At 40.7% G+C, this 72089-nt stretch overlaps 1 protein-coding gene across 1 annotated transcript; it reads left to right on the top strand.

Moving 5' to 3' along the window:
* The first annotated feature begins 25572 nt into the window (after window positions 1-25572).
* LOC147455801 (uncharacterized) lies at window positions 25573-58157 on the top strand. Its single transcript, XM_086513759.1, has 3 exons — window positions 25573-26295; window positions 57692-57877; window positions 57966-58157. Exons 1-3 carry the CDS (start codon window positions 25573-25575, stop codon window positions 58155-58157), a joined length of 1101 nt encoding a protein of 366 aa, XP_086369885.1.
* Window positions 58158-72089: the final 13932 nt, after the last annotated feature.

Below are 72089 nucleotides of genomic sequence, written 5' to 3'. Positions count from 1 at the left end.
GAGAGAGAGAGAGAGAGAGAGAGAGAGAGAGAGAGAGAGAGAGAGAGAGAGAGTACACACGATATATGTGGTTCACCCAATATGGGCTACCTCCACGGGAAAGCAGCCACTCAATGGCTTTAGTACTTCAAAACAAGAAGTAGGTTACAAAGGGATTATACCCTTTTGGAGTTCCCGCCTTGCTTCACTCTCACCACATCACACCTACCTTGTTGCATCAACTTCACACTATGAAATGTGTGTAGAAATGGACTCCTTTTATAGGCCAGAAGTGCTACCCTCTCTCATGAGAGGCAGCCATGTGTAGCCGCCCTTGTGTAGATAAGTCAAACTCGGACCCTCTAATCCACCCATGTGTGGCCGGCCTTGAGAAGACAAGTCCGCTTTTAAATTTGGCTCCACTGGCCATCGGCCATTGACTTCTAACCACCGGCCACACTGGCCATTGACTACCGGCCACCAGCCAACCAGCCAACCGACCGGTCGTTTTCCGACCACTTTCCGGGCCGGCCGGCCATATTATTTTGACGAAAAGGAATATTTCGGCGGCTTGAGACTGGGCATTAAAATTTTGGTTTCTGGCGAGTGATTTTATTTCTTGGTGAATTATTTTTCTTCACGCACGATGGCTTCTCCTCATAATGGGGGCCTTGCAAATGTGCGTTAAATAACATAGAAACTTACAAGGGGTAAATCAAGCTCCATACTTAACAATCTCCCACTTGGAGATTGATCTCCAAACCAAAACTGTGACTGCTTTCCATCCTGGCTTCTTACCCTTGAATGTCAATTGAAGATGAGCAAAAGCTCAACTTGTCCTTGTTGACCACCTTTGTAAACATGTCTGTAGGATTTTCACTTGTATGCACCTTTCCTAGCTTTAGTTGTCCCTCTTTCAAAAGAGTGCGTATGAAGTGATATCTCACCTCAGTGTGCTTTGTCCTTGAACAAAAGTCTGAGTTCTTTGCAAAATGGATAGCGCTTTGGCTATCACTGTACAAGACACAATTGTGTTGTTTGAATCCAAGCTCTTCTAAGAATCTGTGAAGCCACATAATTTCTTTGCTTGCCTCCATAATTGCTACATACTCTGCTTCCGTGGTATAAAGTGAGACCATTTTCTGCAGCTTTGAAGCCCAGTAGTGCTCCTTCAAGTATCTTTGTCACCTGCCATATCTGCATCAGCATACCCTTCTAGAAAAATATCAGCTCCTCCAAAATACAAAGCATTTGTTGTCCCTTTTAGATACCTAAGTATCAACTTCACAGCTTTCCATCGCTCTTTACCTGGGTTGTCGAGGAACCTACTTACAACTCCCACTGCATGTGCAATGTCTGGCCTTGTCCCGACCATAGCATACAGAAGAGAACCTACCATTGCAACATATGGAACTTTATACATATAGGCTATCTCCTCTTGTGTCTTTGGACACATATCCTTGGTTAGTTTAAAGTGACCCGCCAAAGGTGTAGAAACTATTTTTGCATTTTTCATTGCAAACCTTTCTAGTACCTTCTTGATGTAATCCTCTTGAGATAGATTTACTGTCTTCTTCGTCCTTTCCCTTGATATTTTTATACCAAGTATCCTCTTTGCAGCACCTAAATCTTCCATTGGAAAATATTTAGACAGCTTCTCTTTTAGGTCTTTGATGTCCTGCATGTTAGCACCTGCAATCAACATCTCATCAATATACAACATTAGGATGATGAACTTGCCATCTCCCAATTCTTCGTGTAGACGCAGTGATTGGAGTTGTATCTTGTGAATGCATGATACAACATCCATCGATCAAACTTCAAGTACCATTGTCTTGATGCTTGCTTTAAACCATACAAGCTCTTCTTTAATCTGCAAACCATTTTCTCCTTACCCCTTACTTCATACCCTTTTGGTTGAAGCATGTAAATTTCCTCCTCTAAGTCACCATGAGGGATTGCCGTATTTACATCCGTTTGCTCGAGATTTAAATCATGAGCAGCCACAAGGCTTAAGACAAGCCTAATTGAGTTCAATTTTACAACAGGAGAAAATATTTCATTGAAGTCAATACCTTTCTTTTGAGAAAACCCTTTTACCACAAGCCTAGACTTGTATCTTTTTTTCCCACCTTCTTCTTCCTTCACCTTATACACACATTTGTTCTGCAGTGCCCGCTTACATTTAGGAAACTCAACCAACTCCCATGTTTGGTTGCAATGTAGTGAGTCCATCTCCACTTGCATGATCTTCATCCATTCTTCTTTGGATTCATGATGCATAGCTTCCTTGTATGATTTTGGCTCTCCAAAATCTGAGATCAAGAGATGGTTGAAGGAAGGAACGAACCTTTCTGGAGGTCTACTGTCTCTTGTAGATCTTTGGGGAATAGGTTGAGTCTCCTCATTTGGTTGACATTGTTGCACATTGTCACCGTTTGCAGCCCTTGAGTCTTCACCGTCCTCACGCTCCATGTACTCATCACCTGTTTCTTTTTTTTGTTTTCTTTCCAAGTAATCTTTGTACATATTTTGTTCATTAAAAATTACATCCCTACTTCTAAAGATTTTACCATCTTCAGGATTCCATAGGCAATACCCAAAGTCACCTTCTCCATAGCCGATGAAGAAACACTTTTTGGACTTTGCATCTAGCTTTGACCTTAGACTTCTATCTATGTGCATGAAATCCTCGCACCCAAATACTTTGAGAAATGAATAGTCACCAGTTTACCTATCCATGCCTCCTTTGGAACTCTCCCATCCAATGAGGTAGGGGTGACCGACTGATTAAGTACACATGCGTACTTACTGCTTCCGCCCAAAGCTCAAGCGGTAGGCCTGCATGTAGCCGCATGCTTCGTGCTCGCTCCATGATTGTCCTATTCATCCTTTCCGAAATCCCATTTTGTTGAGATGTTCTTGGGGTTTTCCTTTGCCTCCGAATACCATTTCTAGCACAAAATCTTTCAAAAGCTTGGCTACAATATTTGCCTCAATTGTCGGATCTGAGGCACTTAACCTTGGTACCTGCTTCATTCTCCGCAAAGGCTTTCCACCTTTGAACTATGGAAAACTGTTAAGGCGGTTACGCCGCTAGCGGAAGCTAAATAGCGAGAACTCAACCAACAACAGAATTTGTCAGACGAGGACGGAGCTTGACCCGCAGGCGCATGGAAATAACTTGGTGGGTGTCAAATCACCTACTCGACCTTCTAATGACAATCACTACTAAGGAAATCAAATCTAAGTTCTAAAATACGCAAGTGACTGAAATCCATCCTACGAACGAATGCTATACGAAACAGGATCTAGAATCATTGAATCGATCTCAAACTCCTGGGGAAGTCTATAAACTAGGTAAGAACAACACCCTAAAGACTTGAACTGCAAAATCAACCTATAACCACTCCGTGCGGTAAACGCGTATGAAGACAGGCCGAAAAATACAGGTGACCGAAACTGACTCCGATGGTACTAATGCGTAGCTCTACTCGTTGTGGTTCTATAGATATGCTGCACGCTCAATTCCGACACACGAGTTGGAAGAAAACTGACACCGAAGCTCGTAGGAACTTACCACACATAGAAGCCGATAACGCGCACTCTTGGTATCTGTGCGTAGCTCTCGCCGTTGCTAACACAATGGCGGTGTCGCTTCTCCAATGGCGGCTCAGTAGCTCGCGTAGCAAGTAGATAAGAATCTCTCTCTCTCTCTCTCTCTCTCTCTCAGACACAGTCACGACGCTCAAAAACTCACTTTGATTAATAATCTGAATCCTTAGGTTACAAAAACTTTGGCTTATATACCTCAGCCTTGGAGGTGAGAACATCTCTAACTAATTACATCAGCAAGTGAAATTACTTCGGGATTACAAGCTGGAAACTCAATTGAGTCCCGTTACTTAATGAATGGCTCAAATCAAAATTAATGTCGGAAAGACATTATTACAATCAATGGTTACAAAATGATGAGTGTGAGCAAAAATGTGGGTGTGATCCTCTGCTGGCTCAACACTCCCCCCCTCCGCGTTCATGTCGTCCCTGACATGACTTTTATGCTTGGTCAATAAAGTCTTGTCGTCTTGAGCATCTGCAAATGTGATTCGTATCGTAGGTTGCCGATGGTCAAGGTTGGGCCGAATATTTTGCTTTCGTGGGTGAAAAAACCGGTGTAGAAATCTTCTTCGAATGTTTGCATGTGGAAGCTAGGCAAAAACATAATCCTTTGGTATAGGAGGTGTAACAATTTTGGAGAAGGCTGCAATGAAAGATCGTACATCATATTAGTCACTGTGTCGGCCGTCGATAGTAGACTCGAGGTCGTGGCTTTATCTGGCGTGAACACTTCAATGCAAGCTAAGAGAGTCCTGCAGATTTTCTTGAGCATCTGACATGAAAGGTCAGGAGAGCCAATAAAGAGCTTGATGGTGCCCGTTAGGGTTTTCACCATGTAGGCTTTACCTATTCTCTCTCCTGCCTTTGGTCCTGGCATCCTGGGATAATTAAGCCAAATTGGCTTCTTTTCTGCAATCCTGCCATGCTCTTTCCAGTTTCTGACTCTTGGCACGGGCAGAAGGTTGCATCCTCCGAATCTCCTTTGGTGCCTCCACCAAGTAGATGAGGTAGGCTGGGTATTTGTTCAGCCAACCTTTCCTCCATCTAGGTTGTGAATCTACTTCTTCTTTGATTGTTTTGTGATCCTTTGTGATGCTCCTCCTCTATCTCTTTTTCGTCTTTAGCCTCAAATTTCATCAAAGGGAGGCAGGCTGGGTTGCATCCACTGTTCATACTGCTTTTGTGTCCTCCTCTATTCTCTTCCCATTCGTTGGCACTCTCCCTTTTAGTTCACTTCAAAGCACTTTCATCAAAAATCAGGCAAGGGAAAGGCAGGCTGGAGATGCATCCACTGTTCATGGAGCACTTTTGTGTCTAGTCCTTGAATTCTATGGAGATTAGGAGTCTCCTCTCCCAATATCCATTTCCGCCTTGGCACTCTCCTCTGCTGACTTTTTTCCTATTTGTTCATGGAGCCTTTGTTCTTCTCTTCAGAGATTCTTGAAGTCGAGCCACCTCTTGAGCTGGGGCTGGATCTTCAATTGTGGTTGCCTCTCCAGTTTCTGGTACATCTATGGCTTGCTCCCCTGATTCTTCTTGTGGTGTCTATCTGTCTCTCTTCTTTGCTTGCTTCTTGTAGGATTCTTGGAGCTGTTTGCGGAGGGCCTCAACTCTCTCTGTCCGTAGTGTTGTTTTCTTGGAGCCTCTCCTTCTCAATGATCCCTCGGCAATGTCAACTCATCTCTATCCGCTCCTTGCTTCGACTTGTCTTCCAAGCTGGTATGATATCCCTCTTGTCGTTTTCTGTGTCTAGGGGTATCTGAGTCTAGTGATTGTTATTCTTGGAGCTCGCTTCCCTTTGTTTGGCTGTCTCAATCTCTACTTCCTTTGCCTTGGACCTTTCTTTTATCTTGCTGAGCAGTTCATGCACCATTCGGTTCGTCCAGTTTTTTCTCTTCACTTTCCTTTTTTTACTCTTTGTTTTTTCCTCCGTTCATCTTGTTTTTGTAGGGTGATCCCATAAACTGCCTCAAGGCCTCTTCTTCAGTGTATCCTATCTCTACCAGATCCTCATAATCATTTCTCTTTTGCTGAACTGGATCTATCTTCTTTTCTTGGTCTCGGCTCTGGCTTTTCCAAATCATCTGTGTCCACCTCTACTGTGGTCTCCTCCACAATTTTTTCTGTCTTCTTAGGGCTTGGTACATCAGTCATATAGGGATATCTGTCCTCAGCTTCCTTGGATTTCCCTTTGTCGGCTTGCCCATCTTTCTCTTGAGGCTTAGTAGACTCATCTACTTTCCTTTCCCCTTGTCGTCTTTTTTCAGCTCAGCTTTTAATTGCTGTACCTCCTCTTCAGTGTATGGCTCGACAGGTTGCTGCTCCAGAATAGCCTCTGACTCCTCATAAGCTTAATATATTGATGTATTGATCAATATGTGGCTGGCTGAGCTAGTTCCGACTTTAGTGGGGTCTGGCACCCACTTTTCTTCAAAGTCACCCTTTAGAGCTCTTTCCGCCGCTTAAACTGCTCCACTAGTCTTTCCATTCTTGCCGCTTTCTGACTTTTGGTTTGCTTGGGAGCAACCTTCTTCTTTACTTTCTTCTTAACGGCTCGTCCACATCCTCTTTAGGTTCTGAAACTACTTCTAGTTTCCGGCGTGCTCTTGTGGATGCCCTCTTGGATACTTCGGGCTGTTCTTCCTCCTCGTCGGCTTCTCTAAGCCACTCATTCTGGGAGGGAACCTTTGGCCACTGATCTCTAGCTCCAATAGCTTCATAAGCTATTCTTGTCAGAATTTCCGCTCCTCCTATGTACTTTGGCTTCTCGTTGTGCATGGCAATTACTTGCTCGTGGATGTGTTGAGCGTAATTCACCTCTTTTGGCATATTGCTCTTTAATGCCCATGTGATGGTGGTCGCAATGGCATGGGTGGTGTCGTATACTTTTGCGGTCTTTTACTGCAAACATGAAGAAATTGGTTGTACAGTCGGCAAAGGGTTGCCGCTCTTGGGTCCGCCATATCTCCATAGGTTGCATTCTGTTTCTTGGGCCCATAGACCTCTATGGCCTCCCTTCTTTCCCTTACCGAGCTCCCTTTGTTGTGCAGCTTCAATGCATCTGCAATGAGCTGTGGAGTGATCTGTACTTCTACTTTCTCTCCATCCATGGCTGTCAATGTGGCTTTTCCATCCTTCTGAATGGATGTTGCCAAATCATACACTCTTCTTGTATCCACACTTGATGGTCTCGAGGTGAAGAAACTGTGCAAGTCTGCCCTTTCCAGGTACCCGCTGATGTCTTCTGACCTGCTATAATCTACCAATTCCTGTGGGATCATCGGTACATCCACCGCTTGCCCTTGAGGATTTCTGAAAGTCCCTTGGTAGATCTTTATTCCCTCTTTCTCCAATACTGCTTCCTCCACCCAAGTTTTGGTTGGCTTGAGGGTTTCTACTGGAATGTCAAAGGGTTCCGCTTCTGCAAGAGCATCTTTGATTGTTGGTCTTTTTCTCTTCGTTGCCGATGACTTGGCGGAATCCATGGATCCTGTAACTCCAATTTCAGAAGTTAGCGTCTTTTTAGTACTGAAAGCCGAAATGAAGCTTTTAACTATTCAAATGACTTGAAAATTGAAACATGAGCTATTCAGGGCCTAAGGATGCAAGTTAGGTGAAAAAATATGCAAAATGAGCTCAAAATCAATATGGAGACATCATATGCGTATGATGTCTTTTGTGTCAAAATGACTTCATATTGGTTGTGCTTGTAGCTGATAGTGTATACATGAGTATCATATGCTTGGATTTGAGTTTGGATCCCATTTGGTCAAGTTTTGGCCAGTTTAGTCCAGTTCCGGCTCTTGGCAAAATTTTGAAAGGGATTTGGATTTTGTGATCCAAATTGGATAAAACTTGGTGGTTCACTTTCAAATGGCATGTAGATCACTTCTGTTTGGTGGTTGAAGCCCTGAGGTGCCAAAATCACATAGTGATACATTATATGCGTATGATGTTTTTGAGTGTATTTTTGGATCAAATTTCTCTATAAGTTTGGATTTGGCTTTAGATAGGCTTATTCAGTGGATTTATGAAGTTTGGATAGATTTTGGGCTAAAAATGTCTCTGGAGACATCATACACGTATGATGTCTTTTTCATCAATTTTGCATGGGATTGGTTCTGTGGACTCCCCATGTACTAGTGAAGGACTGTTTCTACTCAAATCTTGGTTTGGACTTGAGTATGTTGGATTTGGGCCAAAAATAGGCTTTAGGTGAAGGATTTTCCCTCAATTGGGCTAATGGGGTGATCCTCTTGACCAAATGGTTCCAAATTTCATATGTAGCATGTATTAGATATATATAATGGATGTATGATGACAAATGAGCAGTTTTGGCTCTGTAAGTGCAAATAGACATCATACGCGTATGATGTCTTTTGTGTCAAAATGGTGCTTTTTGGTTCCAGATAGCTTGTAGATGTGTCAATCAACAATCCTACAAAGTTTCAATGAGTTTGGAGTTATTTTGACAAAATTAGGACCAAAAATCAATTTTATGGCCTACTTTGCGTCTTTTTGGTTTTCCTTGGGTTTTCTAACTCCAATTCTCATGATACTTGGTTCATAGGATGTGATTAACATGTGGAATGAGGCTATGCACTCAAATGTTGAAATGGATGTGAAATTCATGCTGTGAGACATCATACGCGTATGATGTCTTTTCTTGAAATGTTGGTCTTTTTGTGCAAAGAATGCTTTGTGCTAGTGCCCTAAGCCCTGCTAACTAGTTTTCAACTTAAAAAGTCATCAGTTTAGCTAAAAAGCCCCCTTATAGGCATTTCAGTTTCCAAAGTCGTCTTTTTGCCTTGGAGTTGAATTTCTTCAACTTTTCTTCTCGAGAGTTGCATTTCCAGCTCATTGGATATGTTGTGAAGCCATCTATTTGGTTGAACTTGACTTTGGCTCCCCGTTCTCCATCTTTCTCCTTTTGGTTGCCCGAAAGCGTCTTTTTCACCATCGGTAAGTGAATCAGCTTTCTTTTGGGTTTTGCTTGCAAACATAAGTCATCCATGTATATTTGAAGCTGCTTGTGAAGTTTCATTTCATTCGGTCGTCAATTTCAGCCGTTATGCCAAAATGACGCTTTGTGTGTGCGCAGCCGAATCGGTTGTTCCGACCTACTTTTGGTGGTCCAAACCTAGAGATACTCCATGGTTGCATTGCCCTCGATGTTGTTAAGCTTCCTGAGAAGTTTTGTGTCGTTTCGACAACTTTTTCTTGTTTGCCTCTTGCAGGCTCTGTTGACCTAGGGTTTTTCCAGTCGTTCTTTCTCGAGCTTTGAGTGTTAGAAACCCATCTTCTATACTAGGGTAACCCACCTATAAGTTCTTGCAAGGTTTGGTTAGGCGGTCGTGCCACTACCTAGCATTCTACCGCATTCCCCGTCTCCTCTTGTTTCTTGGTTTTGGTCAGTTTTCGCGACAAAAGTTAATGATAAGCATCAAAAGCTTATGGCAACGAGTCTACCTCTCATGTCTTGTGTCCTCTGAGCTCTCGTAGCAGTCGTAGAAGGCTGTAGAAGGTTGGATGCTCCTATGTGCTCTTTGCTCTCTCCAAGAAGGTAATAGTGGAAATGAGCTTGAAAGTGATGTGAAAAATACTTAATTTCGGACTTCCCGGATCACTTGTTACCAAATTTGACATGTGCTCTTATCTCGTCGTGAAATGCACTTTAGGATTTGAAATTTCTCAATTTGGACTCCGTTTGACTTGTTTCTGAGAAATCTGTCCACTTTGCCAAAATTCTGTCATTTCGGGCTTTCCGCAACTTTTTCAGAATTGTACCCAATTTTTACCATGGGTTGCCCTTGTCATTAGGACCATCACCGTCTATTGTTTTCTTTTTTCCAATCTCATTTCACCTGCTTTTTTTTATTTTTCTTTTACTTTTATCAAGAAAATCATAAAAAATAAAGGAAAATAGCAAATTGAAGCCAAAAAATTCCAAACATACACAATAAATAGCTAGTAACCCTGTGTATATGAATATACACTTATTTGTGATTTTTGGACTTGGATTACCACTTTTTTCCACTTTTTAGCTCCAAAAACACTCTTATTTAGTGATATTTACACGTCTAGAGATCCAAATTCATCATTTGATCTCTTCTTGTTGCAAAACAAGGTATATAAGGGCATAAATATTATCAGTATCTGCAATCAAACATAAAAATTACGAAATCATGTAAGACACTGCCCTTGTAATATAATTTTTGTTTTTCTTTGTTTTTGTCGCTTGTAGCTGCTTTGTAGCTCCTGTATACCTGTATACCTCCCCCCCCTCCTAGTCTGAGTCCTCCTGGACGACTATGAAGTGTCTGTGGGTGAAGCATTGTAGTTGTTTTGGTCATAAGTTCCCAATGCAATTGTACAACGATGATACAACAGTCTTTCCAATAAAGCTGCTCTTTGTTTGATTGAAGGATTGGTGGTCGGGTTTTGGGTTTGTTTTGGCACTGTGGTAGTAGAATCAGTAGATGGATTCTTCTTTACCTTGTTGTTCTTTTTCACAATCCAAATCTGCTTCCGCTTCGCTTGTGCTTGCCACAAACTCTTTGCGACCCAAACCTGCTTTGTTCTTTGTGTTGATTTCCTCGTTTTGAAATACCTAAGAGTTTCCGTGGATTGTACTGAAGGGAGTTCCTGTTTACAAATACTTGGGATCCAAATTTGCTTGCTATAGCTTTGTGCCGTCATGAACTTCTTTGGAATCCAGATCTGTTTCACTGTCCTTGATTGTCTGGAATCACTCTGTTGTCTGGTATTGAAGACTCTGTTTTCCACCTTTGTGTTCTCTGGCACAACCTTTTTTGGTCTCCATACCAAATTTGACTCTGTTTTTTTCCAAGGTTGAGCTGTTATATTATTGCTTGTCTTCCTTATCCAATGTTGAGAGTTCCTCGTCGAAGAGCAATCCAGTTGTATAGAAACTTTTGGTTGCCATTGCTTCTTCTTTTTCTCTGGTTGTTGTTTACCTTTGTTCTTGGATTCTTCCTTTGGAGTTGTCTCTGATCCTTTGGTGAACTTAACTGATTGAATTTCACCTTCGTATTTGATAAGCACTAATTTAGAACTCCAGTCAATCATTGCATTGTATTGCTTCTGCCATGGTTGTCCTAGCAATAATGGATGTTGTGTAGCTTGGTCTTCAACCACGTAAAACATATGAGGATACACATACTGGTTAATCTGTATATGTAAAACTGTGCATCCGACAGTTTTGATTGAATTCTCAGAGTAACTCTTTAACTCTTGCTTGGCAGTTTGTAATTTAGTGTCATTTGTCAATTGTCTGTACAAACTGAGTGAAAGTAGGTTAGTTTGAGCTCCTGAATCCAATAGTGCTCTGGCTTTGATTTGGTTGGTTCCTACTTTGCATTCAATGATGGGTTCTTCTTTGTCATTATCCATTTCTGTTATACTGACTGCGTTTATTCGTATTGCTCCTTCATTGCGGTGTTTCTAACGTAGTAGTCTTCTTTTCTCCATTCTTTCCTTCACCTCGGTTTGCGCTTCCTCCACAATCTTTTTCTTTTTCTGGACACGCAGCTGTTGTTGATGTATTTTGAGAAGCATGTCTTGGGTTAGTGGCAAAAGATACTTTTTCACTCTGCATCCACTAATCCAATTGGGCATTTCTTCTCCGTCTAATGTAGCAAGCTTGACGGCTCCACTTGGTGATAGATCTTTAATCACAAGAGGTCCCATCCCTTGCTTTTTAAGCTTCTTAGCATGCTGTTTCAGAGTGTAAACTAAGACATAGTCCCCAACCTTAAACTCTTTAGTCCGCACATGCTTATCAAAAAATTCCTTTTGTCGTCTTTTTTGAGCGTAGATAGAAGCTACTGCTTTTAGGCGAAGCTCGTCTAGCTTTTCTAGGTCATCTATTCTATCAGAAAGCTGGTGCCCTGTCCACTCTAGATCCTTAGCCACCCTTAAGGTTGAAATCAAGAATTCTATTGGTAAGATAGCATTTAGCCCAAAAACCATGTTATATGGGGTCGTTCCTATTGATGTTTTATATGCTACCCTATATGCCCATAATGTTGAATGCAACTTCTGGTCCCAATCACTTCTCGACTCAGATACAATCTTCGTAAGGACCGTGCATATGGTTTTGTTTGTTGCTTCAGCTTGTCCGTTTGCTTGTGGATGATACAGGGATGATTTCCTATGGATTACCATGAATTCATCTAGAAGGATCTCTATCACTTCATTTATAAAATGTGTGCCGCTATCACTCACAATTTCTATTGGCAATCCATATCGTACAAAGACGTATTCATATAGAAATTGTGTTGTGGTCCTGGCATCTGCTTTTTGAGTTGCCTTTGCTTCGACCCACTTTGTTAGATAGTCTGTAGCCACAACGATGTATTGTGCATGAGTCTTATATGCAGGAGGTGAAATGGGTCCGACATAATCAATCCCCCATTTTGCAAAAGCTCTTGCCCCCATCATTGGTCTAAGCGGCATATCATCTCTTTTAAGTGGTACTTTGGTCCGCTGATAGTCATCACACCGTTTAACGTATTCCTGAGCGTCCATATGTAATGTTGGCCACCATATTCCTGCGGTTAAGACAAGTTTTGCTGTCTTATCACCTGAGAAATGGCCTCCACCTACTCCTCCATGTGCTTGCTCCAGGATTATCACATACTCAGACTCTGATGCGCAAATCCTAAGCTGGTTGTCTTTACCTCTCTTATAGAGTTGATCTCCTATTAAAGCGTAATCTCTAGCTTCTGTCTCTACAGATTTCTGACGAGCTTTTGACGTTCCTTCTGGGAAAGTTCTATTTGTGAGATATTCAACAATATACTGACTCCATTCCGGAGCGATCATTATCTGATATAATGTCGAATACTCTGCTGGCGGTTTTGATGAACATACAATACATACAGTGACATATTCATGTACGCTTTCTTTCATTCCTGGCCAATAGACTCCCAATTGTAACAAATTCCTATATGTGTTCCTTCTTGAACAATGAAATGCACATTCCTGAACATGTGCTTCGCGCAGATATATACTATATTCCTCAGGATTGATGCATAGTCGTAAAACATGATCATTTCCCAATTGATACAACCTTCTTGCAACCAATTGAAGATTATTGGATTGTTGAAAAGAAATATGTTTCTGGTTGTATTCTCTTCTATCAAACTCTCCTCCATAGGTTAATAAGCTAACGACATTTTGAGACCACTTCGGTATCATTTCTATGTTGAACAAGTGCGCGTCTGGCATGTCGTCATCTACTCCTATAGGGTCTTCCCCATTCATCAATCGCGAAAGATGATTAGCTCTAAGATGTGTTTTTCCTTTCTTTATTACTACCGTGAAGTCGAATTCCAGTAAGATAATGAACCATCTCAGTATTCTCCCGGTATTGCATGGTTTATTCACTAGGTAGAGCAAGGCTTGGTGATCCGTAAAAAACACAAACTTGTTGGCTAGAAGATAATGCCGAAATTTCTTCACAGCATATATCATTCCTAATCCTTCTCGCTCTGTTGTGGTGTAATTCTTCTCTGCATTGTTGAGCTGTCGACTAGCGTAACAGATAGGAAAATCCATGTTTCCTTCTTCTGGCTGAGCCAGAATGCATCCTATTGCATATGCCGAAGCATCTATATGCACATGGAATATCTTCTCCCAATCTGGTGATTTCAAGACTGGAGCAGTAATGAGTGCCTCTTTCAATTTCTTGAATGATTCCTCACACTCCTCTGTCCATTCAAAGTTCACTATTAGCCTGTAAAGTGGTTGGCCTATTATAGCGTACATGTAAATGAATCGTCTATAATATCCGCAATGTCCCATAAAGCTCTGTACTTGTTTCGCATTGGTTGGTCTAGGCATATCCACTATAACTTTTATCTTCTCTAAATCCATGGATATTCCGTTTTGTGAGACAATATGTCCCAGAATTCTGCCCTGTCGGACCATAAACACACATTTCTCAGGATTGAGACAAATGCGATATGTCCTACATTTCTCAAATACTTTTCTTAGGTGTTCTAGATGCTCATCTCTCAGAAGAGAATGTACACATAAGTCATCCATGTATATTTCTAAAAACAACCTTAAGTATTCTTTGAAAGCATGCGTCATCAGCCTCTGGAAGGTTGCGGGAGCATTGGTTAGACCAAAAGGCATAACCCGATAAGTATAAATTCCCCACTCCGTTGCAAAAGCTGTTTTATGTTGATCTTCCGGTGCTATGGCTAGCTGGTTATATCCTGAAAAACCATCAAGAAAGGAGTATGCTGTTTTTCATGATACACGCTCTAGAACATGATCAGTTACCTGCAGGGGATAATTGTCCCTGATTGTTGCAGTATTCACTTTCTTTAAGTTGACACACACTCGGAGTTTTCCGTTCTTCTTGGGTACCACCACAATCGGAGATACCCAATCGGTGTGTTCAATCTCGTATATGAATTCAGCTTCCATTAGCTTATCTATCTCTTCTTTGATTCGCTTAGCAAACGTATCATTATATGTGTATGGTCTCTGTCTGCTAGGCTTTGCGTCTTGTTTTAGTGGGATTGTGTGTTGGCATATTGATGGGTCAACTCCCTTTAAGTCCTTATAAGACCATGCAAACACATCCCTGTACTCTCTGAGAAGACTCAAAAGTCTCTCTTCCTCGCCTGGAGACAAATCTGTGGCTATGTACACCGGTCTAGGTGTCTCACCTGGAGCTGCTAAATCAACTTTTTTTGCATCCTCCGGTCAATCATAAGATTCGTTCTCCCTTCTCTCTCGAATAGGTTGGGTTAATACCACCTTCCTATCCTCTATTGTGAATTTCCTGTAGTGAGAGGGAACATCCATATTTTCCTTGATTTTGGCGTTTTCATCCTCTCCACTCTCAATTTCTGTCGTCCAAACTTCTTTCAGAGTTTTCTTGAGCTCTCTGTACTTGTTTCTACGTTCTAACTTGGACTCCGTGTGTTCTCTGTTGCACTTGTTCTTTTCTGATTTTTCTGTTTCAGTTTTTGTTTCATTCCTTTGAACTTGATTTCTTGAGCTTCTTTTGTCTTTTCGTAAGCTCTTTTGCTCATTGCCTCTCATTCTTCTAGAAATCTTGTCCTTAACACAATCTTCCGCCCTTACTAGCATTAGGAATTGATTTTTTCCTCGTATTCTAGGCATCGGATTGGTTCTAACCCCCTTTGTTTTTCTCTTTGCTCTATAGTGTTTCTGGCGTTGTTTAGTTTGGTTCGGAAAATCATAAAATCGGACATCCGTTATAGTTTCTTCGTTTCCGTTTGAATTGTCCGTTGACTCGTTGTCTACTTCATTTCCCCACTCTGGATGATCGGGAATGTCGTGAAACACCTCTTCTTCATCTTCCTTTTCCAGTGTATCGTTCTTTTCAGTTTCTTTTTCGAGTATAGTTCTCAGCATGAAGTACGGAACCACGTCGTACCCGTCCTTGTTGCAAAATTTCGTTGTAGGACCATCCGGGATTGCACAAACATCTAGGGTTGATAGAATGTGTGTCCATTCTAATGGTTCAAGCGTGTCCTCTGGAAAGGGTTCTCCTATATAAGTTTCGTCTTCGATAGCCCTTTCTAAAACTTATTCTTCTCGCCTCAGACTTCCACATTTCGAGGCTCCACACATCCATAACTCCTTGGGCTTACCTAACCAAACTGGAAATTTGGATCCCGCCAAAGTAGCTGAATCAAACTCCTCTACCGGTGTTCGGTTCACATCTTTGTAGCTATGGTTTTTCAGGTTCACACGTGTAGTGGTTTCCATATTTCTCAGGTATATGTGATCGTAGCCCCAATCCTGGACCATTTTCAACTGTCTCATAAATGGTCTTCCCAGTATGATATCATAGTTATTCTCCTTGCCAAAATCGACAATAGCAAAAGTATGTTCGTATTCAATGCCGCAAGAAGTTACTACGACTTTCTCTAATAACCCCATAGGTTTCTCCATGTGTCTATCTGCTAATTGGAGTTTCAACCTAGTCTTCCTTATTGCTGGTTTCCCCCATTTTTTCCAGATTTCTTTTGTAGCAATGGCTACCCCAGCTCCGCTCTCTAGTATTGCCATCGTGTTCACTCCTTGGAATTCAACTGGTAAGGTTGTATTCCCCTCTTCACCTTCGCAATACTCTCCGACCTTGTTTAAGGGTACAGGCTTAGCGTTCTTTTGTGGTTTGCTCAGCTCTTGTATACCCTCTTGCAGTCTCGATGTTGGGTCTTTTATCCCAAATTTCTCCAAGCATTTTTCTATAGTGGTCCACATATGTGGTCTTAGCCTCAAAAGCTCAGCTAGAGTGATACTGCATGTCACTGGTGTTGACAAGATCTCTATCAATCCTTGCGAGTCCATGACTTTTTCTGATGAGATTCTTCGTGAGGGAAGTGCTCTAATCTCGGATTTTGCTTCATACTCTTCTAAGTATGAAGGTAAGGTATTCAGTAAATGAGGTTTGCTCTCCATTGTTCTAACAGAGCCCCCATCTCCCCAGTAAGATTGCAGATCCAAGTCCACTTGAGATCCTGCCTCAAATTCCACTATGGGAGGATTCCTGATGTCCTTTTCCCAATTTGTCTGATTAGCTTGGCAACTTAGCTCGTTTGCAAAGTTTGCCTCTCTCACTTGTTTCCAAAATTCATTGTAATCCTCATCTTTTTCGTAAATCGTCTGTATGACTGGATGAAAACTCTCTATCTCCTGATCGGTTGTGTTCAATACTATGCGGTCATCCTTGTGTGTATTTTCAGGCTTTTGTGCACTGGGAGTCTTTTCAGCTACCCGTGAAATGATAGTCTCTTGCTGAATTGGGTTTTCCGTTCCACAATTCATTGTTTCTCTTGGTGGTTCTAATAAGGCTTGTGCAGTCTCGATCATTCTCTGGCACATTTCAAGTCTCTGCTTTTCCAATTCCGCGTTTGGGTATGTCATCCACCTCTGTTCTTGTGTTTGGTTGTTCTTTAACCTAGCTTCGTAAGCTCTCATTAGTGCGTCCAATGGTTCGTGTACTTTGTCGACTAACACTGATCCCCCTGAGCTTAAGCTCGTTGTTTCTTTGATACTCTTTTGTTTCGTTCTTTCCGGGCTCATCTCTTGTTTCCCGTTTTGACTCTCAAGGTTTTCTAATCTATCTTTAGTTCGCTTTAGTTCCTCAGCTAGAATAGCGTCTTCATGTTCTTTTCTCAACTTCATACGTGCTTTTCTAGCTTTCCATGTGTTTCTCTGACTCCGCGGTCCTTGACTAACCACTTCAGTTGCTAACTTTCCATTCTCAGGTTCTCTAGTGGTTTTCTTAGCTTGAGCTCTAGTAACAACTTGCGTTGGTATCAGAGTTTCATTTTCGGACCCACTGCTGGTAGGAATAGTTTCTAGTAACAACTTGCGTTGGTATCAGAGTTTCATTTTCGGACCCACTGCTGGTAGGAATAGTTTCTAGCATATTCAATGTCGTCTTTTGCACTTTGTTTGGATTCTTTGAACAATCCTCAATGAAGTGAGCAACCCCACACTCAGTGCAATAAGCGTTAATTCTAATGGTTTTCGTATGTGGACAAACATTCATCAGATGGTCACCTCCACACTTGTAACAGGGTCCTAGTGCTGGTCTTGGTCCCACTTGATTCGTCCTTTGTGGATAGGATGGTCTTTGTTCTGTTAACCCTCCATGAGCTATGAACATCAATGTTCTTGCATCCAAATTGTATCTCTCTTCATCAGAAGCACTTGTAACTGTTGGTGTTCCAACATTCCCAATCATGCCCCATGGTTCTAGTTGTTTGGGTTCTTCTGGTGGGTAATACACAGTTGGAGACATGTGTGCACCAGATTCTTCATAATAGGCTTGAACAGGCACTAAGGCTTGTTCTTCCTGATTCTCTAAGGTTGGTGCATATCTAATGCCCACTTGTCTTGCTCCTGGTAAAGGTGGTTGTTGTCCCAATACCGGTTGCGGTCTTTCTATCCCCATAGGTCTTGGTACATTTCCCGTTGGGTATCGAGGTACTGGATGTACCTGAGGTGGTGCTAATTGAGTAGGAGGTGCATACTGACGCTCCCTTACATACCCTTTGTTGTAATAGCACTCCTCTGTTGGATGGTTTGTCCATTTTTGTTCAATCGCACACCATTTCAGTGGTTTTGGCAATGGTTTTTGGTATGGTGCCATCCTTTTTAGAGCCTATTCTATCATTTGCTCTACATTTGGCATGGTTGTTGTTTGAACATTCTTTTTAGTGGTAGTCTCGCTCGCTACGGAGGAAGAGCTACTGGATGCAAAATCTCTATCCGCTGACACCTCTCCATAAACCGTACAGTTATCCACTAAGTACAATGCTTCTCTCGTTACTTGCTCAAAACTTGTGCAAGCTTTCAAGTGCAAGTCCTTCTTGAGAGTGTCGTTTCTCAATCCTTCAATAAAGAGAACATATAGTCTGTCATCTTGTGGTCGTTCACGTACTGGACATCTCTCAAGGTATTGTTTGAAGCGAAGTGAAGCTTCCTTCACTTTTTCGTGTTCTCTCTGTTTAAAAGCATATATTTGTGAGACCGTATTGTGCTTAATCCCTCGTTTTGAGAATTCCTCAGCAAACTCTCTTAGCAAATGGTCAATGTCATGGAATCCCCCTCTGTTCAATGGTTGAAACCATGTCAATGCCATACCTTCTAGAGTAAGACCAAATCCCTCGTATTGTGTATGGAAATCTGTTATCTGCTCAGCTCTTAAGACTTGCTTAAAGAGTGACACATGTGCATACGGATCTCCTGAACCATCACACTTCTTTGGCATACACTTGGCTACTTGAGATGGTCTCATACGTCTATGGTCTGCTACCAATCTCATTGCTCCTGTGTCCCGGCTAAAGCTTTCTCTAGCATCATGGACTTCGTGGGTTACCCTTGTCGGTTCCCCTGCCCTGAATCTACTACTAGGAGGTAAATGTGATGGTTCCGCTTCGAACCTTGGACCTGGAGTGGTATACGTGGGGATTGGAACTGCACTACCTCGATTCGTATCCATTGACTCTTTGGAATGTAATGATCCCATTGGTCCGGGCTTCGAGTACTGAGGTTGACTGAAAGAGTTAGCAGCCTGAGTTCTTTGTCCTCCTGTCGTCATTGGGTTTTGCACTCCATTTGTTGGTGCTGGTCTTTGTGAGATAGAAGTAACATAATACTGATGTAGTGGTCCCCCAAAGTATGTATATCTTTCTAATTCTTTCTTGCCCATTGTTGAGTATTGCCTCCCATACTCGTCGTAAGCGGCAATTTTCACTTCCGATCCCTCTGTGTAGGTAAAGACATAAAGTCTTTTTTGGTCTGTCAACTCTCCGGTGTAGGGTTCTTCACATCTATAATAGAGATCTTGCTCCCCATTATTATATTTGTATAGCCCCACATAGATGTTATCAGTGTTGATCCTTGTAGTTTCATTCTCTCTTCTTAACCTCGCATCAGGGAAGTTCATTATTGGTGCTTTCTCCTCGAGTTCTTCATCTACTTTGGCTTTGGTGTCCATCAATCCCCACTTGTCCACAATGTTAGGGTTTAGGACTACCAAGTACATGGTACCCTCATCATCTAGATATCTATCTCCGCTATAGCTCACAGGCACTAAGTCCTTGAACTCACTAGGTCTATCTTCTATCTTTACACAATAGCGGTCCATTCCATCTTTGTAGATCTTGGCACCTTGCTCATTGTCGTACTCATATTTTATGAACAATAGCTTCATTGGGGCGGAAGGGTTTGATGATCCTGCCGCCATATTTTCTCTGTTGTTCAGGTTCAAGTGTTCCAAGTGTTCTGTGAAAATCTCGTAAGATCTTTCCGAAGAAGTATCAGAAACACTTCCTTCAAGGATCGGCTCTAATGGTTGCACCCAACTTTGGTTTACACTTCCCTCGGTTGATATGAAACTTGCTTGTTTCCCTTGTTTTGGTTGGTTATTCTGGAGATTCCTGCCCGATCTCAAATTCATCAATTCCCCTAAAGGACTTTAACTTTTCCGTCTCGGTAATTTGTTTTCCCAAGTTTTTGTGGTCAGAATTGATCCAAACTGATTGATACTTGGTCAATTGTTTAATCTTGTCAGTTGGACAACTTCTGTTTCATCAAGTGAGAATTTTGTTGCAGTTATGCTGAAAAAGACATTATACGCGTATGATGTCTTTTTTCACAGATTTGGACTATTTTGGTTATGCTCACTCTCAGTAGCCCCCTTATGCTCTGTCCACTCACAAAATTCAGTTTGAACTCTGTTTAAGCAAGTTATGGCTGATTTAGGCTTTTCTTGGCAATTTTCCGCTTTTGACTTGTTTTGGGTCAATTGTGATCCAAATGGGATGAAACTTGAAATATAACCTCTAGACAACTATTACAATGGATCTGTGTTGGCAAAGTATCAAAATATGTCCAAAATTAGGTCAAAGACATCATACGCGTATGATGTCTTTTTCATCAATTTGGGTCAAGACTTGATATTTATGCTTTCTACAGTGTTTGTAACAATCTTGTCAGGTCAGATATCAAAAATAAGCAGTGGATGTGCTAAAAGACATTATACGCGTATGATGTCTTTTGTCCCAGATTTTGAGTATTCTTGGTTTTAAGCCTTCTCCAATGTTTATAATTGAGTTTCAAGTGTTTTTGTCAGGTTTGAATGTAAAAACAAGATCTGAATCCAAAATTTCCTATTCTTTGCGTTTCTTGGGCTCCAACTTCTCTTTTTGGGTTTCTTTGAGTGTTAATGCTCTTGTTTTAAGTTGAAATTAGGGTATAACCCCCCTTTTGAACACTCTGGTAAAGTCAAAATTTCTGTTTTGGTCTCTGTTTGGTTATTTAGACATCATACGCGTATGATGTCTAAAGTTGCAGATTTCCAGTTTTTTGGCACAAAATCCTTCCTAAAGCTTTCTCAAGTGCTCAGCAACTCCCAGATACATAGAAAATTTCTCTGACTTTTGTTTATTGCAAGTTTCACTACTAACTCGACGGTTTAGTGATCTAACATGCAATCAACCATATCAAGCAAATACTCCAATGATTACTAGCTCTAGATCAGGATCAAATGAAGTCCTACCTAAGCTATTCCTAATCATAAAATGGGTTTGGTAATTGTGATTTTAAAGAGATCCACTGTCACTCACGGACTAGCAAATTCTTCTTCTATCAACAACTACTCAACACCAACAAAACAACAAACAAATCTAAGCTAAACTAAAAATACTGTCAACACGGAAGACCTAGGAATACCCCACTTCCTAGTATCTCTCGAGATCTTCGGAGTCCACCACTCCTAGATCTTTTCTAACTAAAGTATACAAAGTAGTTTATACGACTCACCTCGTAGGATTAGTCTAAGGTCACCTACTTAGGGCTCTCGTCCCCGGCAGCGGCGCCAAATGTTAAGGCGGTTACGTCGCTAGCGGAAGCTAAATAGCGAGAACTCAACCAACAACAGAATTTGTCAGACGAGGACGGAGCTTGACCCGCAGGCGCATGGAAACAACTAGGTGGGTGTCAAATCACCTACTCGACCTTCTAATGACAATCACTACTAAGGAAATCAAATCTAAGTTCTAAAATACGCAAGTGACTGAAATCCGTACTACGAACGAATGCTATACGAAACAGGATCTAGAATCATTGAATCGATCTCAAACTCTTGGGGAAGTCTATAAACTAGGTAAGAACAACACCCTAAAGACTTGAACTGCAAAATCAACCTATAACCACTCCGTGCGGTAAACGCGTATGAAGACAGGCCGAAAAATACAGATGACCAAAACTTGACCCCGATGGTACTAATACGTAGCTCTACTCATTGTGGTTCTATAGATATGCTGCACGCTCAATTCCGACACACGAGTTGGAAGAAAACTCACACCGAAGCTCATAGGAACTTACCACACATAGAAGCCGATAACACGCACTCTTGGTATCTGTGCGTTGCTCTCGCCGTTGCTAACACAATGGCGGTGTCGCTTCTCCAATGGCGGCTCCGTAGCCCGCGTAGCAAGTAGATAAGAATCTCTCTCTCCCTCTCTCTCTCTCTCTCTCTCTCTCTCTCTCTCTCTCTCTCAGACACAGTCACGGCGCTCAAAAACTCACTTTGATTAATAATCTGAATCCTTAGGTTACAAAAACTTTGGCTTATATACCTCAGCCTTGGAGGTGAGAACATCTCTAACTAATTACATCAGCAAGTGAAATTACTTCGGGATTACAAGCTGGAAACTCAATTGAGTCCCGTTACTTAATGAATGGCTCAAATCAAAATTAATGTCGGAAAGACATTTATTACAATCAATGGTTACAAAATGATGAGTGTGAGCAAAAATGTGGGTGTGATCCTCTGCTGGCTCAACAAAAACACATCGGACTTATTCTTCATGACATAAACCCATGTTTTTCTAGTCGCATCGTCTATGAATGTTGCATAGTACAACGAGCCACCAAGTGATGGTGTACTTGTAGGACCCCAAAAGTCAGAATGAACCAACTCAAGTTTTTTTTTCTTTCATTTCTAATTTTTTGAAATTTTATCCTCTTTTGTTTACCATAAACACAATCTTGACAGGACTCTAAGTCCACTTCTTTCAAACCTGGTAGAAGCTTCTTTTGTTTGAAGGATTTGCATTCCTTTGGCACTCATATGCCCTAGCCTATAGTGCCACACCGCACTATCGACTTCTATAGTTGTTGCACAAGCTGAAGGTTGCGTGCTAATAGTACACAAGTAAAGTGTACCAACCTTTTTCTCCCTTGGCAACCACCAAAGATCCCTTTGAGATCTTCCACCGTTTGCTTCCGAATGCAATGTTGTGACCTTCATCGTCCAATTATTCTGTAGAGATCAATTTTTTGTGAAGAGAAGAAACATGCCTAACATCTTTAAGCTTCCATTCATTTCCATTAGCAATTTTGACACAAACTATACCTTTGCTGACAAATTCACAAGCTTCATCATTTCCCAAGTATACATACCCAAAATTACCTTTGGTGTAATCTTGGAAATGTTGCTTGTGTGGTGTCGCATGGAATGAAGCCCGAGAATCTACTATCCATGAATTAGACACATTTTCTACTAATGAGATAATTAGAGCATCTTGCTCTACTTTACCTGCTACATTGGCCTTCGTTGTTGGCTTGTTGTCTTGAGAATCAGTCTGCTTCTTCTTCTTGGACCAGCAATCCTTCTTGATGTGGCCCTTCTTGCCGCAGTTCCAACATTCAAGAACTGACTTTGTGCGTGACTTGCTCCGTCTTGAGCGATCACGACCCTTTTGGTTTTTGAACCTCTCCTTAGGCCTTCCTCTTGTTTCCACTAACAGTGCATCACTTAATGATTCTCCTATGCTTCTCCTTTGTATTTCCTCTCTTAGGAGAACACCCACAACATCATCAAACTTAAGAGTATTGTGCCAGAAATAGAATTACTGACAACCATCACAAGGCTGTCTTAACTATCCGGTAGAGATGATAGTATAAGGAGAGCTCACACTTCATCATCAAAATTGATTTTCACTCATTGAAGTTGACTTATGTTTGTATTAAAGTCATTTAGGTGTTCTGCAACTAAACCATTCTCTACCATCTTTAGATTGAACAACCACTTCATGAGAAATACCTTATTGGATGCTAATGGTTTCTCGTAGAAGTCGTCAAGTGACTTCATCAAGTCCTCCGTGGTCTTCATCTTTGAAACGTTGATGCCCATCATTGACGCTAATCTTAACCGGATTGTTCCCAGTGACTTTTGATCAAGGACAATCCATGCTTCATCTGCCATCATTGCAGGCTTCTTTGCAAGACCGCTTAGTGGCAAATAGAGGTCCTTCTGGTAGAGATAGTCTTCAATCTGCATCTTCCAATGTTGGTAGTTTTTGCCGTTGAACTTCTCAATCTTGAGCTTCCCTTCCTCCGCCATAACTCCCACTCAATTCAAGGAATCCTTTCCTTGAGATAATTTAGCTACGAGCAAACCTTGCTCTCATACCAGTTGTTAGCAAATATGACGTAGCTAAGTAGATAATTAAGTAGGTTACTGAATGGAGAGAGATAATTTACACACACAAGAGACTATAGAGTAGAGAGAGAGAGAGAGGGTACACACAATATACGTGGTTCACCCAATGTGGGCTACGTCCACGGGAAAGAAGCCACTCAATGGCTTTAGTACTTCAAAAAAGAAAGTAAGTTACAAAGGGATTATAACCTTTTGGAGCTCCCGCCTTGCTTCACTCTCACCACCTCACACCCACCTTGTTGCATCAACTTCACACTATGAAATGTGTGTAAAAATGGCCTTCTTTTATAGGCCAAAAGGGTTGTCCTCTCTCATGAGAGGCAGCCATGTGTAGCCGCCCTTGTGTAGATAAGTGCAAATCGGACCCTCCAATCTGCCCATCATTATGGCCAAAAACGACTTAAAAAGGGCTGTGTAAGGAATTGGTTAAATTACTAATTAGTAGAGCCGTTTGTGGTCAAAACGGCTCCAAATTTGTCCGTTTTGGTCATTTAAAGCATATCTACGCAATCTAAAGCGTAGCTAGGTACATATCTCTAAATATTCAAAAAGATATCGTTTTCTTCACATTCCTTTGTGGCTCACCTCGAAGTTTGTTTTCATTTACTTCACTTGGTGGCAAATAGTTGTTACCACTTTTGAATCTTTCTTTTTTCTCTCACCTTTCACGAGCTTTATCTCTTCTTCTCTGATGCACCTTGTTCTGCTGCTACGTTATTTCCATTATACTTTCTGCTCCTTCATTACTTACAATGACTAATACATCTTCCATTAGTGATAACCGCAAGTTTCACTTGAACATTAAGCTAAGCCAGGAATATGGTACTATGCGGAGTGTCTATCAAAGACCAGTTACAACTACAAATGAAGCACAACAACTTCGCAACGAGGGAAAGAAACACATTGATATATGGACAGATGGGAGCTTGTATCCACCGGATCCTAGCACTGGAAGGTATCCATCTTTTCACACACCTCATGATTTGATGAGATTTCTTGGTGATGGGGTTGATGGATTACTAGGATATAGTTTTAGGTTATCTCATTTACACATTGATCATACACATTACATTCAATATCTCAAAACTGTTTTGTCTTCAAATGCAACAAGAATTTTAGAACTTGAAAACCAAATAACATCTCTAAAACAAGAAAATCACCAGCTTTGGACTTTAAAAGAAACTCCAATAGGATTAAGAGCACGAGTAAAACGAATGAGAGATGTAGTAAACTTAACAGAAGGTTTTGGACAAAGAAAAAAAAGATTAAAGATTACTAGAGAACATGTGACTAGTCTTTTAGGATTTGATATGTCCAATGTTCAAGAGAGGGTGAGATTTTTGAATGAGGTAATGAACAAAAGTGATATTCTTAAACTTTTGAAACTTCCTGAAAATCAAACTCAGAAGAAATTGGTGTTTCAAAGTTTATTGAAAGATATGGGTTTATTGGTCCAACCTTCTCAAATGCAAGAAGTTTGTGACACAGTGGGGGTGAGTAGAAGGGGTTGCAGGGCCATCTCTAAAACTTGGTTTCAGGTTTTAAAGTATTACAAGATTAAATATTTTGGGTTGCCTAGGCCTCACAATGTTGGGAAAGTTAGGACTCTATTAAACGAAGAAATACCCGAACATTTTGGAGAGTACTATCATATAGAAGGAACGATGCCATATGAAAATCAGAAAAAAAAATCTTCTTTTGAGTATAATGTTTTTCATAACATTTGGATGAGTATAAAAAATGTTCAATTTGCTATGGTGAGATACTATATTATGCAAGAAGTAGATTGTGAAGGAAAACTTATATTTGTTCTAAAATTGGATGAAGCTCAAATTCAAAAATGTCAAAAAATGGAAAGAGTATCCATATCCCTTATGAATAGAGCACTGGACTATAGCCAGGGTAAGCTTGATTCCCCATACCACAAAACTCAATCAGAAATGGAGGTTTGGTGGATCGGAGCAGCTCAAATACTAGTAGAAAACCACGATACATTAAAATGGCTATTTTTGCATACCAATATCCCTTCTGCTATACAGAACCAAAATGCAAGTGAAAAACTCTGTGTAGATGGCATGGGTGACTTATTTGTAGAATGGCACTTGAGTGCCGACCTAAAAGCATTAAAGTGCATGTTTGGTGTATGTGGAGGTGCCAATACCAAGTATCCATGTCTATATTTCATGGCAAGCACTGGAACAAAAGGATGGCTTGCAGAACACGAGGTTGGAAAAGCACCATTGAGGAATAGTGTGAACGTCATTGACTACCCATCGCCTTCTATGATTTGGGATCCATTTCTAACAATAGATTTAAAAAATGTACATATATGCACCATGCATGCAGAGATTAGAATCTTGGACAAATTGCTTCAAATCCATCTTGACTATGCATATTCTATTAAGCCAACTAAACTTGCAGACGAGTGCATAGAAACATGTGAGGCTTTGCTCTCTCAAATGGCTTTTCATGGTGGTCAAGTGCATCTAGAAAAAGACCCCACTCTTTCAAAAGGAACCGGTGATGTTTTGCAAGATGTTTCAATGGGTGGAGCAAAAGCCAGAATATTTTTGAGTAACCATGTTAACAAACAAGTTGATGCTATGTGGAACTGCTGGAAGGATCTTTGTGTTATAACAACCAATGTCAAAAGTAGACCAGATGTAGCCAACAAACGCATGGACGTGTGGAAGAAGCTCGACAATTTTTTGAAATTTTTGAGACAACAAGTTAGCTCTGCTACTTATGCAGATGACTTTAAAAAGACAATAAAGCTTTTAATAACTGCTATTACAGATGCTTGGGGAGCAAAAGACATCACATATTACTTGGTGAGTATTCAATTACTTTCTAAAGTCTGGATAGTATTTTACTTTGCATCCTATTGACTTAAACTATTTTTTATTTTTTTTAGCATATTTTATACCTGCATGGACCATATTTTGCAAAACAAGGACCCCTTGCAACATGGAATACTCAGGGAATGGAAAAATCTCACTATCAAGCGATGACTTCTTTTTTTAAATGTACGAGAAAGGGAGGGGGAAAAAGAAGGAGCAATGCACTAAAGGAATAATTCAATTGGTTCTATAGGAGGCAATTACAACGGATGAGATCAAACAACCATGCTGCTCAACCACAGATGGAGATTAAGGCTTTAATTTGAAACTTTGTACCGAATATTTCTAAAGAGATCCAAATTCAAAAAAGATATTTTGGTGCAAAAAATTGTCAAATTTACATCAATTTTTGTTTTTTTTTAATATCTCTAGGCATGTGACCCCTATATCTCAAAAACTTTCTTCTTTTATAGCCCCCAAGAAGGTTGACATTTGTCTCCTCAGCTGCTGCTGCATAACTAGAGTAGCAAAGAAAGTATCCTGCTCTTGAGGCATTGAATCATACAGCATATCCAAATATTCGGAGTGCTGCTGCTCTCTCAAGTAGCATGATCTTATTTGCATTGATTTGAAGGGGAGTGTATCCTAAAAACCATGAGAATATCTTCAATGCAAACATTGGCAACTCAGGATCTTCAGAATACTGCATGTGAAAAGCACAGAAGGTGGCACTATCCAATGTAGGCATGTACTGCATGAGAGGGGAGGAATCCCTTCTTGAAGAGCCCTCTATTGCTTTCCCTCTCGAGACTTTAGCTCTCCCAAGAAAATTGTCTTTTTCAAGTAGTTCAATCTGCAAAACAAGACAGAATGAGTAATTAAAACAAACTTGAAAAAAAAGAAAGATTTCAGAAGGGAGATCACCTTTTGCAGCTCATCTTCGGCAATGAATTTTCTTGAAGGAGATTGCATGATCCGGTCATCTCTCTTAGGTCAACTTCCTTTCCAAATTTTTTCAGCTTAAAGTCTCTGCCAAAAGATTGGATGCCAAGCTCAACAAGCCTCTTCTCAAAATACTCATCTTTGAGGGAAGGTTTCTCCTCTTCCACTCTTCTCATGCATAGAGCAAGTGCATCAGGATCAGGCAGAAAATCTTTATTGGATGTCTGAAGATCAAGTGCCAAAAACACCTCTTTTGACTCTTCTTCTATGTCAAACAATCAAATCTTTGGCCACCTCAGAAGCTTAAAAAATGGTTGCAATACAGTAGTCCTCCCTCATATTCAGCAGACACTGGATACGATGGAGAGGGATATACTCTTTTCCATTGATATAGAATTAGGGAAGGTTTGGAATAGTAAGGGAAGCTTCAGACACCTCTACCTCATCTGTTGGCTCATCAATGATAGTACTATCTCTAAATTGAGCCACATCAAAATTTACACTCTCCTGCTCCTCAGCTGCAACATCAACTTCCTCCTCTTCTAGAATTTCACTTTTCTCAAGCTGCAAAACTGTGAAAACATTTTTATTTGTTGCCTCTTCATCTGTATCTTTCACTTCATCAGCTTTGCCTTGCATGTCAACTTTAAGGAACAAAAAGAAAATAAAGGCAACTTCTTTTGGAACAAGGTTGCAAGGCTTTAAATGTAATTGACAAGAAATGGTAGGTGGACAAACAAAGGAAGTCTTCTTAGAAAATCTTCCAAACCTCCTTGTTACTTTGCTTTTCTCAATTGAGTTGGTAGTAAATTCAGTTAGATAGCAATAAGTCTTTCCATCTAGAACCAAACACTTGCCTTCAACTGCCTCTTCAAACTCTTTGAATTCTTCTGACAAGAAGTCCTTCAAATGGTCTAACAAAGCTGCAAGATCAAACACAGGGTTAAATATTTCATATGCTTTGGTGTACACTTCCATGTCACCACCATCCATCACAACAACCAATAGTTTCTCACTTGGACTCTCCTCCAAAATGTCCTCCCAACCTTCGTTCATGGTAGAGGAAAATTCGACCGGTGAAGCTACTAGATACAGGGTGAAGGTCAAGAAATGCGCGCAAAGTGATATATAGAGCGATAAGGGGGAGGGTTAGACGATGAGCAAAGCGCCCGGCACTGGGTCTAAGAACCTCACTAGCACGCCCAAACGAAGCGATAGGGGTGGGTTCCAAGATGTGCAACTTGCTCGGATCACGTCGTGTCGGAGCTGCCAACTAGAAGCCCGAACCACGCGATAGAGGCTCCACCCGACGTTTGCAAATGGGTACCGACGCGTCGTGTGAGACGAGGGGACTGAGACACCAAAGAGACGCGTAGCTACCAACTAGAAGACCAAACCACATGATAGAGGCTCCACCTGGCATTTGCAAATGGGTACCGGCGCGTCGTGCGGGACGAGGGGACTAGTAGAGGGAAGTAATATCTCGCGTCGTGTGGGACAAGTAAACATGTAACACTAATAAAATTCGAGACCAAGCTTTATATAGAGTGCAAAATATGACCGCTATTGACACGTGTCATCCATGCAGATGTGCCACATGGCCTTCTTACAACGGTCGTGGTACGGACTGTCCGATGTATATAAAGCTCTCTCACGTGATCATTTTTTACTTTCCCCCATACCTCACATTCACGTCGTGTCGTCCTCCTAAACTGCCCGCACTTCCTCCCATCAACCCATCCGCACTTTCTAATGTCTTTCTTCCATCAACCCGCGCTACCCATCCTCGCCCAATAGGATGCGATAGGAGCTAGTCCTAGACAGTGAGTGGCCAAGCTATCGCGCCGTGCGGTTGTCTACTTCCCATTGCCAAGATCATCTGCTTTACAAACGAAGCGACTCGGATGTGTTCTAGCATGTGGGTGTACTGACTATCGCGTCGTGTAGGTCTTATGCTTTGATTTATTGGAAAGGTCAAAGCTTCACATATGATGTGATACGGGCATGTTCTAAAGTGTGGGGGAGACCTCTATCATGTCATGCAGGTCTTCTTGCTTGATTTATTGGAAAGGTCCGAAGCTCACATACGACGCGATACGGGCATGTTCTAGAGTGTGGGTGAGCCCTCTATCGTGTTGTGCACGTCTTCTTGCTTGATTTATTGGAAAGGTCCAAAGCTCACATACGACAGATACGGACATATTCTAGAGCGTGGGTGACCCTTCTATCATGTCGTGTTGGTGTATCTCCCCAATATCATTTGCTTCACATACGGCGCGATAGGTACATCTTGTAGATTGTGGGTGACCCATCTATCGCATCGTGCGGTGGTTTGTCACCCAAATGGCGAGGACGAAGCAGACTGCAAGGAAAGTCTACCAAGCCCCAACTGATCCCGAAAAAGATGATTTAGAGAAAGATCCAGAGAAACCACCGCCTCCACTACCTCGTCAGAGGCCCACTGCTAGAAAAAGATTGAATTATCAGGTCAAATCTTTAAGAGAAATAAGAAAATCACAAAAGTCTACTTGTCTACTGATTCCAAAGCTATCTTTCATGAGAGTTGTCAAAGAGATATCAGATAAACTTGTAAGCATGATGAATATCAAAACTTTTGTCTCAGTAAGGTGGCAATCTCAAGCTGTGAAGCTGCTGAGGATTTTCTCATAGAATTTATGAATGATAGCTACATTGTAGTTGCATTTCCTCATTGGGTCACACTTATGAGCAAGGATTTTGTGCTTGTGTCAAGGATGAGGTACAAGTTTGATAAGGCTCTTGAGCTCATTCCTAGTGAGGATCTTAGAGCCTTCCAAATTTTAAATATCCCTCCTTCCAGGCAGCAGAAAGATTCAGGGGTTGTCATTGAGGATGTTACACATGAGTATGAGACAAGAAAGGCCCAGGATATCAAAGCAGGAAAGGAGGTTGAGAGGGAGCAAGACATGATATCAGAGGATGCTATCCTTAAAGAGCAAGCATAAATTTTAAGAGCATCCAACTCTCTTCTTTATGAAAAAGTTACAGGCCAAATGGTGGTGGATGTCTCCTTGTTTGGAGATAATGAGGCGTATTTAGACATATTCCCTCAAGACACAAGTATGCTTGTAAATCCCAACATTGAGCTTGGTGACACTGTGCTCTTTATCTGTCTCAGGTATGTGTTGCTCCTTTCCTAATTATTAGTGCATGTGCAAGGCAGGCACAAGGGGCTCATTGGGGCTTGTGTTTTCTTTTTCAGGTGTCTTATGAGGGATCTTCCAGAGGCTCTAGCTATGCAAATTTCCATACTTGACCCTCTAGTGACACATTGCCTTTTTAACAAGCAAGGAACCCTTTCAAGTTTTTTTTGAAGATTTTAATATGCTGACCTGCAATTACATATTATACCCCTATGTTGAAGGGTAAATCTTAACTCCTTACATGTTATTTTTAACATTTTGTGGTATTCTTAGCTAGTTGTTATTTTTTTTGTAGAGGACATTGGACTCTTATTATCTTCAATCTTTTGAAGAAAGATATTATATTTATGAATTCATTGTCAAGTATCCATGGGAGAAGTAAACTGTAAGTATGAAGTATGATCTATGCTTGATGGCCCATTGTTTTCTATTAGTAGCTTTTGGATTCAATGTCTTCTTGCAGTGCTGCCAAACTTATTTTTGTTCGGTGCCTGAGTACCACAAATAAGGATTACAATATAGAAGCTTTCAAGTACTACAATCAAAAAGTGCCTTTACAGACAGACTCAACATCTTGTGGATGGAGGGTGCTTGCCAATGCATGGAGATATCTTAAGTCAAGGTGCCGGATGACTACACTCACAATAAGTGTGTAGCTCATGTATTTATTTTGATGTCTTAACTATGTATGTATGTACTCATTTCCTTTAATTCATTTTTCTATTTTTTTCAGTTGCATGACTATCCAGAGTCTTGGGTAACGTGGGTGAGAGAGAAAGCTATTTCTATGGTTTTGGAAAGATCAATAAATACAAATGGTCCAGAATCTCCTCTGCCACCAAAGAAAGGTAGAGCCACCAAAGGTTTGGATGCAAAGAAAATGGATCAGAAGAAGAAAAGTCCTGCAAAGAAGATCCATACAAAGAAAAAGATCACAAGAAGAGTCCTACAAAGAAGATCCATGCCAAGAAGAGTCCTGCCAAGGCAAAGAGTGCCACCAAGAAGAAGATCCCTGCCAAGGGGAAGAGTCCCACCAAGAAGACTACCAAGAGGAAGAGTCCCACCAAGAAGAAGAGCCCTACAAAAAAAAGAGCAGATACAAAGGGCCATCCATTCCACTAACCATTGAAATTCAAGGTTCAAAAGCGTCGTACACTTAAAAACAGTAAGGGGGAGGCACCTAGCTCACCTTTCAAGCTACCATTCATGTTGCCAAGTCACCCAAGCCAGCCAGTCCTCAGGAGACCAAAGCACCAACCCCTGCCAAGCCTTGAGGAGCCCAAGTCACCACTACCACCCACTCCTGAACTTTCACCCCCTTCTGAACACAAAAGAAAAAGGGTCTCTGAGGATGCAGAATCCTCTCAGGCAAAAAAAAAAAGTGGAGTTTCATGATTGATTACTCCACAAAAGCTATGTATACTTTTGTTCATTTTGTCCATATGAACTATATATACCCTTTGGTGATTTATAATTTTGTACTTCAAATACTCAATACCAACTATCGATTCTTAAATGTGTATCATGATGTCATGTAAGTTTAAAACAACATAAGTAATGTTCACAATAAGGTAGAGAAAAGATAAATATATTTGCAAAATGATTACAATATTGAACTTGTTTTTTCAAGTCCTTGCAAGTGGCTCAAATACAACTTTTTTTGGGGGAAGGCATGTGATGCAAGAGGTTGAATTCTCCATCCTTGTGCTCACCACAATTTCATCCACATTGAATCTATACTCGGGAGATGTTTCATCAAGAAACTCAAGAGATTCTCTAACATCATTTAGTCTCCAATTTGTTGTTACTATCAGGCTTCTATACTTGGTGTGTGGATGAACTGTGATCTTTAATACAAACTCTGGACAATTTTCCTCAGAGTCCAGAGGAACCCAGCTACCTAATTTTCTTCTCCATCTCCTACAGTCGTAGCCCAGAACTAATGATTGACAACATAGTTGATATGAGATAGACATAGAATTTGGGCTTACTCTACAACTAATATTGTCACCAATATGGAAAGTTTCTTTGGTGCTCCATCCGTCTCCAAGTACATTATCCAGTTAATTCATAGAAAGTCTTCTATTAAGCCACATTGTCTTTGTCCTCTGCAAGTCCATTGTTTTGAAACATGCCACAAAGATATGTATAGGCAAGAACCATTGAACTTTAATCCTTCTTGATATCCTGCCCGGAGACATAGCTTTAAGGATGTCTTCTTTGACCTTGGATTTGAAGCTTGATATAGTACATGCATCAGGAGCTTCCCAGTCAAGTGAACTTATGGTGGGAACGGGTAACTGATGTAGTTCTCCATATGCACCTTCTCGTGATGGAACTTTGTATTTTGCAAAATAGACAAAAAAATCCATTGTTTTGTAAAAGGAAGGTGGCTTGTCAGCATACATAGCATCTGCAATCCCTTTATGCATTACTTTGAACGTCCCACTTAGACTCTTCACACGCTGCCATTCCACAGCTATTGAAGGAAATATATCTGGAATGGAATCAAAAAATGAGAAAAACAATGGAATAATGAAAAATTCAGTGTATCAAATAGTTTTTTTTGTACTTATAGTAAGAATGCAGTGTGGGATGTTCTTCCGAGTCTAACACCATATCCTTGGCCATGTACACATGTTGAACCTTAGCTAGCTATCCATTGTCGGTCACTTTGAAAGCAATAACATGACCTTTCCAATGGTTTTTTACTTTATCGCATTTAATTCTCTTCACTCTGTGTATACCTTTGCATAAAGGAAGCATTGTTACCCAGTCATTTATGGTGGAGCTATATATGGCTCACTCTACTCAACTTGGTCTCACCTATATATTTGTATCTTGTCCTCAATATGAATCAGTCTTTGGGAGCGTACATGGTGTGTCTCTTGTCTCGTCTCTCTCTCTTTCTCTCTACATCTCAACATGGTATCAGAGCGGTAACGATCACGCACCGATTCAATTCATGGTGACAAAACAGTATGTGTATGCGATTCACATGTAAGATTCAAAATTGATAAAAATTTTATTTTTGAGCGTTGATTCTTGTTAACTGTGGTTGTTTTGTGTTAAGAAGAATATGATTAGTGTTTTGTGTGGCGTTTATTGCTAATCAATCTAATCGTTCATTACGTTTTCTTGTTGATGACACCCTGAACTTCATCTCAATTTTTCGGGGTGTTCTGCTCAAAATTTGGAGAAATGGGAAAAGCGCAATGGAGCATAGCGCAATGGAACTTCTCATCCAAAACTTGTTCATCTCCTCGAGCTCTTCCATTTGAGCTCTAGGTTTGCGTCAATCGGAGTTCGTAGCAAAAAGTTATGCTGTTTTTACTGTAATTGAGCTTGACGCAGCTTTCTTCGTCCTACTTCTTCGTGAAGAGTCCGCGATCGTTTTTCTTATTTTGGCATTAACTTTTTCGAGAAGATTTAGCTTTTTGCTATTCGTATTGTGGCCGTCAATCTTGTGTCTGACGCCACTCTATTTTGAGGACTCTTTTATTATTAACGTCTCCTTTACTCTGCCTTTTTGGGTGACGTCTCTCACATCTTTGGACGTTCCTTGAGCATCCTTCTTACGTTTATCGTTGACAGAACACAGTCCTCATATCTCTCTCATTCTCAATTGAGGCCTTCACCGCATATGGTGTGCAGATTCTGCGATCTTATCTTATACGTCTTCTCGCAACAAGATATGGCTATGAATATTCTCATCAACGGCTTTCCTTCTTGGCACCGTTCTGTTCCTCCTTTCCAAGGTCAAGGATTTCCAGGCTGGAAAGCAAAGATGTTGTTAATTCTTGAAGGCGATGAACTCTCCGATGTTGTTCTTGGAAATCGTGTTTGTCCGCCTCAGCCTGTTGATACGGATAATGATAACGTGCTTATCACTGAAGGACCTATATTTGAAGCTTGGAATGTTGCCTATACGGATTGGCAACGACGTGATAAAGCAGCTCGTCGGTATATTCTTTCTACTCTTACTGATTCCTTTTTGCTTGATATGTATGAACTGCCTACTTCCCACGATGTATGGAAGTACCTTATTGCAAACTTTCAGAAGAAATATGTTACAGAAATACTTTATTTGAGAGGGTTGCTTAACAAGTTATAATATGAAGTTGGTACTGCCATGACGGGACATATTGAATCTTTCAAATCTATTATTAATCAACTTGCTACTGCCGGTGATCCTGTTCCACAAAAGCAACTGATTACACTTCTCCTTGATACGGTGAAGGACTCTTCTTATGATAACATTGTTACTATTCTCTCTAATAAAGATGGTCTTGATTTCGACCAAGCCTGCATGTCTTTAATTGAATACTCTCAACGTCAAGAACGTCGTAATGCTGGTCACGATACAGCTATGATTTCACAAGAGGAGACTGAGTCACAACAGATGGAACGTGCTTTTTATGCTCGAAGGCGTCCATTTCAACGAGGAAACCGCAGAGGTGGTGGTCGCGGTAATATTTTCTCTCGTCTCAAATTTCCTAATAAGCAATGTTCTTACTGTAACAGAAATGGCCATACTGAAGATGATTGTTGGGCACGTCAATATGATGAAGAACACAATATTACCACAAATCAACCACGTTTATCTAGAGACTCTTCTTCTTCTTCTTGTGAATATTGTGGACGATCTGATCACCCCACTCATATGTGCTATAAGCGTCGATTCGACACAGATCAGAATAGAGCATATGCTACTGAACATCGAAAAAACATTGTACCAGAAACAAGCTGCGTCCTATGTTCAGTTGCTCCAGATAGAATACTTCATGTACGTGATGGATCACTTTTTATTGTCGATTCTGGTGCTACAGGAAATATGACATTTCAGTCTAAGTGGCTTCATAACTATCATCCAATGCCAGTTCAACGTGTTGTTTATCTTGCTGATGATACTACTTGTCAAGTAAAGGGTATTGGAGACTTATATTTTGGCACCTTATCTTCTTCCACTCGAATTTTGGGAGGAGTATTACATGCACCAGATCTTCAACGTAATCTTCTTTCAGTTGCTAGACTTGTTGATCTTGGTCTGTTTGTTGGATTTGATCATACCAAATGCCGAATTGAGAAAGATGGACAAACTATAGCCACTGCTCCTTGAAACGGTAACTTGTTTGAACTCTCTCTCAACGATGTTGTAGCAAATGTTGTCACTGCTCCAGGTGATAATGATTGCAAAGTATGGCATCACGTTTGTTCATGCTGATTTCTCAAAACTCCTTGATCTTCAACATCGTGATCTTGTTCATGGCATGGATCTTAAAGCCCATCCCCATATGGGAATTTGTGAATTTTGTGCTCTTGGGAAACACAATCGTAAACCCTTTCCTCTTTCAAATACAACTCATTCTCATGACATACTGGATCTTGTTCATACTGATATATGTGGACCTCTACGTTCTTCGAGATCACAATATCGCTACTTCATTACTTTCATTCATGATTTCTCAAGGTATACGACTGTATTTCTACTTAGACAAAAATCTGAAGCCTTATCTGTTTTCAAACAATTCCACAAGGCTGCGGAACTTCAAACTGGTCGTCGCCTTAAGAAGCTTCGTAGTGACAATGGAGGCGAATATGTTTCTCGAGAGTTTGTGAGTTACTGTGCTGACAGTGGAATTCATCATGAACACACTATTCTATATTCGCCTCAACAGAACGGTGTTGCTGAACGAAAGAATCGCACTATTCTCAATGCTGTAAGATGTATGCTGATTCATTCTGGCTTATCTCGTGTTTTCGGGGCTGAAGCTACTTTGACAGCAGTATTTATTCAGAATCATCTTCCTACTACTGCACCCTCTGGTAAGATACCCATCACAGCATGGACAGGTGACATTCCTTCTGTATCTCATTTTCAAACCTTTGGATGTATTGCTTATATTCTTGTTCCCAAAGAAACACGAACAAAGCTTGATGCTCCTGGTCTTAAAGTTATTTTTATTGGATATTCTGACACTTCCAAAGGCTACAAATTCTATGACCCTTCCTCCAAGAAAGTAATTGTGAATCGTGATGCCACTTTTAACGAACAACTTATGGGAGGCTCATGGTCCATGGATGATTCTGATGATACTAAATCATTGCTTCAGGCTTTTCCATTTCTTTCAGAAGATGAAACTCTTCCTATAGAGCAACTTTCCTCTTCACAACCATCCATTCCGAATGTTGCCAATGATGATATTGATATTTTTGTTGATCTGCCTATTGATTTTGAGCATGGATCATGTCATGTTTGTAATGACAATATTGCTGATAATGCTTTTTCTACTTTTGAAGATCCCGTTACTTATGATGAAGCTATCTCTTCACCACAAAAGGATCAATGGCAAGAGGCTATGGAAGCAGAGTACAATTCTCTTATCTCTAAAGGTACATGGATACTAACTGAATTACCTCCTGTTCGTACAGCTATTAAATGTAAATGGGTGTATAAGACAAAAGTAAAAGCAGATGGATCTTTTGACAAGTTCAAGGCGCGTTTAGTTGCAAAAGGTTACTCCCAAGTAGCTAGTGTTGATTATCAAGAGACTTTTTCACCAGTTGTTCGCATTACAAGTGTTCGAGTTTTATTGGCATTTGCTGTTCAATTTGATTTAGAAGCTCATCAAATGGATGTGCGAACTGCTTTTCTTAATGGTGACTTGGAAGAGGAAATTTATATGGAACAACCAGAAGGGTTTGTTATTCCAGGTAAAGAAGACCTTGTTGCTCAACTCCATAAGGCACTATATGGTCTCAAACAAGCTTCGCGAGCCTGGTATACAAAATTTGATCTTTTTCTCACCTCTAAAGGATTCATCTCTTGCTCATCAGACCCCAACTTATACATAAAACACAAAGGTAGCAGTTTTGTGATTCTTGCTCTTTATGTGGATGATACCATCCTTGTTTCCAATGATTTGGGATTTCTTCAGCAAGTGAAAAAGTTATTGTCTTCTGCATTTGATATGGTGGATCTTGGAGAGATTCACTCGTGTCTTGGCATTCAAATCCAACGGAACCGTACAAAAGGTATTTTATTCCTTCGACAGTCAAAGTTTATTGCAGATACTATTCAAAAATTTGGTATGGAATCTGCACATTCAACGAACACACCTTGTCTTGCGAGCTCTATGAAGAACACTTCTGACAATGGCGGTCAACTTGTCACAAATCAGCCTTATGCTAACTTGATTGGATGTCTTCAGTTTGTTGGCATGAACACTCATCCTGATATTATGTTTGTTGCTAATTATCTTGGACAACATCTTGCATGTCCTTCTCTTAAGCATTGTTCTGCTGCAAAGCATGTATTGAAATACTTGAAAGGCACTATAGATTTTGGTTGAGTCTATCGACGACAACTCACATCGGATTCTATGCAATCTCTTTCTCTTTTGGGTTACACAGATGCAGAATGGGCAAGCTCACATTTATCTATGCGATCTACTAGTGGAAATTGCTTCTTTATAAATGGTTGTCTTGTTTCTTGGACCAGCAAAAGACAACGTTGTGTTACGGTTTCTACGACTGAGTCGGAATATGTTGCGGCATCACTTGCAGCTCGTGAGTTGATTTGGCTTTGACAAATGCTGGTTGATATTGGTCACTCTCTTGTTTCTAGCACACCCTTGCGGTGTGACAACCAAAGTGATAATAGTCTTGCAAAAGACTATGTTCAACATAATAAGTCAAAGCACATTGCTGTCCATTATCATTATGTCAGGTATGAAGTACGCAAAGGAACCATTATGGTTGAACACTGTCTAAGTGACCAGATGATTGCAGACATTTTGACCAAAGGCCTCAACGAGTCACGTTCCATCCTCTTGCGCTCGGAGCTTGGAGTTGCTTCGGCCTCACTCTTTCTAGATTAGCTTCTTTGCTATTGTAATCGCTTTGTACATATGACATTGTAATCTTTTAGGTACCATGCACTATGCACAGTCCACATTTGCACATTGTGATCCCTAAGTCACTTGAACATTTGTACATAGATACACAATTCACTTTCACATCATCATCGCTGGTTCATATTTTCACATTGTATAGGGGCTTGGGTTTTTCCCTTGAACTCCCCAAGGGTTTTTTCATCCAAAGCTAGAGACCTTTGTTTGAGTGGGGGTGTTGGAGCTATATATGGCTCACTCTACTCAACTTGGTCTCACCTATATATTTGTATCTTGTCCTCAATATGAATCAGTCTTTGGGAGCGTACATGGTGTGTCTCTTGTCTCGTATCTCTCTCTTTCTCTCTACATCTCAACAATTGACACAAAAAGATATGGGCTTCCAAAGACCATCCTCTCTAACGTTATGAAAGTCACAAGAAGTTATGTTATGTGAAGGGCGACGTGCAAAAGATGCCATGGAAACTCGGAGAGTAGAGAAGAAGAAAGAAATTATAGAAGGCCGGAAAGACTTAAACCTCTCACAAACTAGAGAGAGAGTGAGAAAGGTATACGTTTGAAAAAAGTAGGTAATTTGTCATTAATGTCCTTGTTTTGAGAGCCTTCTGACATAGATTTCGTATCTTTTGACAACGCTTTTGTGAAATATAAAATAGAATAAAAGATGAGACTTCATTACTTTGAGCCGCAAATTTAATGAGCTCTCTCACCGGAAGCACCCAAATATAGCAGTTTCAGCCTTATGATCAAGACATTTAGCGGTTCTCTGTCAAAATAGGACCACCAAAACCCACAATAGAGGAGACAAGAGTGCCATACTTTTGTATACGTGTCAAATAACTATTGGACTATTCCTTAATCCTTAGACTAATAAACATCCCTTTTTGAGACGTTTTTGGCCCTAATATGTGTGGCCGCCCTTGAGAAGACAAGTCCGCTTTTGAATTCGGCCACCGGCCATTGATTTCCGACCATTGGTGTTAATTGAGTCAACATCAGTTAGCAGAAGCTACTAAAGACCGAAGATCGAAGATGTACAAATGAAAATCGTAGATGAATACAAAGAAGCAATGAAGATTGGAGTTACTCACTTTTCATATTTTTTCAAAATGGCCATGTATTGTAATTTCCTGAATTATTTAGCCATTGTGATAATTGTAACGTGTTACGGGCTCAATAAGAGTTCCAAGGTGTAAGACATAGGTCAAGTAGTGTACCTAGGTTGCAGATCGAATAAGTGTGGAGCGTTAAAGGTCTTGGACGTCGGACATTACACATATTAGACCTTGGCTAAGGCATAAAAACTAACTTTGTAAAGTTTTTATTAAGTTTTTGGATAATAGAAATGCAGCGTGAGCTAACGGCTCTCACTCCTCTCCTTCTCACGCTTCCTACTCCCTCTCCGATTGTCACATTGCAGTCGTGTTTTTTGCGTTGCAACCACAAGTAAGAGCTCTACATATTGACGTAAACACATCACAGTATTTCGTAATTTTTGGCGACGCTGACCCGCGGCTTAATTTTATCATAACTAGGAATTTACACTTTGAAACTTGAGCCTAAATTGGGAATTTTTTTTTCCAAACTTCATGAAGTTTGCTTCATAGGCTTATATTGATGTGACAATCATGTGTACATGATCACTTAACCAAAAAGATGCAAAAAGTTACCAGTTTTATAAATAATCACGATTATTTACATTTTCTCCATTTTTCAACTTTTTTGACCAAGTAAGCATACCACTAGTTTAACCATGTTGTAATAAGCCCACAAACCAAATTTGGTAAGATTTGGATCATTGGATTGAAAATTGTGACTAAGTTTGCAAAGTCAGTTTGTGGACAGAAAATTGATGACCATTTGACCAAAACTTGTCCAAACTTTATGATACTTGGCTAGAGACCTTAACTTGAGGTGCTTAACAGATCTGTGTCCAGATTGGAACAAAAACTTGCAAAGGTAAATGAGCACGATTATTTACATCTCCTCCAAAAATTGACAATCTTGCACATTTGGACATACCACAAGGTCAAGCATAGCAAGTAGACCTCACAAATCAATTTTGGTGAAATTTGGATCACAAAAGTGAGACTTAAGCTAGATTCTTGAAATCAGAGTCTGCGGACACGAAACAATTGATAAACTTGATAAATCTTGTCCAAATTAAGTTTTAACTTGATTCATAGGCTCAAAATAGATCATAAAAAGACTGTCTGTGAAAAAGTTGAAAAAATTGTTCATTTTAGGTCAAAAGCTAATAATTGTGATTATGAACTTTTGACTCAAAACTGATCAAGGTTGATACCAGAAACTCTATGCATAATTGCAAACATATTTTGTGAAGACTCATAGAGCTTGGATAAGAAAACAAGCTAAAAACTTGGTAAAAACTAAAATCTGTACTGATTGTCAAGAAGTTGAGTATGACTTGATGAATCTTGTTCAAATTAAGTTTTAACTTGATTCATAGGCTAAAAATAGATCATAAAAAGATTGTCTAGTGAAAAAGTTGAAAAAATTATTCGTGTTAGGATCGTGATTATGAACTTTTGGCTCAAAACTGATCAAGGTTGATACCAGAGACTCTATGCATGACTGCAAACATTTTTGTGAAGGCTCATAGAGTTTGGATCACAAAACAAGCTAAAAACTTGGGTAAAACGGAAATCTGTACTGATTGTCGAGAAATTGAGTCCGACTTGATGAATCTTGTTGAAAATAAGTTTTAACTTGATTCATAGGCTCAAAATAGATCATAAAAAGGTTGTCTAGTAAAAAGTTAAAAAAATTGTTCATTTTAGGTCAAAACTTAATAATCGTGATTATTTACTTTTGGCTCAAAACTGATCAAGGTTGATACCATAGACTCTAAGCATGATTTCAAACATCTTTTGTGAAGGCTCATGAAGTTTGGATCACAAAACAGACCAAAACCTTGATAAAAACTGAAATCTGTACTGAATGTCAAGAACTTGAGTGTGACTTGGTAAATCTTGTTCAAATTCGGTGAAACTTGACTCATAGGCTTATATTGATGTGTTAAACAAGCGTACATGCTCAAATGACCAAAAATTAACAAAAGTAAATAATTGCGATTATTTACTTTTGAAAAAAAAAGTTAACAAAAAAGTAGTAAATAATCACGATTATTTACATTTCCTCTGAATTGAGAAATTTTGCACAACTGAGTATACCACAGGGTCAAGCACATCAAGTAGACTCCACAAATTAAATTTGGTGAAATTTGGATCACAAAATTGAGAATTAAGCCAGATTCTTGGAATCAGAGTCTACGGACACGAAACAATTGATAACTTGGACAAATCTTGATCAAACTCAACCAAACTTGTCCAGAGACCACAACAAGGTAATTAATTGGCAAAACAAGCCTAAAAAGTGTAGAACCTAAGAAAAGTAAATAATCGAGATTATTACTTTTGAGCCCCAGAAAGAAGATTTTGGACTTTCGAGCTTCTATAGTGTTAGAACAACATAATACAAGGCCATTGGCCAAGTTTGGGTTCCATCGGATTCAAATTGGTACCTGCTATCTCAGTTCAAGTTGCAGATTAGTCCTTTAGCTCCTTGAAAGGATATAATTTGGAAATCTCAATTGCTGACTCACTTAGCTCAGATTGAAGAACCAGGTTGCAAGCAAAGAATTGGGAGCTTGACAGGAGCGGAATTCAAGTCAGCTGGAAAAAACGGATAACAATCTAATCTACAAGTTAGGTTATTCAAGCCCTAGATATTTATCATTTCTTAGGCTACAATCAATTCTGACACTTTCGAGCTAGAGTTAATCAACTCTTGTGAGTCTAAGAGAAATCAACTGTCAGAAGTACTTTGGCAAAAGCAGTCTTATCAAACCCAAGTAGGAATGTTTTTTTGCTAATCAATACCAAAATCTGCTAGGGGAGAGTTTATTCAAAACAAGCCGACATGGACTCATCTCGAGCTGAGAATTCAAGTACAAGAGAGCAAGTTAGTCACCGTGGAAACACATGTATAAGTGCAACAGACCACATTTTGCAGCTATATGGCTACAATGGAGATAAAGTCTTATATGTAGATTCCAAAGGCCGTAGAACTTGATGAGCAGCAAAAGCAACACAGAAGCCAAGATCTTATTGATCAGAGTAAAGTCGAATTCAAAGAACTCCCATATGTTCACTGACTTTAGTGGAGCCAGGTATTGCAAGCTCAAAGACGAAGTGCAGATAGAAGTGCAAAAAATCAACCCGAGTGTTTATCTAGAAATCTGCACAAGTCCGCAAAACATACATTTAGTGCATATGCAATCAGGGTCATTGTACATGGATTACAGTGGTCAGATCTATAGTCGAGAGCCAGAATTGCAAGAACCAATAGATCAGCCAATAGAAGCAAACCTAATTGGAGAACCAAGCCAAAGACGATACAAAGGTCTAGATGCATCAATCTATAGCTTGATGCTCAGTGTTCTAAAAGAAGATACCAAAAACTTGGTAAACATAGAAGTAGAAACTTCTCAACTAGAGCTTGACATGATAGAGCCGATTGAAATACCACCAGTCATGGCATATTGCTCAGATTGTGGACGAAAAGGTGGACATTTTTTTGAATATTGTCTAAGAAATCCAAACAACAAGGATACATCAACTGCCACGCAAGGCAGAGGGAAAATTGGAAAGGCGAGTCTCGATGTAAGTGCATTTAGCTAGTCACTTTTGATGCAATCGGATGATTCTACATTACCATTAGAAGCACCAATGAAAGCATTGCAAGTTCAAAATCATCATAAAGATGCACAGGCACCTGAAAAGCTTAAAATTGATCCTTTGAACAACACATTCTTGCATGAATTTAGTCAAGGTATCGAGATATCACTGAAGGTTGAAAAGACTGTTAAATTTTCAAATGATTTTGCATCCACTGTCACAAGTGTGCAATCATTCACGAGTCTAAGGGACACATCAAACAGAATGATGTTAGCTTTGTATGGTACACATAATTCATATGACCACTATGTAGACCAAAAAGGGAAACTGTACAAAAAGGATCAATCAGTGTTTGAATAGCCCACATACCAACTCATAGAAGTGCATCCAATGATAGATCAGAAAGGATGGTTCATTTCAAAGGAAAGAATCTATTATAGCCCATCCTCTCTAGAGCTGAAGGATATTACTTGAGTGAACCCAAAAATCTGTCCAAAGCCAAACTCTCCTCCATTGGAAATCAAGCTTTGATGTTGTGACCAAACAAACATATACTTTGACCAAAGCAGTCATAGATATAGACGAGAGTCTAGCATCTATGATGCCTTGGGTCCTGAAACCACAGAAGCTCATATCATAGGAGACACATGGGATAGAAAATATCAGGGCAAAGATAATGCTATATACAGCTTGACTTGGGAGATAATTTGTCATGTTTCATGGAGATACATAGGAAACTATACAGAAGGTTTATAGATGCCAAACATCAACAGTGCTACCCAAAGTGTACCTTCACAATCCCAAAAGATGAGACTCAACCAGAGCCAAATAGTTCTGAGCCTATCACAATGAAGCAGGCTATAGTGATCACCCTAGGAAGGGGGAGCTGCAAATTCATCAAGCTCAGCTCTAGTACCAGAAAATGCTACACCAGTTAGACACCCAAGGACTTCTAGCCAGCAGACTCTGTCAAAACAAAAACCATTGAAAGATCATATGATTGTTGGAAGCTTTTCATTGACCTAGAAACCATCAAAGTTTGCAGAAAAATTCTTCTATGAAGATCATTGGGGACAAAAGTTTCAGTTGATCTCCAGAAGTAAAAGTCAAAATATGAGAAGTCCCATAGTGTTCAAACAGTTCCATGAGACCAAGCTCGCATATGCAATATCAAGATGCACATGGTAACGAATATCAGCAAGATCCTGACCTTGTACAAACCCATGTGGATGGTACGACTGAAGTCAAAGAATATCTACAGATGATGCAAACCCTCAAGTTGCCAAAATAGGTGACAAAAAAATCAAGATCAACGAAAGCTAAAGTCCATAAAGATACAAAAAGGTCACCACCAAAATCTCCTTCGAAGAGACAGATTCTGCCAGAAAGTACAGGGGATCTTCTAAGATCAAAAGTTACTCAAATGCAGGCACACAATGCTCAACAATTGCAAGAAAAAGGTGCGGTATTACAACAAAACAAGCCAACATCAATTGAAGGAGGTGATCAAAGCAAAGGAGATGCAGATAAAGCTCAACCAAAGGACACTGCCAGAACAAAAGCAGTCTCAATAAAGAAAACAATCCTGAGACAATCAAGTGCAACATTGTTGGTGAGAATGACAAAAATCTATCAAAATAAGTAAAGCTATATTTTCAGCTAGATAAGAACCTCATGTCTTTTCGTACTTGGAAAAGATGTGGCCAACCACAGCTGGAAGATGCTCCTGAATTTGTCAGCATATAAGGAAACAAACGCGTAGAATGCTGGGGAATCATCTCCACCACCATGGAAGTAAGTTCACAGATTATCAAAGCTTAATTCCACGTGAACACAGCAAAGGATATGCCAAAAGACATCATAATGGGAATGCCAATGGCCCAAAAGGTCTTAGAGATACAGAGTTCAATGAAGATGCGGTCTTCACAGACAACAAAGAATGAAGACCAACACTGGTCACAGACAACAAAGAATGAAGACCAACACTGGTCACCTACAGACGAAAGCACAAAGACCTCAAGCCAATTAAAATGGAGATTGATATCAAAGCAAATCTTATTGAAGATGATCTATCTCCATCAAAAAAAACTTCAAAAGAGCTTAAAGCGAATCAGACAATAGTAAGTGCAGATTAAACAGAGCAAAAAGCAACCACAAAAGCTATTGAGCAAAGAATGCCACCGAGACCAGGGGTAAAGAAGAAAAATCTTGCAGACAAAGGTAAAGCTAAAGTGGAACTTCCACCGATCAACAAAGAAGGTGTGAAAGAATATGCCTCTACATCAAAGGACCCTCATGGATCAACTTCTTCAAGCAAGTTAGGCTTTCAAAACTTCAAGTCAATTGCTAACCCAACTAAAACCTCAATGGATACACCCAGAAAAGCAAAGGTATATCAGCCAAAGTACTCAAGAAAGCAAAGAAAAGTTAAGCAAGTGTTCGTTCTGAGCAGTTAGTCAAAGTCAATGATCTGGTTTAGATTAAAGATGGGAAATCAACACAGAAATACAAACACATGGGATGGATAGCATCACAATGGAGCTTAAAAGAACAAGAGTACTATAGAGGTAACAAACAGATATGGGTACCAAAACCGCAGGCTAGAGCATATGAAGTAACATCAAGTCCCTCCCAAGAAAGAAGGCCCACAAGGTATCAACCTCGACAATATCCTAGGCTACCTAAGAAGCAGGTATACAACAAAAGAACATCGCAAGATGCTAAATTCTACCACAACTCTCAAGAGGATACATAACAAAGACGAATCTCAAAGAATGTTGCTCTTGGACAAGGATTCTACACAGGGTATACAAAGATTTGGCTACCAATAAACCACAAGCCAAATCCAACTACACCAGACCTACATAGAGATCTCAGGAACTCAACAATACCTAGAGCAAAGCAAAGTCAACAATGGAGCTACAAAGGTCATCAAGAGGTTTGGATTATCAAGTCTTCCAATGCTCCTAGTCAAAAGCCAAAAGCTGACAATGAACAGAGGCCTACAACAACATCAAAGCATCCTATCAATAGGCCTAATTGGAGAATCAAGATAATGGAGTCTTCACAAACAAAGAAGGACAACCCAACCAATGAGAATGCAAATTCAAAGATGATAAAAAAGGTATGGCAAAAGAAACCTTCAATGCCAACTTGGTCCTTCACTAATCCTCTTTTTGAGGATTCAAGCTTAGTTTTACCTGAAGAAATGTTTGCTGTAAGCACAAGAATGTGAAAAGTCAAGTTGCCAGGGTGCAAAAAAAACTCTTTGGCATAGTCAGAGTCGGGTTGCTGAGCCATAAAATGAGCAAATCATTAGACCCAAAGCTTCAAGTCATATTAAACTCTGTGCTAACATTCGTAGTTATTAGGCTTATGCTCAAGCTATAAGAGTTGAGCATATCTCAATCGTGTTGCTCATGCTAGATGAAATGAGCATAAGAGTTGAAGTCTATTAACTTACAACTGGTGGAGTGTTGTAGAGTCCAACACTCACGCACAACGCAAAGTAAGATGAGAGCACATATCCGCGTCAATGAAAACCATTCTTAAAGGGGTGCCATCTTGTAAAGCCATGTCATATACTTTTATAGCTACACCATCTTTCTGAATAACCCCTCAAAATATTTCTTGCATAGAATATTGTTTTCCATGCAGTTCTGCGTATGCATAAATAGGATGTCCCATCATCGGACATATGCATTAGACACTCTTTTTTGCTTCCACCTATGCACCTTGAGTGGAATACAACAGGCAACAAACCAATGTTATACTAACCAACAAAGCCATGTAGTGGGGTCACTACTGGGTGAACATTAGGCTTGGGGACTGCCCAACACTCCCTATCGCTTGGTGTTGGCCTACGTGTTAAAGTCGTTACAAGCACCAACAAAGACCTTGGGGCATGATAACCAACAACAAAAAGGCAAAATTCAATTGAGTCACTACTGGGAGAATAGGACACTTGGGGATTGCCCAACGCTCCCTATCTCTTGGTGCTGACCTTGGTGTAACCGACAATGAAGACATGGTGATGTGATTAAAATAATACAATTGAGTCACTACTGAGCAAATATCAGGCTTGGGGACTGCCCAACGTTCCCTATTGCTTGGTGTTGAACTTGCTCTTAAAGTCATTACGTACGACAATTGAGTCAACGAATAGGATGCTTGGGGACTGCCCAACGCTTCCTATCGCTTGGTACTGACCTTGGGGTTAAAATCATTACATGTGACAATGGAGTCAACACCGAGCGAATATCAGGCTTGGTGACTGCCGAATGCTCCCCATCGCTTGGTGTTGACCTGGCAAATTGACATCAGCCCAGTACACTTCCACGGATATCACATTTTTTAATTCCATATCTATCAGTGAATAATCCATTGAGTACTTTATTAATATCTTCCATGCTAATAAGTACTCCAACAATGCTCGTATCCCAAAAGGCACTTTTTTCCCACTGGGTTTTTTCCCTTTGGCCATCGAGGTATTATACCCTAATTTAGAACCTCATCATTCTATTTCCCTTGTACATGTTTTTGTAAATAAATAGAAGCCTCCTCATTATGCTATTACAATGGACAAATGCAACATCATCTCTCACATCAGACATATTCAGACCAATGAAGATGCTACAGCAATTTGAACCTCATCAAAAATTTCAACGATATATGAAGACAATCAGCCCATTAACAACCAATCAAAAACCTTCCAGAACCTCCACGAACACTTTTCAATAGTGCCCGAGGACGGGCACTAAAATCGGAAGGGGGGAATGTTACCTGAGTCAATGTCAGTGAACAGAAGCTGCTAAAGACCGAAAATCAAAGACGTACAAATGCACATCGAGGATAAATACAAAGAAGCAATGAAGATTGGAGTTACACACTTTTCACATTTTTCCAAAATGACCATGTATTATAATTTCATGAATTATTTAGCGATTGTGATAATTGTAACGTGTTACAGGCTCAATAAGAGTTCCAAGGTGTAAAGCATAGGTCAGTTAGTGTACCTAGGTTGCAGATACAATAAGTGTGGACTCTTAAAGCTCTTGGGCGTCGGACATTACACATTTTAGACCTTGGATAAGGTATAAAAGCCAACTTTGTAAAGTTTTGATTAAGTTTTTGGATAACAGAAACGTAGTGTGAGCTAACGGTGCTCACTCCTCTCCTTCTTGCGCTTGCTACTCTCTCTCCGTTTGTCACATTGCAGTTGCGTTTGTTGCATTGCAACCACAGGTAAGAGCTCTATGCATTGACATAACATATCACGGTATTTTGTAGCTTTTGGCATCGCCGACCCGCGGCCTAATTTCATCATAACTAGGAATTTACTCTTTCAAATAAAAAACTAAGCATAGGCAAGGTATTGGGGCATCATTGCTAAGCATTTAGATGCATTCTGGGTCAAAAATGACTAGGTTAAAAATCCACTGCTGTTAATAATTGTGATTTTGGAACTTGACCTAAAGTGGGGTTTGAGACCATAAACATGTGTGCTTAGGTCTTATAAACATGTCCTAGAAGTTTCATTACGTTTGGATGTCATTTGATGCTGTAATGGATGTGATTTTTTTGCCGATGAGCGATTGGCTTTTGGTGATTTCAGTCACGTGAGTGTAGCTTGAGTTAGATGCGAGTTGTTAGTTGTTTTTCGAGAGATTGACAACCTCTTGTAGCCTCTATGCACTAGTCGAGTCAGCTTCGTCCCATGGATTGAGAATTTAATCGTGGTTCTCGCTAATACTGCAATAAGATAGGATGGTGAGGTTAGACATGCATCCTACAACTGGCCACCAGACATTGACTACCGGTCACCAGCCAACCAGACAACCGATCGTTTGTTTTTCGACCACTTTTCGCTGCCAGCCGGCCATAATACTACGATGAAAAGGAATATTTAGGAGGCTAGAGATTGGGTTAAAATTCTGGGTTCCGGCAAGTGATTTTATCTTTTAGGGAGTTATTTTTTTTCACGCACGATGGATTCTCCTCATAATGGGGGCCTTACAAATGTGTGTTTTAACACATAAAATTACAAGGGGTAAATCAGGCTCCATACTTAACAGATCTTAGGACACCCTTTCATGAGGGAAGCAAAAATGGTGCATGACTGGTCTAAAAACCATCTCTACTTGCAGTTTCAAGATTCTATCATTCGGGTGGATCTTGTAACTGGTTGAGCACATCCTCTAGAAAAGAGGTTTATAACTGATCATAGATCTGACACCACAGTGCACTCGACCCCATTACAGTATTGTTACACGTGTAAAACGGACACTGATGTTGGGGAAGATTCTCCTTATATGGATGTCCTACCTGGGATGACTGAGTCAGACAATGTGGATTGGGTCCACCTAGCAGCAACCATAGATACTTGGGGAAATAGGGGGACGACCTTTGTAACACCTGAGGGAGATGAAATGCCACCACTCATACCCTTAAATATGCTAGAAGCAATGCATATAGCTTCTAATGACCTACAAGATTAAGGTTTGACTGGCATTGGAACCAGTAGCGCCTCACAAGACTATAGCCCACACGATTTGGGGCCAGAATCATCAATTAAAATTGACTATGAGGACAAAGAATCTGAGTTAAATCTTAGTGCAAATGTGGGGACAAACCATTCAGGGCCCAGTGGTACCCCAGATGACAATCTATCCAAGGGAGAATAAGACACAAGAAGCAATTCATCTAGTGACTCTTCACTAGAGATCGGCCGTAATAAAAAATTACACAAGAAGAGTAAGAGATATAAGAGGAAACAATATCTAGGAAATGTGCGTGCTAGAATAAATGAAAAGAAATCTACTGCAGAATGGCTTAATTATATAGGGGTATGTGATGCTCATCTGAAGCTGGTAGATAACTGGGTGAATACCTTCAAAGTGTTATGTGGTGTAGTCCACAACCCATTGACATCACACAACTAGAGGCTAGAGAGAAGCCAAAGTTCAGTCGTACAGTAAGGAGATGACAAAATCAAGAGCTAGCTCAACAACAAAAGGAATCAGAAGTGAAATCACAGTCCACAGAACAACAGGACCCCACAAACTTACACCCTGCACTGAACATTTCAAATCCTATACCACAGAGGAACTCAAGGTTGTGTATACAAAGGCTCAAAGAAAACCTATTGATGGGAGCAATGGAGTCTATGATGGTCCAGTGATAGTTAAGGAAATAGAGTTAGCAGACCCAAGAGAAGAGTCCAAACCTGTTTTCATTGCCCAAGATCTGACAGAGAGAGAGGAGTGTGTACTTAAAGAACTTCTCAAGGAATTCGGGGATATATTTGCCAGGACATATCATGATATGAAAGGTGTTCCACCTTCCGTGGTGCAACACACAATCCACATGAATAGCATGGCTAAACTAGTTCAGCAATGACCCTACCCAATGAATCCTAAATATACAAAAATCGTTCAATAAGAGATTGAGAAGCTTGTGAAATGCGGATTCATATACCCTATTGAGACCTCAGAATGGGTGTCTCCAATAGTGATTGTGCCAAAAAATAATGGAAAACTCAGAGTGTGTGTGGATCTGAAGAAGGTCAATGCCGCCACTAGGAGAGACCATTACCCCTTTCCATATTCAGAACATGTGCTTGAAAGAGTTGCAGGGAAGGAAGCTTATAGCTTTTTAGATGGGTACTCTGGCTACAATCAAATCACAATTGTGCTACAGGACCAAGCTAAAACAATCTTTATAACCAAATTTGGAGTGTTCGCGTTTTGTATTATGGATTTTGGCTTAACCAATGCCCCTGCTACCTTTTAAAGATTAATAAACACTGATTTTAGAGATATTTGAGGGAGTTTTGTGAAGCTGTCTTTGATGACCTTTGTGTCTATTCCTCTTGGAAAGAACATCTATCATGCTTACGAAAAGTGTTTGAGAAGTGCAGATTGTATCACATCTCCTTAAACCCTTTCAAATGCCAATTATATATTAAACATGGAGTCATTTTAGGGCAAATAATGTCCAAAAATGGGATTTCCACATATGAGAGAAAAATTAAAGCCATTGCTGAATTGCCACCACCTAAAACTATAAAGGGGTTCAAAGGTTCATGGGCTATGTTGGTTATTACCGACGTTTTATTTTAAACTTTGCCGAGATAGCTCATCCTTTGTACAAGCTTCTTATCGAGCTCCACTGGACCATGGAATGTGACCATGCTTATGAGTCATTGAAAAATACATTGACTAGCGCTCCTATTCTATGAGTGCTGCCCGATTGGAATGTAATTTTCCATGTTCATATTGATGCATTGAACTTTGCTATTAGGTGTGTTCTAGCTCAACCAGGAGAACATAAACTGGACTACCCCATTAGCTTTGCAAGTTGTCAATTGAATGATGCCGAGAGAAACTACACCACTATAGAGCGAGAAGGTTTAGGTATGATTTATGCAGTGAAGAAATTTTGCTACTACCTTTTAGCCAAAAATTTTGTTTTCTATGTTGATCATCAAGCCTTGTTGTATCTAGTAAATAAACCTTGTTCCACGGGAAGAATTACACGATAGTTGTTAATTCTCCTTGAGTTTGATTTTACCCTTGTGGTGAGACCTGGTAAAAGACATGTCATGGCGGATCATTTGTCTCGCATACCCAATGGTGAAGCCCCTACTGGGGTCGATGATGAGTTGTCCGATACTTCTCTATTCCTAGTCGAAACCATACCTGAATGGAGTGAGAAGATTGTGAACTTTCTAGTTAATGGTTTCCACCCAAAGAGCTTCATAAGGACATAGCTTGAAAACTACTTAAAAGAATGTGAACCTTACTCTCTCATTGTAAGACTCTCTACAGGCTAGGGAAGGATGATATTTTTAGACGTTGTGCCCGTGAGGATGACTATTTATACATACTGCAAGAAGCCCACATGGGTATAGCCGGAGGAAATTTCTCAAGGGAACCAACAGCTAGAAAGGTGTTGCAATCAGGCTATTGGTGGCCTACCTTATTCAAGGATGCATCACTCTTTGCAAAAGGATGTGATGAATGCCAATGTTACACGATCACACAACAAAAGGATAAGATGCCCTTACATCCTGTTAAAGTGACTCAATCATTTGAAAAATGGGGTTCGGACTTTGTAGGCCCAATTAGTCCGGCAGCTCGTAGCACTCAATCTTGATATATTATCGTTGCCACTGACTATGTGACAAAGTGGGCGGAAGCTAGGGTGTCACGTAAGGATGATGCGATGTCAATTGCCAAGTTTTAATTTGAGAACATTATTAAAAGATTTAGTTGTCCCTTTGAGATTGTGAGTGACAATGGTACTCATTTTATAAATGGAGTAATAAAAGAACTCACTACCAACTTTATGATAGCTCACCATAAGTCCACACCTTATTATCTACAAGAAAATGACCAAGCTAAGAGCACCAACAAGACCTTAATCTCTATCTTGACCAAAACGGTGGAAGCTCATGGCACATATTGGGATTTAAAGCCGACTTCAGCTTTATGGGCTTATCGTACTACGTACAAAGTTGCCATTAAATGCACACCGTTTAAGATGGTGTATGGCCAAGAAGGAGTTATGTCATGGGAGTTTGTCGTTCCTAGTCTTTGAGTAGCTTCTTAAGAAGGTTGGGATGGTTATCCCTTAGTTGAGAGATTATATATCCTTGAAAGGCTAGATGAAGAGAGGCAATTAGTTGTGCAAAATGCACTTGTGGAGAAAGATAGGAAGAAGAAATGGTTTGAAAGTCATCTAAAGAACAAAGATATCAATGTTGGTGATAAAGTCCTTATGTATGGAGTGTGTAACAAAAAGAAAAAGTTGAAATATGCGGAAAAATGACCATATAGAGTATGTGAGATCACCCCACAAGGAACCATTCGTGTGGAGACTCTTGATGGAGTTGAAACCATTGGATTCCTCGATGGGAGAAAATTTAAAAGATATTATGATCCTTTAAGCCAAGTGGAGCTATGTGCCATCCATCAAAAGAAGGCAGCCAAGGCACAAACAGAATTGAAGAAGATACAAGCTCAACAAGCTGAGGCTAAGGAGCAACAACAACGCATAAGATGCCAACAAGAGGCTAACCTTGGAGTTACACATGCATTCCACGTTGAAATCGATGAGGATTGGTTGGGGAATCTGACACACCTCTACGATACCCTATTGAGCTAAACAACACCTATGGAAAAGTGCTTTATAATGCAGTATTGGGCACGGGTGCTAAACATAATTTTCTATCATATGGGGTGCCCGGGGGATTCACCATGGAAAAAGTATCGCACCACGTAAGTGCAAGGGAGGGGGTTTTTTTATACAAGTTAAATAAGCGTATAAGTTAGGGGCATACCCCCAATAATTTATCTCTTAAGCTTAAAAATAAGGGAGGGGGTATCATATTTATTGGTTGGGGGGGGGGGGGGAGTGATAAAAGGAAAGAATGATAGGAAGTTTTTGTGTTTCAAAATCATTGCTTCCCAAAAGAGTCTGCCCTTGAACTTTTGAGTCAATAGCTACAAAGATCCATGCAAGAACTAACACTGCTTTGTATCAATCGATTGTTTTTTTATTATAGTTCATTGGTTGAGGGATGAAAGCTATAAAGATTTTGTATAAATGCAAATTTACACGAGGAACCTAGCATAACTATATGACCATTTTTTTAAAGTAATTTGGATGGGGAAAAATTGTATGAGTAGCTAGAGTGCAAGCTGAATGGGTACATAGTTTGAAAGTCAAACTAAGACACATTGAGAGTACATCTAGTTATCAACATAAGTGGTTCCTTAGTACGTTTCCAGTCACTATGCTACACTCTCTTTGATTAGTTTTACTCAGTTAGATCATGTGAGACCTAAATTTTATATGTAAGATAGGGGTATGATAATTTTTTGCATTGATTGTCGTATAAGCGTAGAAAGGGGGGTCATATTCCCTAATATGAGTCGTATATAGGGGTTTTATCAAAGTTGTCCACTCGCACGTGGTGTCCCGTTTTATATATAGAGAGAATCCCCCGGGATGGGGTGTGGTGTCAGTTAGGGAAGCCACCTCTATCTGAGAGTATTATCCAAGTCAAGGGTGTCAACAAGAAAAAAAATGCGGTTTTTGAAATCTGGCACACTTGTGTCAGTTATGACAATGGGGTTGTAGCTCAAAACTTTTTGGTCATGCCTGTTGAAACTATGCAGGGTAATATAAACCTAGGACGCACGTATATTATAGCCACCAAATGCACTATTGATTGGGGGACACGGGGTGTCACAACACAGAAACCAACTCTTTTCCCTACCACTCAATCCATAGTCCATGAGACATTTCCTCTTAAGGAAATAAAACCCAAAACATTGCATGTCCAAGAGATTGAACCATATGTCCCCATAGACCAATTCTCTAGATCTTCAACTGATGTAGTTGAAATAAAGCTTGAGACACACAAGACCCATCCCAATATAACAAAGAAAACATACAAGTGGGTCCCTAAAGATTCTTTAGCGACCATAGCTAGTGCTAAAAGACAAGAGCCTGGTAAGAGACGTCCCACTCGTCCCAATAAATGTAAAGAAACATTGAGTTGGATTCCTAAAAAACTATTGGAAGCCCATGACTACCATGAAAAGAATGATCAAATATGGGTGCCAAAACGTAAATTGTGCTCTTACTTGTGCATGGCCCATGTGAGCCCAATTCTATGGTTCTAAAACAAATTGAAGATCGTGGAAAGGAAAAAATCACGGAATGCTACACACCCGCTCCAAATCTAGTTTGGGTATGGAAGAAAGAACGATTTGTTCCACTTAGCTCAGGAACATGGAAGTCAAATGAAGATTCTTGCTTTTCATGTAGTTCTTATACAGAAATAGAAGCTTTGACACAACCTCCACCTACTATTGTACATATCCATACAAACAAGGAAGAGTTTGCACCTCCCGTTGTAAGTTCACCACTTACAACAACGTTGCAAATAAAATCATGGGAGAGTACCTTACCACCCTTGCAACTAGATGAAACGCATAGGGTGGTCGAAAACTATTGGTTAAAGCCTTCACCAATAACAACTTGGAATAATTGGTTTCAAAAGGTGATGACATCATTCTAAAAGGTATGATCTACCCAAGGAAGGGGGGAGTGTTTGCTAACATCCATCATTCACTTGCTTCCCTCTCAACCTTCCTCTCTGACCTCTCACTCTCCAATCCTAGGGAATGTATAAATAAAGCCTTATACTCACAAAAACAAGATAGAAAAGTAAAAGAGCAAGAGCCAGCAAACAATAATGTGGAAACTTACAATCTTTTTCTCTTGAGTCTCAAATACCAGAGCTTGTAACACAAAATCATGAAAACACATTATGCACAAGAACATGACCCTTGTAATATTTTCACTCTAACCATCATCTATCTCTGTGTACAGATATGGCTAGTATGCTAGAGTCATCCACTCCTGCCTTGGGTGACAGGTATCCTCGTTACTTTTCACAAGTGTTTCACATGGTCTTTCCGGTGCTTGATTTGGTAGGCACGCTAGCATGTGAAAGGAATTTCGAGGAGTTAGAATGGCTGATACGTCTCTTGACTACGACTAATCCATATATAGTAGAGAGAGTCTCTCCCATTGCAGAAGACTATCCTTTTGACCAAGATGACTATAAGCGTCTAGTGACCTTCTTAGTAAACATTGGTGCCTCTTATGATGAAGAAGAGTTACATGATGACACGGATGACACATATGGTCTCACGGAGGATAACTTTGTTTTTGTCAACGACGAGGATAGGGTTTTAGACTTAAGGTTCCCCCAATCTATACAATATCCTATTCCCTTGAATCTCTAAAGCGAGTGCAAATAATTAAGTTAGGGTTCCTTATGTTTTTTTAATGTGTTCAAGAAGTGTCAGTACCTTTTCCCGCTAATGTGCCTCTGGAAGGTGGATGTTTGGTGGTGACTATTGTGCAGTTTGTGACTACATAAGTATGCCTTTGAAGGACAATGACAATGGATGTTTACATGTTACAACGGATGTTCTCCATTGTATCAGGTGTAATGCTTCCTTTTATCTATGCTTCCACATTTACATGTTTGCATCTTGTCATTTGAATTCTAACACTGCATAAAATTTATGAAATTGTGACATTGCCAATTTAAATGCTGTAATTTTTTCAAACTTCTAGTACCTTGTTCTTCTCTTTGAGTTTGGTCTATTAATTGGCTTTAAGTAGGTATCAGGACATTAGGCTAAACTAGGCCACTTAATTGATGACTTTAATTCCTAAATAGTCTATTGATTGTAGTAACTTTAGTAATGTTTTAGGCTATGAGGATATAGTTCTCTCTAGTTTATTCCACGTAAGTGTGACTTGTGTTATGGAAGCCCATGTGTTAAACTGGTATTTGAGACCTCGAGTCTCTCGGCTAGTTTATGCTCAAGCTGGTATTTGAGACCTTGAGTCTCCCAGCTGCTGGTATTTGAGACCTCGAGTCCCCCAGCTACTTGTTGCAACTATGACAACAACAAAAAAGAAAACAAAAAAAAGAGAAAAAGAAAAGAGAAAGCAAATAGCACAAAATTCCTTGTATTTTATGTGGATCACACTTAAGTGGTATAAGTGACAAGACCACTAGTCCGTAGATCCTGACGAGAATTCCTAGGGTTAACTACTCTTTAGTCAATATTTTTTAATTAACTTCGTCAATCTAGTACTTACTTTAGCCCTAGCTCCTGTGTACTTCTCTTAGAGTCGACCTAATAAATCCTAACTCAATTGCGTTTTCTTTAGGTACTACGCTTGTTCTAGTTGGCAATGTTACAATTCATGAATTTGTTTTTGCATTTTCTAGAATATCATGTATGCATTTCACTTATTGCACACTTGTACATGTTGTCTTTGAGTTTTCACAACGTTGTTTTTCTTTTGACACGGGTACTTCTACTGTGGATCCCAATGTTGCACTGCTATATTCCGAGGACGGAATCTACATCAAGAAGGGGGGATGTTGACCACTGGCGTCCACTTCTAGTAGTCATGGGCCGGGCTTGTCGATCCAATAAGAAAAGAGTAAGAGGGATCGCCGATGAGAGGCGCACTCTAACAGGAAGATTCAAGGGCTAGTTGGCTAAGTATGGGCGCCCAAGTGTGAATGGGACGAGCTCATATAAAAGTCACCTAAACCTGAAATTCATTCATTCTTTCATTTGTGCAATTGAAGAGTGCTCTTACTCCATCTCCATCTTCTTCTTATTCATCTCCTTGAGTGTGTGTATATATACGTGTGAGAGATAGAGAGAGAGTGTGTGTGTGTAATCAAGAATTGCGACGACGGCATGGCAGCAGCGAGGCGGTTGAGCACGGCATGGTAGTAGCTCCTTCTTCTTCGCGGCAAGGAATCCTCCACGAAGGCAAGTGTAGGGAGGTGAGTGACACACCCTTGCTCTCTTGAGCTTGCTAGATTAGCCTGATTGTGCGCTTGCAACCATTTGTGGCTTGTGCACAGTGTATCGGCAAGTCCCTTGCATTGAAACGTGCGGCAGACGTGCACAGAGTACGCTTGGACGCACACAAGTTCATCAGAGTTTTCAACAAATGTGGCGTCTTGACGAAATACGTTGGATGCATTCAAGTTCATCAAAGATTTCAACCATTCAAGGATTCAAGCACGGCTTGGAACTTGGATTCTTCAGTTTGCAAGTTCAAACGACTTGTTGTTTTGAAAAACCTTATTTCTTTGAGTTGTGATTGAACGTACAATTAGCACGGTTTATTATCAGGCTACGAGCTTTTTGAAAACCAGGTATTACCTTTCTTTTCTAGCATGGAACGTCCTCACCATGGATTTGGACATTGATATGCAAGATGCTTCTGATTTCGAGCATTCCACATACGTTTCATCTGTCGATGCCATGCGGACAACTCATCTCACGGAGAGTAACAGTGCTGCAACGAGGACAGATGACACGTAAGATTTTCTTGACATGTAAGAATTTTGTGCACTACACACATGTATGTATATGCTAGAATCAAATTTTGCACAACTGAATCAAAATGTCACTACATTATCAGATTTAATTAAGAAAAATAAGCGGGAGTAATCCAAGGGCTCTGTTGACCGGCATATTCAGGAGCAAGGCTCCACTCCAGGCCAAGGGCCACCTCTCGAGCGAGATCCAATTCCGGATCCCCTACACTCTCTTTCCCAAAAAGAGGTGTAGGATTTGTTGAAAAACAAAAATCCACCAATATTTTGGGGAGAAGAGCGTGAACATAATAAAGATATAGTGAATATCTTTCTCAATAAGTGGGATGGAATTCATGATCTAAGATGCACCTCGGATGCAACCAAGTTGCTATAGACAAGTCTGACACCGGAGGGCAAGGCCTACAAATGGTGGATGTCTCTCAAGGAGAAGGGCATCATGCCACAGACTTGGGCGGCCTTTGAAACTGTATTCAGGAAGGAATTTTTGCCTACCAATGAGAAGGACAGAAATTTGTGTGCCTGGATAAGTGTTCTATGCGTCAGCATAAAATACAACTGGAGTATATTTCACATTATTGGGATGTTATCCTCAAGTTGGAGGGGCTTGATACCTTTCAACAAGTACATGGGTTCATCCGTGGGCTGACACCAAAGCTTAAGAAGAACATTAAAAACCCAAGATCCCCAGAAACTTGAGGAAGCAATTGTCCAAGCTCATATACATGATGATCCCGATGAAAAAGCATTGCATAGTACTCGTGTGCATGACACTACACCTGCCAATGCACGCCCACAATATATGCAGCATAAGAGAAAGTTTACAGAAAATGCATCACAGAATTCCAAAAATCCCAAGGGGTCTAGGGGTCCTCTTTCTAGTGAAGAGTTTGAGAAGGCTAAAATGGAAAAATTATGTTCTACATGCTTAGGGAGTGGACACGGCAAAAAAAATTGTCCCCAGGGAAAATCTGCTACCCAAGGAAAAGAGAAAGCAATACACATGGTGTAGCTATTGTCTCTTGAGTCCTCGTCCTAGTTTTTCATTGTGGAAGTAACACACCAAAGCGGTGCATGAGTGTTGTATCATGGCCTCAATATGGCAGCCGACTTTTGGTCCACATGAGTTGGTGCATATGCATGGATCTATCCAAGGGCACATGGTGCGAATCTTGGTAGATGTTGGTGCTTGGCACAATTTCATTAATTAGAAATTAGTAAAACGGCTTAAGTCGCCCAAGATTCCCAGTTACCACCGTTACAAGGTTGCTATGAAAAACGGCCATGATGCCAAAATATGGGATACTCAAGTGAATGATGTATCATTAGAAATTCAAGGGTACCATATATTTTTGAATTTTCAAGTCATGAATATGGAGCGGGTAGATGTGATACTTAGACAAGAGTGGTTACATAGTTTAGGATCATCACTTAAACGTAGCTATGAGCATAACAGTTTGATGTTTGAATCCAATGGTGTACACATGCTGTTGTTGGGACAGAAGGATGTGCCTTCCTTGCCACTCATTTGTACAGTCCAGCTTAATGAAGCTCTCTTCTCAAGATGCAATATAAGAACTCTTTTTGTGTTACTCCATGTGTCGATCATTTTATTTCCAATGTGGATATTGATTTCAATGTTGATATTGTTTTGAATAATACTCTCTCAACGCCGCATGCTACTCTCTCTTCTTTTCCACCTATGGCTACTACTTCCGAACAAGAAAATGTTGCTAATAAGTTTAAGGAACTATTGATGGAATACAAGGATGTGTTCCTAGATGATCTACCACCAAGGCTATAACCGACACGGACTGTGCAGCATGGCATAGACGTGATTGAAGATAGTAAGCGAGTAAGTAAACCACCCTACAGAATGAGTCATTTTGAGGGTACTAAGGTGGAACGTCAGCTTGCTGACTATCTCAGTAGAGGGTTTATCCAACCCAGCTCTTTGCCATGAGCCTCTCCTATTCTATTTGTGAAGAAAAAGGGTGGTAGTATGTGCATGTGCATGAACTACCGTGGATTAAATTTGGTTACTATTAACACTAGTTTTGTAATTGGACACTTAAGTGTCCTGAGACACTAAATTGTCTTGTTTTTCTACCAAGTTTTGGCAATTTATTTGTCAAGCTAGAAAGACGTTTTTTACTTCTTGCTTCTACCATAGATTGGTTATGAGGGAAAGAAAATAGTGGATTTTCCTCCATATCAAAATACAATCCGTATGGAGAGAATTCTGGTAAGTTCTAAGACATAAATTTTAGTAAAACTCCACTCTATTTTTCCAGAAAAATCATAAATCATTATATGTTTTTGTAGAGATGGCCTTTTTATGTTTATAAAAGCCAAGTGTAAACACTTAGTGTTGCAAAATAATGGAATGCGCTTCAAAGATAAGTTTTCAAGTCGCATGGAAGCTATAGACATAATTTCATACTTGAGAACGTGTAGAATAAGAGCATAATTGTGGTCTTCCAAAGGTCCCCTCATGAAATTGGTACTATTCTAGTGCAATTTGACAAATACAAATGACTTTTTATGTTTAAACCAAGAAAATACGTATTTTTTGGGCTCCCTAACTCAATTAAATTTTGTTGCTTGAACTCTATCTTGAATTGTTTATCCTGCAGAAACTCTTAAAAATTATGAGTTCTCCATAATAACATTGAAACCAAGGTTTTAAGCACCCCAATTGTGTATATACCATGTACTTTGATACATTTAATTGATCTACATGGAAAGTTTGATATTATTTGAAGTTTTGAATGCTTATGTCTCAAGAATGAAATAATGAAAATTTTCTCTTATGCAGTTTTGCATATGAAAAATGATCCAATAATTTCTGCATACCAAAGCCCTTATACTTGCCACCTTGAGTGCTCAATGGAAAGGGCAAGCAATGTCTCACTTTCTAAAGCTAACGAATACATCCGAAGCATATTTTTCTTTGTATACAATGATATGCTTGAAATGACCTTATCAAGCACATGGAACTTTCCATTATTTTATATACTCCAAAGTCATTTTTTTTGCACATGAAACTTTCAATTATCTATAGCAAAATTGTGGAAGATTCACCTATAATTTTCTACAAGGTCGCTTCATTTTTTCTTGAGCTTATAAAGGCAATTTCTTCAAATTGTCAATCCCAGTCTTACGAGGGTCAACTTGATGAGCATAGTTCTTGATCATGATACATTCTAAAATGCAAGGTTATATTTTTAAAAGACCCTCTAGCTAACATATTTAGGAATATCAAGAGGGTATTCTTAAATAAACCCTCTAATGCAAGTAGCATTTAATTTAAATTTGTTAAAAAAGGATACTTAAAGTGTCCTGCTTTGGTACCAAACTAGTGTTAAGAACAAGTACCCATTGCCATGAGTGGATGACTTGTTTGATAAACTCACCCATGCTTGTATTTTTTCAAAGATTGATTTACAGTCCGGCTATCAGCAAGTACACATTAATCTTGTTGATATACCCAAAATTTCTTCTCAAACAAGGTTTGGACATTGTGAGATTTTGATAATGCCCTTCAGGGTGACCAATGCCCCCGCTACTTGCATGACACTTATGGATAGTGTCTTGAGACCATATTTGGAAAGGTTTGTTATCATTTTTGTCAACAAAATTCTTGTGTACAATGCCTCTGAGAAAGAGCACTTACAACATTTGAAGCAGGTGTTTCACTTGCTAAGCCAAAACTAGTTATATGCCAAAGAATCCAAGTGTGATTTTCTCAAGGAGGAGATTCATTATTTGGGGCATGTTTTCTCAACTACTGGGCTACACATGGATCAATCCAAAGTGGATGCCCTTAGGAGGTGTCCCTCTCCCAAAAATCTTAAGGAGCTCCATAGTTTCTTGGAATTTATAGGTTTTTATCGTATATTGGTTAAAAACTATGCTCAAATTGCTGTTTTGATGATCGATCAGTTGAAAGCCAAAGGGAAAACCTTTCGGTGGGTTACCTACTCCACAAGGGGACAGTACGTGTACCGATGGACATGAACATTGGGCACCAAATTATTTATGAATGTGATGACAATCCAAGTGCAAGGCACCCGAGTATTAAGAAAAATTATGCACTCATACGAGAACAGTTTTACTAGCCAGGTTTACATGGGTATGTTCAAGAATACATCTTGCATTGCCAAAAATGTCAAGTTAATAAAGTATAACGCCTGAAATCAGGAGGACTCTCATATCCTTTTGAGATTCCCAATGGTAAACGGGAGAGTATATCTATGGATTTCATTGTGGGTTTACTTGAGGACATGACTGGGTATGTGTGGTTGTAGACCGGATGACTAAACTTTGTAGGTTTATTCCAACCAAGTGAACAATAAAGGCTCTAGATTTAGCTAAGTTATTTGTGGACAATTTTTACAGATTGTATGGATTACCAAGTAACATTGTGAGTGGCCATGATCCCAAGTTTAACAATCACTTTTTGAGGGATGTCTTTAAAAGATTGGGTACATACCTCAGCCTAAGTACGGCCGATCATCCTGAAATGGATGTTCAGACTGAAAGAGTCAGCCAAGTTCTAGAGAATATGATACAAGTATATGTTAGCAAGAAGCAATCAGACTGGGAAGATTATCTTCCTACTCTCAAATTTGCTTACAATAGTGCTAAGCATGTTACAACTGGCTTCAGTCCTTGCATGCTCATGTATGGTTTTCAACCTCGATCACCAGTCACAGTGGGGTTGGCCACTGAAAAACTCTAGTAGGTCAAGGACTTCATCCAAGAACACATGGAAATGTTGAGACTTGCTCGTCAAAATGTTTGACAAGCACAAGATCGGTATAAGAAGTATGCTGATGAGAAACATCGGCAAGTTACCTTCACGAAAGTGGAAGAGGTATTTTTGTGTGTCAAATAGCACTCAAAAAGTTTGAAGATTGGGCCAACACCCAAATTATCTCCACAATATTGTGGGCCTTTTAAGATACTCAAACAAGTTGGTGGTAGGTCCTACAAACTTTTGTTACCTGCACACTCTTGTATACATTCGGTATTTCATGTAAGCCATTCACGTAAATGCATACATGGGGACAAAAATGTTATTGATCACAAAATATTAGTTGATTTCACTGAAACTCCCACCCAATCGCATGAACTTGAACGTATATTAGATTATCATGATTTATGTACTCGTCATCATGTACGTAGACAAGCTTTACTCAAGTGGAAAGATCGACTTGATGAAGGTGCCACTTGAGAAACCATTAGTGTTCTTAAGAAGAAGTTTCCTACTTTTGTTTTTGAGGACAAAAACACTTCTCCAAAGGGGAGTAATGTCAGACCAAGGGCCACCTTGGAGGTCAAGGACTTGCCAAGGGCCAAGGGCCAAGGGCTGAGGGCCAAGGGCCGTCTGTCCAGTGGAGATAGGATTCTAAAGCCAATATGCTATAAAAGGGGGATTGGGTGAAGGCTACACCATGGCTATCTTCAAGGTGTGCCATTCATAAGAATTATAAAGTTTTTTTAAAGGCTCGATAATAAATTTCCACACCTCACGATCCAAGGGTTACCTTATATCTATCTATTAGAATTTTCTTGCATTCATTTGCATGTTGTGATATTGGTCGTGTTTTATTTTCAATGCAAGCACCATGTCGCAGTAGTTGTATCATGGAGGCGGTGACACCCCACAAAAGTTAGAGCCCCCTTAGTAGTTGGCTCCCCAATAGCAGCCATAGCCACTAGAGCACGCTGAGGCACGTCCTATTCCTACACCCTCTCTAGTGCAGATACACACTTTGGTGCAGGATTTGTTTCGTAGCGCAGAGTGTGTTCTTAGTCTTCCATCCTGCCTAGATTTTAGGACAATGACAGAGGCCCTAGAGGGTACCACGGCTATGCTTGCCACAATCAGGAACTTCGTGCCTTCCAAGAGCTGGCAATCACGCATCGTGTTTCGCATACATGATTGACGTTGCATGAGGTGGAGGCTCTTCCATTGAACACGAGCTCCCTTTACAATAGTTTTGTCCCAAGCAAGGAGCCTTAGTGCCCCGTTCGCCCTTTCACATAGAGGACTATCTCCACCTTGGCATGAGAATGCACGCCCTTCTGTGATATGTGATGTACTATGGTGTCGTGCCCCACCATTTGAAGGTGCCTACGTACTTTGCCTACCAACTTTGTGTAGAGTTTATTCTTGGGCTCGTTGTGTGACTACTATGATAGACAACCATGAAGGGGTCACAATTTTTGTAGGCTGGGCTCTTGCGAAGACGATGGAGTTCACTAGCCATCCGGATTGCCGATGTCGAGTAGAGATGGTGGTTTTGTGGAGATTAGTTCAGGGGCTCATCACACGGCTCACACAATTTACATCATGACTATATGTAGATTTGCAAATTTGGGAGATGGTACATCAGGCCCTATTGCACACTAGCCAACCAGGAGATGATGCTTGCTCAAATTTAGTTCTAGCGGGATAGGGCTCGAGCAGTGGTTGGAGAGTATCTAGCTATTACGGAGGCCCGCACCAAGTTGGCTGTAGCTTTTGGCAATTAATGCACCATATCATAGATAGGGGTGCAGGTTCCTCGCATTAGGGTGCAACTGGTGCCGTACATAGAGCATGTAGCTTGAAATTTAGCTTCAAATTGATTTACTTGTATACGTTTTAGATGTTTATGCATTTTGGGGTCTGACTTAGCTCCTTTTTGCGATCTCTTCCTTCGTGTTTTCTTCTTTTTTTGAGATTGGACAATTGATGCCATGTCTCTTTACTCAAGAATATAATTTTGTCTTTGGAGTATCGATCATGTGAGTACGTTTACTGGTACCACATGTGTACTTTGTGATGGATCCTCGGTAACCTCAATCAAGTTTAATGGCATGATCTTCGGTGCATTTGGTTTATTTGGACATTGGGCAATCAAATGATCTATGCCACATCGATTACACATGAGTATCGGCATTGTAGACATACTCGCTTGATTGGTTTGCATTAGTGTGGCACTCTTTTGTAGCCTAATAGGACGCTCCGCCATACGATGCGGACCTCCACACTCATAGCATTGAAGAGGTGGTCTTTTAGCAGTGTAATTGATATTTTGGCTTCTTGCAGCAAGAGCAGCTACTTGATAGACAGGTTTGACTTGTTCCCAATAGCCCTCCATGTTGTATTCTGGACTTTATTCAAGCGCATCCATCCCATAGGCAATATTAGGGTCTATATCTTCCTCACAGCCTTCCAAACAAGCAATAGAGGCGGTAATGGTGTTGTTTTAGCAAGATTTTGGGCCCTAGGGACCATGTGTTGTGATTTTTGTTCAAGAGGTGGGGTCGGCATCAATGCAGGCACTCGAGGTGTGTCTATCCATGCTAAGGTTGGTCTATTGGCCATCTCACACTTAAATTCTATAAAATTCTTAGCTTGATGACCATACCTTCCACAGGCATTGCAGTTCCCATTGAATTTTACTCTAAAAGTAGGGAATTCACTGGTACTATGCGGTCCATAGCATACTGAGCACCATTGTTGCTTCCTTCTTGGATACATATGATTGTTTTGCGGAGCATGATTGTCTCTAAGAGTCTCTTTAATGGCCTTGGTGAGATCTGCTAAAGTCATCGCAGATATCTTTGGCTCCTTATCAATAGGCTTTAGGATCATTGGCTGATGCCCCGATGCTTGCGAGCTAATAGATTTAGGCACAATAGACACTATTTCTCCTTGAATCATTAAATTATCCTCCAATTGGATCGCATTGGTGCTGACTGCTTCCCAAGTGGTGATACCTCTAATGACTAGGCCATTGTAGATATCCTCATGTCATAATCTCCTAATGAATCAGCGCTCATTTGGATTACAACGAGAGTTCAAATGCTTCAAGCGACTAATAAAGTCTCTTGCTGACTCTCCTTCCTCTCGTTGGGCTTTATGGAGCTAAGAGGCTACATCCCAAAGCACTCCCTCTTGTATGTATTATTTTAAGAACAGTCTCCTAAGAGTAGGGTAAATCATTTTTTCTTCCACCTTTAGGGTTCTATACCAATCCCCAACGTTCCCGCTTAAGGTTAGGCTTAAAGCATTACTCTTATGCAGGTCATTGTGTTCTCCTAGAGAATCGCATATTTGTTCAAACACTTCGATATTCTTTCTCACATCCCTGTCTCCACTAAATTTTTGTGTGAGCTTGGCTATTTCTACTGCCTTACTTCTACGTTCTCTATCACGCGTGTTACACATATTCTCAGCAATAGATCGACCGATAGCTTGAGCAAATGTTGCCAAGTCACCTAAGTGAGCAAAAACCATGGGTGGAGGTGCTCTAGAGACTACATGTGGAGTAGGTATTGGCATTGGGCTTAGCACATAGGAAGCCCTTGGGTTCCATGTTTGGTATGGTGTTGTGCCATGTGGTAGTCCAAAGTTCATATGTGTGGCCCTGGGCATAGCAGTTGTCGGATGTGACATGCTAATGCTAGCCGGTATGGTCCCATGGAAATAAGAGCTTGGGTGTTGTGGTTGTGAAGCATAGGTTGTTGAAACAATGGGAGGGGTAGGGGCTACATGAGTGCGATGAACCATAGGTGCATACGATTGATTGGTACACACTTGTATGGGCCGTTGCTGGCATTGAGCTACCATGTAGCGGGGCTTTACTAACAAATGAGGTCCATAGCACGTTTCTTGGCATGACCATAATTGGGGTAGGCATGGTATCCGTGGTGTCATCAAGGGAAAGATGAGCTAGACTTGGAAAAATAAAGTTATGACCTGTAGGCTCAGACTGCACTGAGACCCCTCGCGAAACAACATATGGAGGATCAATCGGACTTACCGAGGGAGTCTCCATTTGTGATAAGGTTGGTTTTTTAGCCTCCCCTGTATCCAAGAATCTTATGAGACCTGTTGAAGGCATATGGATCCCCTTGTTCTGTCTCTCTAGCTCAATAACCCTATGGATGACCTCACAAACTCTTTGTTGTTGATCATCCGCGCTAGTTGCACCCATTGTGGATTGTAGGACATCTAACCAACCCACGCGATAGGTGTGACCTGTGTATAGGTCGGTGTCAGTTTTTGTTTTTAGTTCATAATCCCTATTCTCATTTAGGAATGCTCCATCTACTCTTGGGGTGCTAGGGGTGTCCTTTGAACTAGATGCAATGTGGATCTCTATGGGTTGACCCTTAGTGGTCACTAATTGAGGAGCACTCAATTGCTCTCCTAGAAAAGATATTGGTATAGGGGCTTTTGCTTTTAACTCTCTTCATTGCTCCACCTTGCTTAAGCTCTCAATTTCCTTTTCCCTAGCCGCGATGATATATCGCTCAACCTCTTGCACTTTGGCAAGGCTTCTACCATCAAGTAATATGACCTCGGAGGGGAACAACTCTGAAGAGTCAGGGGGTGCGGTGAATGGAGTATTCACGTGCACAATCTCAAAGAGAATGGGATCTATGTTGGTCATGAATGCAGAATTTACTTCCTCACCCCCCTCATTTACATCATTAGCTCCATGTTCAGAGCGAGTGGCTCTACTAAAGGTTTCCTTCAAGCGTCTAAGCACTCTTGGCCCGGACCATGGACCCATGGCATGCATTTCTTGGTTTGAGCTATCGGAATTAGTCATTGGGTAACCCTCCATGACGTCGTAGTCAGAGCAAGTGTCACTAAATGCTATATGCGGGTCCTGAGTGGTACTACCTTGGGTGCCAAGGGCTCCGAACCTAAAGTAGGTGGCTATTGAGAACTCACGTAAGTCAAAATGCTCGCTAGTTGCTTGGACTCTAGCACACGATGAGAGTGCATATGCATGTGCCTTTGGCACCCTACAAGAGTCAGTGAATAACCTCAAAGGTTAACCGCTTACTTTTTTAGGCGTCCGTTTTCACTCATTTTTTGATGTTTTTTAATGTTTTTTAAAGATCGGTTTTTGGATTAGAGCGTGTGATAGCTTGAAATGAGCATCTCGCTCAGGGGGATGTGGTGTGCTTTACAGCACAATGTTCGGTTACCGAAGCTCCGTTGGCTCTCAAAAGTCAATTTTTACCTACGCGTGAGGCTAAAATACGTAATTTGAAAGGGGGACTGAGGCCTGAGCCTGAGCGTGAGCTTTGTCTTGGGTTTGAGGAATATTCCCGATCCCATTTTCTTTTTTTGTTTTTTTCTTGGGATAAGGTCACCGCTACCACGCTGTGCGCACGAGCACACACACACCTAACCTACCTACTTACAACTAATAGAGCTATTGTTACACACTAACACACTACTATAACAACTCATTAGCTAACAGAACTACTTGTTGTACTTTACACATAACTAACATTATGGATCTACTACCTTAATTCTAACACCTTATCACAGAGAAAACACCTTATGAACAGAAAAAACAAAGTACTTTTCAATACCTTATTAACAAAATCATACACTGCAACAAAACAAACTCCTTCTCAACACACACACCTTCCTTCTCTACCTTTCTTACATCTCAAAATGCACCACAAAGCAGCATAGAGTGCTACTCAAGCTTGATATAGGGTATTTCCCCGGCAACGGCACCAAAAATGTGCACGTTTGTTGTACGTGTCAATGCAAGGGACTTGCTGATACACTGTGTGCGAGCCACAAATGGCTGCAAACACACAACCAAACTAATCTAGCAAGTTCAAGAGAGCAAGGGTGTGTCACTCACCACCCTACGCTCGCCTTTGAGAATGACTCGTTGCCGTGAAAAAGAAGGAGCTACCGGCGTGCCGTGCTCAACCGCCTAGCCACCACCGTGCCGTCGTCGCAATGCTTGATCAACACACGCTCTCTCTCTCTCTCTCATGCATACACACACACACACACACACACACAAGGAGATGAAGAAGAAGAAGATGGAGACGGAGCAAGAGCACTCTTCAATCTCACAAATGAAAGAATAAATGAATTTTAGGTTCTTTGTGACTTTTATATGAGCTCGCCCCATTCACACTTGGGCGCCCATACTTAACCAACTAACCCTTGAATGTTCCTGTCAGAGTGCGTCTCTCATCGACAATCACTCTTACTCTTTTCCTATTGGATCGACAAGCCCGGATCATGACTACTAGAAGTGGACGCCATTGGTTAACATACTCCGATGAGCTTCCAAATACAGAAATTATTTTACTCAAAATTTTCAAAATTCCGGAATGTGTTTGAATACCTTCAAACACTGCAATTCCCCTCTTCTTGGAGAGATCGTAGTGCTGATGGCCAATTGTAGAGATGCGGCGGCTTCGATGTGGGATGCCTGCCTTGAAAGGGCCAAAGGGTTTGGCCAAGTGTAAAGGCCAAACCCTTAAAGGGTTTTTTCTTGTTTAAAAAAAAAAAATGTAAATGATGCTCTATAGTGATGACGATATCCGCCGAGTCGAAAGCAGAGGGAGGGGGAGTTGAGGGCATCGAGGGCATGCGGTGTAGTAATGACTTGTGAGCATCTCCCTTCTGCGAGCCCAACAACGCAAGCAAGCCATGATTTGGCATAGGTCAATTCTAGCTCTCTCCTTGACTCAGAGAGGTTCCCCACACTGCAGCTTCGACCTCAATGGCGCCCTTGTGTGTGTTGCGTACAATGCTGCCCCACAAAAAGATTTTTTTTTGGTTTTTAAACCAACTCCCCTTCACTCTAGCTCTGATATCAATGTAGTGTTCTAGAGATTGCCCTGCACGATCCTTTGCCCAACATCCCTTTTATAGCCTCTCGGCTTTAGGATCCCGTCTCCACTGGCTAGCCTGCCCTTGGCTTCACACCTGGAGGTCAAGGACCTGGCCAAGGACCTGATTTGGCCATTGGCTAGGTCCTTGACCTCCAGGGTGGCCCTTGGCGTGACACTTGGAGGAGCTAGTTAAGAAACCCACTCACTATGAAAAGTATGCATTAGCTCTGCCCAAATGGGTGTCAAAAAAGTGGACATAGGGAGATCGAGATTCCAAAATGTGGGCACATAGAGCCTTCTATATGGTCCAAAGTGTGATGCTGTATATCATGGCAAAAACTCTCTTGATGGCAGAACAATGCAAGTCATTACTTGCATTCAGTATCATCTGTAGAGTGCATGGTCTATATCCTAAGCGAGTAAGCAAGAACACCAATTTTTTCTCGAAACCTAACCAAGATTTGGAAAATTTTACCAATTAAAATACACTACATAGTCTACATAGTTCTTAATCTCCTCCATGATGAACATTGCACAAAGCTTGGTGACTTACATGGAAAGCCAACATGGTTCGCCATGCACAATGACAAGGTATCTCAATGATTTACGTGGATGACATGAATGCCACATCCCCAAATAGCCACATAAATTGGCAAGTTACATGGCACCACGTCCTCTCCCCACCCCGTATCTCAGCAAGTTACGTGGCCGTTGCCACATTGCAGTGGATAAGACATTTACAATGATGTCTACTTACACCTATGCAACTTGCTGAGCTATATGGTATGCGCCACATAACTTGCTAAGTTACGTGGTTGTGTCATGTAACTTGCAAAGTTACGTGGTTTCACCATGCAACCCATTAGAAATCAAGTGCCCCACGTCAACACCATGTAACTCTCAAGTTACATGGCCCCTACCACATAACTCGCTTGAGCTACATGGCCCTTGCCATGTAGCTTGGGCGGCCTGCATGGAAAAGCCATGAAACCGGATGGCACTAAATGCCAATTACGCTACTTGGCATGCCATGAAACTTGCCAAGTTATGTGGCACCTACCACACACAACTCGGTCAGGCTATGTGGTAGTGCCACGTTGTCGGGGGATATGTGTTCGCTACGTGAGCCGGGCAGGTGCCGGGCCTCTGGTTGTGAGAGGTGTGAGATAGAACAAGAAAAACAGATGCATATGGCTTTGGCAATCACCGTAGTCTTCAATTAATCAATTCAAACTCTGATTATAATGCAATCGGTAGCCAAGGCGGGCTGTTAGTAGCACCAACACTTGGATGAACTGATAAATAGGAGTTTATGCTCCCTTTACAAATTAACCGGGCCGTTAACGACACCAGACCTAACAAAATGTTTAATCAACTTCGGACTGATGATGATGCCAAAAATTTTCTTAAATCGCTTTATCTGCTTGGATTCTCGCCTTCCTGAGTACCTTATCTTGCCGGAATCTTCTTATCTGCTCTTGCCAATCATCCTTTCCCTTGCCGAGATCTATCTTCTCCTCTTTGGCTTGCTCTAGCCTCGCTTGGAATGACTTCTTGCCTCAGCTTGCTTAAGCCTTAACAAGATTTTTGCTCAAGCTCTCTTAATTAAGTTCCTCCGGGCTTCTTGCTCCTTCGACCAAAGTTCACGCTCTTTCATCTTTGCTTTGCTTGCTTCGACAAGCTTCCTCGTCCAAGCTCCTTCGGCCTCGTCCTTAGCTCAAGAACGAGAGAGAGAGAGAGAGAGAGAGAGAGAGAGAGAGAGAAAGAGAGAGAGAATCCCTCCTTCCACGGCCAAGAGTCCTCCTGTGAATCCCTTCCTGCCTCTTTTCGCTCTCCCCTTGCCCTATTCGCCTTGGTTGCTCTTCTTGTTTTTGCTTGCCTCGAGGATGAGAAAGAGAGAGATGGAGAAAGAATCTTTGCCAGACGAGGATGAGCCGAGGGCTTCCTCCCCTTCCCCTCTAGCTCCTCGTTATCCTCATGTGCCTTCTTACGCTCTCCTCCCCTTTTGCTTTCCTTATAATAGCCCTCTTGAGTTTTTTGCCCCACCACGCAGTCACGGTGCCGTGACTGAGGTAGCGTGGGAGAGGCCTTGATGACATGGAAGTCCAGCCGAGAGGAGTGTTGAATTCGACGTGACTAGTGCCAAAAACATGTGCCATGGCAGCCTCGTCAATTCTCATCTCAGCCTTGCTCTCGTCCGAGCACCGCAGCGCATGCTACCTCCTCATCTTCTTCTTCCTGCGCTCGC

Source organism: Adiantum capillus-veneris, chromosome 6 (assembly GCF_014529385.1).
Source record: "Adiantum capillus-veneris isolate H3 chromosome 6, ASM1452938v2, whole genome shotgun sequence".
Lineage (NCBI taxonomy): Eukaryota > Viridiplantae > Streptophyta > Polypodiopsida > Polypodiales > Pteridaceae > Adiantum > Adiantum capillus-veneris.
The sequence above is the reverse complement of the archived record's forward strand: the minus strand, read 5'-3'. Positions and strand labels throughout refer to the sequence as shown.

Coding starts and splice junctions, on each gene's coding strand:
- LOC147455801 (XM_086513759.1), top strand. CDS start 25,573: ATGGAGGTTTGGTGGATCGGAGCAGCTCAAATACTAGTAGAAAACCAC. Junction 26,296..57,691: donor ATGTCAAAAGTAGACCAGAT/GTAGCCAACAAA, acceptor GCTTGTGCACAG/TGTATCGGCAAGTCCCTTGC. Junction 57,878..57,965: donor CTTGGAACTTGGATTCTTCA/GTTTGCAAGTTC, acceptor GTTTATTATCAG/GCTACGAGCTTTTTGAAAAC.